General features: G+C 35.7%; 2 protein-coding genes and 1 long non-coding RNA gene across 17 annotated transcripts; 1 reads left to right on the forward strand and 2 right to left on the reverse strand.

Annotated features, from left to right (window-relative positions):
• The first annotated feature begins 3,894 nt into the window (after nt 1-3,894).
• On the forward strand, nt 3,895-30,080 carry LOC136070890 (uncharacterized). Of its 15 annotated transcripts, none has more exons than XR_010632155.1 (7): nt 3,895-4,136; nt 5,229-5,360; nt 5,760-5,842; nt 6,037-6,100; nt 7,865-7,935; nt 16,616-16,719; nt 19,406-20,133. It is a non-coding gene; the product is annotated as an uncharacterized LOC136070890 (long non-coding RNA). The 15 variants fall into 15 exon arrangements; XR_010632159.1 differs by having other exon boundaries at nt 3,896-4,136; nt 6,045-6,100; XR_010632161.1 differs by lacking the exons at nt 6,037-6,100; nt 7,865-7,935 and adding exons at nt 22,024-22,101; nt 29,898-30,080 and having other exon boundaries at nt 3,902-4,136; nt 19,406-19,704.
• LOC111985130 (MADS-box transcription factor 23) lies at nt 20,860-47,232 on the reverse strand. Its single transcript, XM_024016781.2, has 9 exons — nt 47,063-47,232; nt 46,632-46,850; nt 29,938-30,016; nt 24,472-24,533; nt 21,976-22,075; nt 21,833-21,874; nt 21,657-21,740; nt 21,308-21,459; nt 20,860-21,202 (listed from the first exon to the last, which is right to left on the reverse strand). The coding sequence occupies exons 2-9, from the start codon at nt 46,811-46,813 to the stop codon at nt 21,187-21,189; spliced, it is 717 nt and encodes a 238-aa protein (XP_023872549.1). The 5' UTR covers nt 46,814-46,850; nt 47,063-47,232; the 3' UTR covers nt 20,860-21,186.
• Nucleotides 47,233-70,445: 23,213 nt separating this feature from the next.
• On the reverse strand, nt 70,446-71,567 carry LOC136070885 (uncharacterized). The gene has a single exon (XM_065781453.1). It carries the CDS (start codon nt 71,565-71,567, stop codon nt 70,446-70,448), a length of 1,122 nt encoding a protein of 373 aa, XP_065637525.1.
• Nucleotides 71,568-72,089: the final 522 nt, after the last annotated feature.

Here is a 72,089-nt window from a genome sequence, read left to right on the forward strand (position 1 = left end):
GCTAAGTTTTGGAGAGACGTGATCTTTATCTGCAAAAACATTTGAAAAGGAAATTATGGTCAAATCAATGACAACTATTATCTGAGGAGATGAATGGCTTGGAATGAATAGAAGAAAAGCTTAGAAAACTAAGGTCTTTGCCAAGGGACCTGATGCTGGGGTATCCTATGTGGTATTCCCAACCTAATTGGGCAGTGAAGATCGTCATGCCACTCCCCGGAGATGACCAAGTAATCGTCCTTCAAACCTTTGTTGGACTTGGGAAAGTAGGATATCAATCTCACCTCTTTGGATTGAGATTTGAGGTAATATCCCTCGGCAAAAGAATGACACTCGTACATGTGAGCAACATCGTGCCATGTAAGCCTAAGATTCATCTGGTTGTTTAGGGCATCTACACTCCCTAAGACTTTAAACATGTTATGAGCACATTGATAGGGATACAGCCTATGGTTAAGCGGGTAATCACTGGTTATCCTACTTATAGAAAGTGTTATTCGTCCCTCTATAAAGGTAATCATTGGAATGACAACTTCACCCACCTTTCTATTGGTAAGTATTCGGTTTGGGGGGCAATATTGTAAGCCCACTCCCTATGGGATACGGTATTTATCCTTAAAACCCTCCATTCCAGATGGAAAGTCCATTAAGTGCTTAAATCTACCCATCTAAGCAAACGTGGATGACAAGAAGAAGGTTTTCTAATAAGAAAAAAGGTCGAGGAACTCGACCGAGGAGAAAAAGAGAGTTTGAAGAAATAGATACTTACGAAAACAAGTGAATGTGTCAAATCTTAAACCTTTGACAAGATCTTTTAGTAATGTCCTAAGAAAAAGCGTCTAGGAAACTTGGAAATGTATGGAGCTTAGTGAGTTGGAGTGCTTAAGATCTTTGTAGAACTTAAGAATTCATAAAGTAAAAGGAAAAGATCTCCTTCAGTGCTTTATATAGAGGGTGAAAATGAGTGGGAATTATCCTGCTCAAAATTTCAGGAGAAAGATCAACCGCTGGATCTGCTCCTCACCATTAGATTTGGGGAACAAGGCGTTACCTGGAGCATTTAATGACGCCTCGCGGGCTTTAAAGCGTCAGTTGCAATTATGGGGCGCGTAAAACGGCATTCCCGCACGTGTGAACTAGAGAAATAAAGTTTCTTGAAAATCAAAACCCTACTTTTTCTCCTCAGATGAGAGAGAAAAACCGGAGTTTTGAAAGGCTATTGTAGGGATAAGGGCCGAAAATTATATGTTGTCCTTGGACCTTATTCGAGGACGTGGGAACGTTTGAGGAAGGGCAAATAATTGTGAGGGGTTCCAATTTTTAAAGTCTCAGAAGTAAGAAACTAATGGAGGGTGGTCCAAGGAGGAACTCCTTCTCGGACATGATGAATACAACTCAGATCTATATTCCAACGATTAAGGTGACTTTCCAAGAGACTTTAGCGACAAGAGCGTGCATCATACATGTATGAGAGCAATGAAAACTCAGAAATATCTAAGGAAAAGCTACTACCATCGCATTAAATGCACTGCAGCTACCTTTCTGGCCGCATTTATGTGGAGAAAAACCCCTGAACAGTGCAGTCTTAGCTACCATGACTCACAGGAAGCCAAAAAGGTTGACTGATGGGATAGACACTCAAGTAAGGGCTCAGATGATCAATAAGTGTAGGATAAAATTGGTCCAAAATGAGCTATATAATGTGAGAGGCTTTCCATGAGAGGGGGATCGAAAAATAGAAAAAGAATACTATAGCAATCAAAGTTGCATTTGTAATCTAGTCTATTGATTTATACAAGATTTACCTCATCGGACAGTGAATTCAGTCCTATGTCTAGCTGTTGTCAAATTTATTAGGGTCTAGTTCTTTGACCTACTCTCTACAAATTTATTATATTAGGCTCACTAGGCCAAAATCCCATATATCTTAGGCTGCAAATCATGTCCTTACAATTGGCATCGTTTGTAGGAAGAACTTGTACGATAGTGAGTGCGACGATTAACTATGGTAAGATTAGGTTCACACCAAGTAGAATCTATGGGATCCCAGAATGGCGACTCCTTTGTCAACCTTGAGCGGAGAGGTGATCGTGAAGGAAGTGTGCATACCACACATACTAATAGGAGCCAGACTCGAGGTGGAATCAACAATAAAATATAATAATACAAAATTTAAACTTAAAACTAATCAAACTCTAACTAGAGAAATTATATTTCCTATCATAGCTAAAAATGAGGCGTTCTTCAGTAATTTAGAAATTATATTAGAAATAAAGTTGGAAAATTTTATAATCTCATTTTTTGACATTTCATTTAACCTTATATATATATATATATATATATATATAATTTTCATACACCATGAATTAAAAAATCTAATGAATAGTTCTTCCTCTTATTTAATGTCTATGTTATGCAGATTATTAACCAATAAATATATGATAATGGTAAAAAACGTTATAGACAAGATTATGAAAAATATGATAAAACTATTTAAAAAAAAAAAAACTTCTTATAAAGTCTAGAGACTAAAATAATATTTTAGCTAAAAAATTATCACGCGCAACACGCGGGTCTGCGACTAGTCCCATATTAAATGTGAGTTTGACTACACACCAGTCCATCTTCCTTTAGTTTTTAGTTTTTATGTATAGTTTTTTAAAACTTCGCATTTTTCACATTTTTTTTTTCTTCAAAATATAAGAATACTATAACAGCTTTCAGCAAAAAAACTAAATCAACTGATGTCAAATACACGAATAAGCTAAATAAGATACTAGAAATAGGCTATTCTTAAACAAACATCCTTTGAGTGACACAATTTGTCCCAGCAATCCTATATCTCTAACTCCTAGTTCACCCTTATCCTTTGAGTGACACAATTTGCCCCAACTAAACCAATATTTATCCAAATTACGTTGCTGTCCCTATCAATACGAGCACATCACCCCTTGCATTGCTTGACACAATCTTTTTAGTAAATGAAAGCAACTCATAATGTAAGTAGGAATTTCTTGAACCACACACTTAAGGAGAATTTCCTTCCCAGCCATTAGTTGATTGATACATACACAACACAATCTTTTTAGTAAATGAAAGCAACTCATGACATAAGTAGAAATTGTTTGAACCACATACTTGAGGAGAATTTCCTGCCTGGCCATTAGTCAATTGATACATACATGGATCATCGACCAACCCCAACAAGCATACCAAGCCATTTTTCCTGTGCTCCTAGTGCAGGTGGTATCGAATCATGTACCCATGTCCTTGTATTCTTACCAAACAAGACATTCCTCTTTAGCCAATTTACTAATAATCTCTTTCTCATATAGTATTTGTTAAAGCATATGAATGTGTAACGGGGAGCAATCTATAGTGTTTACTGTTTACCCTTCAAGGAAAAAAACCCAACTATGGCGTCACAACAAATTTTATTGAAAACCTATAATACGCAACAGATACTACTATTTAACACAAATTTTAACAAATTTTTTCATAATCCATGTCATGAATCAGTACAAAAGAAGTTTAATTTTTACTATTAATTACAGTTACAATATTTTTTTAATAATAAAATTTTACTAATCTGTTTTTTCATAAAGTGGACCGATTACTATTATTGTACATATCTAATTCACAGTTGAGAGTTGGCATCATTCATGACATCAGCGAATCAAAACCTCTAACATTCTCAGAATAAACAAACCCCCACATGTAGAACCTGTATACCCCCAATCACCATCCACCACGTGGATTATTTATATCAAAATGACCAAAATAACCTTCAAAAAGTCCTATATTGTTGACACCTGCGAAGTTCACGAAATACTATAAAGTTTTCATAGTAGGTGATAACTCTAACCTTTGCAAAGTGCGAAGATATTTTCTTCTCTCTCCTGTCTCTACAACACAACGCCACAGTTTTATTAAAAAAACAATTTTCTCTTCTCCTCTTCTCAGTACAACGGATCCTTCCTAGAACTTTCGTACTTTAGATATGTTTCATATTTTTCTGCTAAGCTTTCAATATCACTGCATTTTTTGTTTTCTCTCGTATACATGAACTCGATCATGTACTTTTTGACGAAGAACCCGCGTCAATTACTTCTCTTTGATCTTCTTTCTCTTCTCAGGTAAATCTTTTTCTTTTCTTTCTGTGTTTTTATTTCTTTCTCTCGCTCTATCTACAAAATTTTGTCTTTTTTGTATGTGCAAAAGTTTGTGGTTTTTTGTTTTTGGGTTTCGTTTTATGAATAGTTATAGCTAGTTTTCATGGAAAATTGAGAACTACTGTTTGTAGATAGATTCAGATTACGTTTTTAAAGATGTTGCATGCAAATGTTTGGTCTGCTTTGTACTGATTTTTTATTTTATGGGAAGCTGCATTACTTATTTGTTTGTTTAAGTATTGCTTTTTATGTTACAAATATTATGCTTTTCCAGAAAGTTCTGCATTCAACACTGATTGGTTTTACCATTTTAAGTATATTTTTATTTTGGGTTAATGAATCACTTAAATTATTTTGAAATAAAACAATAAAATAAATATTGGGTTCCAAAAAAAAAATAGTAATTTTTTGGGTTTAGCTATGGTTATATGTTAGAGTTTTCTTATGAAGCCTCACTTTTTCTGTTGGATATAATCATGAAATGTTGAGGGCTTCGTTGTAATGCAACTTTCTTGTGAAGTTGATATGACTAATTAGTTAAATTTTAATGATTTGTATCCCATTTTGAGACCCGATTTCTTCTTATGTTGTTATAATTCTTTTATGTTATTAGGACATTAAAAAATAAATAAAAAATCTTGTGTCATTAGGGATATTTTTAAACAGGAACTTTGGTTGAATGGCAATGAGTATTAATACGTGTGTATATTATGACTTGGAATAAGTTAAAAAAAAGGAATTTCACAAAAAAATTTTCATGGTAATGAGTATTTCTGAAATGTACCCCAATTTTTAAACTTTGTTATTTTTCAAATTTCTGAAACCCTAGGTTCAAAATTGAAACGAATATTTGGTTTTCTTGATGCTTGAAAACAAATTTGAATTCATATTTATTTGATAACTTTATTAGTTCTTTCCTTCCGTTACTTTCGAGGGTTGAACATAGTTTTTTCTCTAAACCCTCTTTGTGAATGCTTCTAATTCATTTTTATAAGTGACCACTCATAGTTTTGTCTTTAAACCCTCTTTGTGAATGCTTCTAATTCATTTTTATAGGAGACTGCTTGAGTGATAGTTTCTCAAACGCACGAGTAAAAGATGCAAAATTGGAGAGATGGGGATTTGAAAGTAATGGCATGTGTAGGCACTTGAATAGTTGGCTGAGATTGGAGGGTCAAGCATAATTTGGTAAGGACGTAGAGATTAGAGAAAGCATATGATTATGTTAGTTGGGAGACTTTGGTTGATAAGTTTGACCCTAGGGTTTTAGAGCGAATCTCTAATATCAGATTTCCATATCAACTGGCCCAATTGGATTTTTCAGCAACTTCAGATGACTACAGTATCAATCCTTTCTACTGTCTTTTTATTTTTTTATTTTATGTTTTGGTGCTCAAGTTGTGTAGTGTGCTAATCGTGAAAGCACTGAATGGAGATATGTTGATATGACTTTTGGGTCTAAACTATAGGTATAACTGTCTAAGGGTTATGGTATTTCGTATTATATATTTGCAAATTACACTGTAATGTTTAATGGGATAGAAACTGGTGATCGTAAATATTGTGATGCATGTTGCTCTTTTTCAGGTGACTCCAGCTTGAAGGAAAATTTGATAAAAATGAGTTGTTTTCTGTAGGGCGTTCAAGATGTTGAAGAGTTTGCAAGATAGGTTTGTGTGATAAGTTCTTTCATTTCTCCATGTCTTATTTAGTCTTGGAATTTGACAGATTGGACACTGGGATATTTCTTTTGATTTTATTGCTTTCTAAGTTAGGCAAGGGAATTTGTTTTCTTGGGAGCCTTTTGCATTCTGAGTTAGGCATGAAAATTTTCAAGTTTAAGATATTCAAATAAACCAATTAGGATATCAGCGGATGAGTTGAAGAGGAGAGCAACGTGAAATCCATATCTACTCTAGGAAAAAGAGGTACATTCATAAACCTTGATATTATATATATTTTGAAAAAAATCCTGTGTCAAAAGTGGATGACACAGGCTGGATTGTCCTCTATTTTTTCACTTGTCTTATATATGATAAGCCTGCAATGACGTCTTTATATGCGGTACTGAGGAAACAGGTTAGAGTGATTACAATGTCTCTATGGAAATGCTTGTGGATGTTTGTACGGAAGGAACCAAGTTAAAGAAAACATTTTTTTCCCTAGGGAGTTTCCCTATACAATCTGAGAAGGAATCAACACCTTTGAACTAGTTTTATTTAGAATCATGTTGGTGATGTCATTGAGTTGGCTATTGATAATTTCTCAACTCATTCTCACGATTTTATACTGTTGCAATCAATTGATTAACCTTGTGAAAATTCTGATTTGGTTTGAGGCGATTGGATCTTGTTTGTCACGCTTATTTAATTTGGAAATTGAATAATGTTGACTACATAATGCTTACATGCCAGATAAGTAAATTGCTAAAAAATTTCGTCCAATATTTATTGGATTGGTTGTCAATAGCAGGCAGTCATTCAATTTTTTTGGTTCATTCTTTGATAGATGCTTGTAATTTGTGTGTTTGATTGCTCTTGTCCCTAGTGTATACTTACTGTATACTTGGGTGACACTCTTTTTTGATAGTTTAATAATATTTTCATTACTTATCAAAAATAAAATAAAATGAAGGAACAACAAACATGAAGATTTTTTACCAATTATGACCTCTTGGGCTCAAAGAACATTTTGCTTGAGTTTGGATTGGAGTGTAGAAAAGTGAAATTCCCTGAAACAAAATGAAGGAAGTAGAAGTTGTTGAACGAGCATGATAGATAAATCTTGACACAACACTATTTAAAAAACTATTACCTAGATATATGTCAACCAATTAATTCTTGTACCTTTTATTTTCCGATGAAATTCTGTTGATTTGTGATAGTTGGAAAATCTTTTTTAGATATAATGATTCAGTATTGTATTCAGTTACTGCAGTGTAGAATTCAGTTTTAGAAAGGATAGAGAAGAGGTTGGGTGAATGGAAGCAATTTTATTTATCTATAGGTGGAGGCTACTACCTAAAGAGTATTTTGTCTATACTTTCCACCTATTTTCTGTCTCTTTTAACCATTCCTACTAATGGCGGAATCATAACATGGTTAAAGAAAGGATATTCTCTTTGGAAGGCTAAGGCTAAGGCTAAGGCAAAGCCCAAGAATAAGTGTCCATGGTCGCTGATTAAGTTTTTATATTTTATTTGGTTATTCTTGAGTCAAGGATATTTTAGTAATTTTATGATTGTTGGGTATGGGCAATAGTTATTGGCCATAGGTTTTATTAATGAGTCTTATTTAATTATGGGTCTTTATGTATGGGCTTTGGTTTTTAATTTATTAGGGTTAAATAGTAGTCCTTGTACAATTAGGAATCCTAATACTACTAGTACAAGTAAGAGTCTATATATATATATATATAGGGTGCTCAATGTATTGAAGGAGTAGAATGAGTTGATTAATAAAATTGAGTGTTTTGAGCAATAGGCACGTTGGCCTTTGTTGTTTCTCTCTCTCTCTTTTCTTTATTTTCTCCTTTCTTTCTAGGATTACTGTTCACGGGTACTGTTCACACAGCCCCTAAACAGCTCTAAGTTCTCTCTAATTCTTCTTCTTCTTTCCTACCCTAAACCCGCCACAACTAAATGTTGACAAATCCCTAATTTGTCCTACATCACCTACTCATGTGGTTGATAGGTTGAAGAAGCTCTAGTGGGATTGTTGTACAAGGCAGGATGAGTGAAGAACTATCTCCCTTCTTTTAGCCAGTAAGTCTTGGTCAAGTTATACTTTTCACTATAAATTGTACAGCCATTTGATCTTTATTTTTTATTTTTTATTTATGTGTGTGTACACCATTACTACTAATATGGCTCATAGGTTGGAGAAGCTCTAACAGGATCTTTTATGAGGTGGGATGAGTGGATAACTATCTTGCTTCTTTTTAGCTGCTAGGTCTTGGTCAAGTGATATTTTACTATTAAATTTATAATAACATTTCAAAATTACAAAGAGAAGAGGCTATCTACTATCTGCTAGAGCCATGCTTTCCCATTCTGCCATTCTTACTCTTTAACAAAATTTAAAATGTACAACCCAAGGAGCTCTTGCTCAAATGGCATCTCCTCCCCTTGTAAGAATAATGTGGAAGGTGAAGTTGTGGGTTCAAGATTTATGGAGTGCATTTGTAACGTAACAATTACAATAGAAAAGAATATTAAATGTACAAGAGATGCAACTGATGCAAGGATGGATTTTAGAAAAGAATTGAAGCATAAATAGTGCTCAAATTTTTGTCTTATTTTGTGTTTTACAATGAATTATAAAATTGGGTAAATTACAAAAGTCTCCCTTGAGGTTTGTGGGAATGGTAGTTTGGCCTAAACTCAAGGGAAATGAACCTCATATCTCCCTTGTGGTTTGAAGGAAATTACCATATTAGCCTTTCTGTTAATAATTGTAACATAATATTCCAAATTTTGAAAAGATTCCATTGACTAAGCCTTGACTATGATTAGTGAAAGTTTTTTGGGCTATATATTATCATTCCTGGCCACCAAACTTCCAAAAAACACTTCCAACTTGGTTAGAAAATTTGCTGCTGAAAGTGTTTTTTTAGAAACTTGGTGACAATGAATGACAATATTTAACTCAAAAAACTTTCATTTAGTCAAAAGAATCTTCTCAAAATTAGGAATATGCTGTTACCGATATTTAATGGAAGGACTAATGCTTTGATTTTCTTTGAACCTCAAGTGAGGGGAGCATCATTTCCCTTAAATTTTGGGCAAGAGTGTCGTTCCCTCAAATATCAAAGGAGGTTTTTGTAATTTTTACTATAAAATTTTAACAAAAAAGATTATTATAACCCAAGTGTTTATACTAATGCATTTTTATTTTGTTTTAATATTTTTTTAAGGTTAAATTACACATTAAACTTTCCAACTTTGGCATGTTTTCAATTGAGTCACTAAAGCTTACTTTTTTTCCCCCCTCAACTTTCATTTATGTTTAATATAATCCTTTCGTCTAGCTTATCATCAGGTTTAATTTTTTTTTTTTTTTTCACTTTTAAAATATTAAAAGAAAGCCAAAATTATACTTTCAACTAATATAGAATTAGAAGACATTGATCAAAAAACACATTTCTCTTTAAAAATCAAACACGCTGCAGTGCCCCCATTCACTCTCATTCCTGACTTGATTTGGGAAATCTGGGTGTGAGTGATTTGGGCATGGTGTGTAACAGCTACTGATGGTGTGGAATGGGGCCTGGCAACGTGGAATGACTTGATCTTCATCTCCTCTCTCTCGGGCTATTGGGCCTAGGGGTGTGCATGGGTTAGAGGGTTTTTTTCAACCTAACTTGATCTTGTCGGGTTTAGAAATTCCCACCCAAACATTTGTAGAAACCTACTTGACCCAACTCGTATTGGGTTGGGTTGAATTGGATCAGTGGGTTGTGCTTACATGTTTCATACTTTGTAAAAATTTGGACTTTCATAAACTTTTTAAGCACATTTTCCAATTGATTTTCACATAGAATGCCTAAATTATGTTCCAAAATCAAAAAATTTATTAAGACTAATTCTCAAAAGACCAAAATAAACTTATATGAGTAATAAAATAAACTTTATATATATATATATATATATGGTGGTCAGGTTAGATTAGATGGGTTAAAAAACTATCAACCTAAACTTAACCTAGCTTGAGAGTTAAAAGAAAATTCCAACCCAATCCACCAACTAACGAAAACACCTTCGGTTGGGTTGGGTTGGGTTAGATATTTTGGGTTGATAGGTTGAATGAACAGCCTTTGTTGGGCCTGCCAACGTAGGTTGGCACTTTTGGTTGGTGATGGGACTCAATGGCCGACTGGGCTTGGGTGATGGATGGTTGTGGCGTTAGTGGTTGTTTTTTTTATTTTCATTTCTATTTTTGGTTTTGCCGTGGTGTTCTTGGCTTGAGCATTTCTTTAGGGTTATCAATAGTCGCTAAATAGTGGTAGTTGATTGGATGATGACTTGATCTTCATCTCCACTCTCGGGCTATTGGGCCTAGGGGCGTGCATGGGTTAGAGGGTTTTTTTAAACCTAACTTGATCTTGTCGGGTTTAGAATTTTTTTTGATAAGTAAGAATGTTATATATACGAAATGCTACTCTATGCATGAAGAACATAGAGCAAACCTAGAAAATACAAGAAAAAGAAAACAGAGAAAAAAACAAAGAAGAAAACCAAACAACATATTAATTACAAAGAGAAAGAGAGCTAAGAAAAGAAGGGAGAGAATCACTAGTCGTGAGTCCCCATGCCCAAGACCAATCAAAAAGAGTTCCACTAAAAGAAGCAAGCAGCTGATCCCCAGACCTATCCAAATCCTTAGAAGTCCACTGATTCCGTTCCTTCCAAATACACCAAAGGATGCACAACGGAACTAAATTCCAAATCTGAGACGATTGCTTCCCCAACCAATTCTACCAGCCAAAAAGCAACTCTGGAATCGATCTAGGTATAACCCAAGACAAGCCAAAAGTTATAAAGACAAAGCTCCATAACTGATAAGCCATCTCACAATGAAGAAGTGGTCTATTGTCTCTCCACAATGTTGGCACATAATACACCAGTCCACAAAAACCAATCTCCTCAATCTCAAGTTATCACCTATTATGATCTTATTCCAAACTACACACCAAACAAAAAAGGAAACTCGCCTAGGGGCCTTTGCTTTCCATATAGCTTTCCAAGGAAAGACAATTGAGGGAGAGTCCCTTAATTTATTATAATATGATCGGATGTCAAAATCCCCATTAAGCTTCAACTTCCATCTCATCCGGTCTCCCATAGCCATTGGAGGAGTATTAGTTCCCAATATATGAAGAAAATGCAGCCCTTCATCCATCTCCCAATCATTAAATTCTCTAATAAAACGAACATCCCAACTTCTTCTATCTTCCGCCCCCTGCCTTGACAAAGAAGCTTCTACATATACCTCCTTATCAATGGCAATAGCATACAGCCTTGGGAAAGCCACTTGAAAAGGTTGATCCCCATACCACCCATCCTGCCAAAACCTCACTTTATTCCCCAACCCAATAACAAATTGACAATTTTTGCTAAAATCCTCCCATCCCATGCAAATACCTCTCCACAAACTACACCCATGAACTCCCCTACCCAGCTTTGAGGTCCATCCCCCCATTCTTCCTCATATTTTGAAGCTACCACCCTTCTCCATAACAAATCCTTTTCCTTCCCAAACTGCCACAACCATTTCCCCAATAAGGCCTTATTGAAAGTAATAAGTTTCCTTATCCCCAAGCTACCATTGGCTATAGGCCCACAAACTTTATCCCATCCTACCAGATGAGTCTTGCTATCACCCCATAGAAAATCCCTTTGCAACTTTTCAATTTTATTAGCCACATGAGTAGGAATTGTGAATAACGATAGAAAATAGGTAGAAAGACTAGATAACATACTCTTGAGTAACATCAATTGACTCCCCTTAGACAAATACAACTTCTTCCACCCGGCTAGTTTTTGCTCAAATTTTTCCAAAATAGGATTCCAAATTGAAGGAGAGTTATGTGAAGCCCCCAACGGCATACCAAGATAAGACATAGGCAACTCTCCAACTTTGCAACCTAAAATTTCAGCTAGGGCATGCACATTATCAACTTCCCTTATTGGAACCATTTCACTCTTATGTACATTAACCTTCAAACTTGTTACCGCCTGAAAACTAAGTAACAACAACTGAATATGAAGAATTTGCTCCACATCTGCATCACAAAATAGGATAGTATCATCTGCAAATAATAGATGTGTAACATTCTCCACCACCCCTCCTACCCTCAACTTTAAAACCACACATCAAGCCAGCTCCCTCCACTCTTCTCAACATCCTACTAAACACCTCCATTATAATCAAAAACAGTATAGGAGATAGCGGATCCCCTTATCTTAAACCCCTCGAACTACCAAAAAAATCAGCTGGGGACCCATTAATCAAAATAGAGAACTGAATTGTGGAGATACAAGTATGGATCCACTTACACCACTTCACTCCAAAGCCCATTCTATTCAACAAATTCAGCAAAGGCTCCCCGTTCACATGATCGTAGGCTTTCTCAATATCAAGTTTACAAATGACTCCAGGAACTCTACTCTTCCCTCGGCCACACACTCATTCGCAATAAGAACCAAGTCAAGAATTTGTCTCCCACCCACAAAGCTATTCTAAGTCTCAGAAATCAACTGATCTAAAACCACTCTCAATCAATTTGCCAAAACCTTAGACAAGATTTTATACACACTCCCCACCAAGCTAGTAGGTCGGAAATCTCTAATATTAGAGGCATCATTCTTTTTAGGAATTAATGCAATGAAGGTAGCATTAAGGGATTTTTCAAACCTACAATGTTGAAAAAACTCAAGACCGCTAAGACGTCTTTCTCCACTACTCTCCAACAATGATGATAAAACGCCATAGTAAACCCATCCGGACCTGGAGCTTTGTCCCCTTCCAAGTCACTTACAACTTGAAGTATCTCCTCTCTCTCAAACTTCCTTTCAAGCCAAACCCTCTCCATATCCCCAATACGATCAAATTCCAAACCCTCCACAAAAGGCCTCGACCCCTCAGTCTCCTTGTACAAAGTTTTATAAAATTGTACTACCTGATTAGTTACCTCGGATTCCTCCTCAAAAAACCACCCCATCCACCTCCAAAATCCTTAGATGATTAAACCTTCTATGGGAGTTAGCCATTTTGTGAAAAAACTTGGTGTTATTATCCCCTTCCTTGATACATAACATCCTAGATTTTTGTCTCTAGGAAATTTCTTCCAAGGAAAGAAGATGCTCCACTTGGGACCTCAAAGCTGCCCTATGACCTTTCTCCCCATCAGTGAGACCAAAGTCCCCTTCCTTGGCGTCTAATTTGTAACTAAACAATTTGTTGCTGATAATTTATTGAAATGTGTTCTCTGCTTTTTGGCCAGGTAGGGGGTGTGGTTTGAATTTTGTTTGCGATGAACTTTTTTAATTGAAAATTTTTGGTGAAGTAGCAAAGCCTCGGTTTTAATGGAATTGAAACTTCCTTGAAATTGGACGAAAAAGAAGATTTGGTTTAGTAGTCCTTTAACACAACCTTTGATATTTGCTTAATTGAGTGGCAAGAGACAAAAGAGGAATACGAGAACCTAGAAATCTATATGAGAACCGATATGTGTTGTGCAGAAATAGTAAATTGCACTCAACAGCACAGAGAGAGAGAGAGAGAGAGAGAGAGAGATGAGTTTTTTCCAAGGACAAAATGCTAATTTCATCAATAAATCATGTATGACATAGGAATGTTGTGTTTAAACAAGGGGCAGGTTCATCCATAGAAAAATTTAAACAGCTGTTAACCAAGGACAAAATGCTAATTTCATCAATAAATCATGTATGACATAGGAATGTTGTGTTTAAACAAGGGGCAGGTTCATCCATAGAAAAATTTAAACAGCTGTTAACCAAGGACAAAATGCTAATTTCATCAATAAATCATGTATGACATAGGAATTTTGTGTTTTAACAAGGGGCAGGTTGATCCATAGTCATTTCTTCAGTATTTTTTTAGGAAGGGGGGACAAAGTCATTCCCTAAAATCTTGAGGGAGGTTGTTGTAATTTACCCCAAAAAAAAAAAAAAAAAAATCCCGTCCTATTTTACACCCTTGAACTTTCTCAGTTCTCTGTCTCACTTGAGGTGCACTCTGGCCACTCAGATTGATTGTCACCCGGTTAGACTGACGCCACTTGAAATTGGTTTTGCTCTCAAAGCTCATCAATTCCCGTCCCTGCTCATTGGTGATCCCCACTTCTCAACTATCACTTCCTCTCCCACTTTCTTTCTTGTTCGTTATGTTTGATTCTCTTCTTTGTTTAATTTTCTCTCACTTGTGTGCAATTTTCAACTTGTTTTGTTGAATTGTCAATTCAAGGATCTCTTTTCTCAACTCCAATCTTGAATCATGATGTCCCCACTGTATCATGTCATAAGTTTTTTTAGGAATTGCCTAATCCACTCGGTTGACTTGGTAGTTTGTGGATGGCTTCAGTGGCAAAGGTTGTTGAGTGGCAGTTCATGGGTCTTGAAAAACCATGTTTTCGGCTCGAGTCTCAGGCCTTGGGGTTTATGTAGAACCTGACACTCCCATTATGTAAACACTAAGTTTTTATTTTATTTTTTTAACTCCAGATCTATCAAACCTTTTAAGTTTCAGCCTTCAATTCAGTGGCCATTTAGGTCTTGCCACTTGGTTAGTTCAGATTTGTCAAACCCTTTCAAACTCTTCGCGCTTCATTTAAGGTCTACTGTTGCAAGGTCATCATCTCACCTCTTTTGCAAGTTGATCTATCTCTCTTCTCTGTCTTTCTGTCCTCTTTGTTTTCGTTTCATAGATCTTTGGGTTTGTGGTCTCTGTGCAATTTGATTTCACTTCGTCGTTTCAATCTCATGGGTCTTTGGATTGTTGTTGTGTGTCATTTCATTTCTCACTGTCTCTGTGTTCTTCACTTCTTTGAGTTTGTGTGTTGTGTTCTTTGATTTTTTTGTGTTGGGCTTCAAACCAGAAATCACTTAACGATTTCAACTTGCTCAATCAATGACCCAAACAACTTTTTCTGACCTGAGCATTTGGTCGACAAAGGGTCTATTGTCCATTCACCTGATCCAGTCGGGTAACGTGTTGGTTCGACTCCAAACCCGACCCGACCCATTGACACCCCTAGTTGTATCCGTATTGTGCCATGTCCTTTGTTCGTGTTTGTGCTTCCTAGCCTCATGAACACCTCAAACCTTTGCTAAATGCCAATGACTCTCCATCACTCCAAACTTTCCCAAAAAGCATCCCTTTTTGTAGCATAATGTCAAAGACTTTTCCTTAAAAGAGTTTGATTGAAAATACGAAGCTTAAGAATGCTTAAGTGGCCAATTAAATTTGGGAAAAAACTAAGTCCTAATCACAAGATGATATTTCTTGCTTCCTTTGTTCTACCCATAAGAAAAATTTCTCTGAAAGTTCTCTAACCTTTTTACAATGCCAGCTAGTATATGAAAGTTCTACATATAATAGGTTGGCAAACTAGAAAGAGAACTTTTAATCAAAGTGACTCTTCCACCTTCTTTCCATCTATTCCTCAATAACATCCCAAGTAGCTAGCCCTAGCCTTGTACAGGCACCCTAATGGTAAACTAAATTCATTGGAAGAGCTCCTACCTTACAACCCATAAAATGAACCAAATTATGCACACTTTCAATAGCTCTGGACAATATCACTCTTCAGTGGTCACCCCACAAAAAATAAGCTTATCATCCACAAACAAGATATGAGAGATAAACAACTCATCAATTTTTCTCCATACATGAGATCTAGACAGTTTCTCCCCCAAAAATTCTGTTAATCACATGATCCTACTTAAAACAATGGTAAAATGCATGGTGTATCATTAGAAAATAGGTACGTACATTTTATTTTTTATATTTATTTTTGCCAGTTAAATATTATTCATAAAAGATTATTTTGCAGGAATAAGAATATAAAGCACTTATAAAAAAAAGAATAATAATATAATCAATATGCCATATAGTTCAACATGGCTTGTTTTAAATGGAATATTATTTTGACAACAATAATCTTGTAGTTTTGTGTTATTTATTCTTTTAAATGGAGAATAATTATATTCAATTCATATGTCATAACATAAGTTACTTATGGGGGAAAACACCACCATTGGTTTGTAACGTTGCCTCATTTTCCAATTTGGTCCTTTGAGTTTCAAAAGTTTGTAAAATGATTGCCTCACCAACACCCCCCCGCCCTTCCCAACTTTTTTACGTCCTTGTATTTTCCCAACATTTTATCCTCAACCAACACATGAAATAGAGAATTATTCGGCAAATTCAAGTATAGAAAATAGAAAATCTTAACCTATTTTTTTTATTCTACCTCAATATACATGACAATAGTAAGTCATCATTGTGGCCATAATGCCATATGGTACTTTCATTCCACCTGAACGCTTGTATATAATTTTTAAACCATATAGGCCTTACATCCCATTATTATGGAAACATTAATTGCCATTTGAGCTAGAGGTCACTACCTTCTTTTTTCATTTTTCTATTTTAAATTTATTTTATTTTGGATCAAAATTATCATCATATATCTACAACTGGATTTTTGTTTTGTTTTTTTTTTTTTTTTTTTTTTTTTTTTTTTTTTTTTTTTTTTTTTTTTTTTTTTTTTGGGGGTGGGGGGTTAAGTTGATAGTTTTGTGTCACTTATTTTTCTGAGGGAGAAAAAAATAGTGGGAATTTCCAGACTTTATTTTATTATTATGAAATTTGCTTATTATTTGTATGGGTCCTCATAGCAAATTTCTTTTTTCTTTTCAGACTGTACCTATAACTGCCCAGGTAGAGTGGCTTTGTTGATGGAGAGCTTCTAATTCGGCCGTGACCTATTTATTTTTCAATGAGGCCTTATTCACCATTGTCAGGTAAGCAACATATATAAATATATAATTGCACGTTTCTACACATAGATGAGCAGTGAATTTTCAAGTTGAAGAGTTGTTTCTTTGGCAAATGCTCCTAAACAAACTGGGTCAATTTGTTATTTTTGAGTATTTTATTGTTGCTTGGACCGCCTAAATTTTGCTATTGATTATCTGATGGGACCCTAAATGTTGTTGAGTTGTTGGCTACTGCTTTACATGTTTGGTCTTTTTGGCTGGAAGTTCCATGTGCTCTTGGTTTTTCATTTGTTGTTGAAGATGCACTTAATAATTTGACATTACAGTTTGAAAGTGGGAAAATCAGTAGAGTTATCACATTATATTGATTAAAAATTATCTATTGGGATAGCTTTATATTCCAATTTTAAGCTTTACTTTTAGAATGCAAACTTTGACAACTGTCTTCTTGCAAATATAGATGGTGATGTGTGCTGCCTGCTAGTGGCAATCTTATTGAACTGGTTGAGATTGGTTGAATGATAGGATTAATATCAGTTTGTCATGTGTGCTTTATATGCACTGTTGAACCACTTCATGACAGAATATGCTTTTGTGATTGATGATTCTCCAAATATGTATATATTGAGGCAAAGAACAAGCATATTTCTGGTGCCAAAATGGTCCCCTGCCTCCCAAACAATAGTGTGATTCACCTTTAATTTTTCATTGTTGAGTAAAAATATATTTACTATAGCCAAAGGAAACAAGTACACTGTTCAAGCCCACGGCCAATGAAGGACTCCAGGAACCCAACTAGACAACTGAGAAAACAGAAAAGAACCAAACTACGTTGCAAACAAAAATCGAAGGAAAGAAGAAAAAAAAAAGGTTCCAAACAGGAATGCTTCACTGAACTACCATTCCCCAGTTACACCAGACTTCATCCACTCCAACAGCTCCTTAATTAGTGTCACATTCAAAATCTCTATCTGATCTATTATCACCTTGACCAGAAGAAATGGTAGAAAAAGTTATGTATCTTGACTCTTGGAAAACCATGGCCAAAAACACTACCTTACATTTTTAGCCAGTGTGGAGTTTTATTATAAGTAGGAAGAAGTGCAAGCAACTGCATTATTACTTAGGAGCTACTGAGTTGGGGATACCATAAGGGCCCATTCATGTTCCATTTTTGTTAGAGGAAAACCAAGCAACTGGATTCATGCCAAAAGGCCTCTCATATTTGGAGATCCCGCACTTTAGAAGTGATTCATATTTGTAGTGTCTGTTTCGGATTCGCTTATTTTGCTGAAACAAATTTTTTTTTACTGAAAGTACCGTAGATAAAGGTAAAAGTTAGCTAAAATAGTATAGTGGGACCCATGAATAGTACCAAAAAGTGTAGTGGGACCTATGGATTGGAGCAAAAATAAGCTGAATAATAAAATAAGTTGGCAAAAATAATCTTTGTCAAATAGACACGTAGTATGCAGTTTACGCAAAACACAGAATCTACTACTGGTTTAAGCATTAAAGAATAAGTTTTGCAGTTAGTATGCCTTTTTTAATAGCTACCCAGCATATGAATGAGAGTTTCTGAGCATGTCTAGAGCACTAAGTGAAACTACACCACCTTTGCCTTGTTAGAAGATCTCCAGTGGATTCCCTAACTATTTAACATTGAAATCCTAGGTATTAGGATGCCATATTACTTTATCCCTAGCAGTGGTAGGGATATCACCTCTCAAATCCTGAGAATATTTGTAACTGTACTTGAGCAACTTCTATCACCGATTCTGCTATCCTTACACAAAGTAATTTCCCAGAATATCCTTCCTCTAAATTTATAGCAGAAGGCACACATGATGCTAGTTGTCATATTCAGTACTAGCAATATATAGTTTTTCCCTGTCAATTCACTTTAATAGATTAAATGAGTGGGTGATGCAAGATGTACTCCAGATGGTCATTGCAGCAAGCATTTCTTAGTTTCCAAGATTCTGGAAGACAATTTCAATTGGCTAAGCTGTTAGCCTTCCTAAATCCACTTTAGTAACACACTTTGAAAACCTATCAACTTTGTGGGTGCATGAATAATGGCATGAAGGGCAATATTTGATCTTTTGGCTATGATTTTTTGACAACAAACTTACATGACTGGTTGCAACAGTAGATTTCCCTGCAATTTGTTGTTGTGCTGGGGGCACATTACTTTAGATATAAAGTAACTTTTGTTATAGTTTACTTCATTTAAGAGCTTCGCTTCCTCAAACTTTCCCTTAAAAGCTTATTCCAGATTTCTTTAAAGAGTTTATTGTAAAATCATCATCCATCGGCACTTCAGATGTCCTTTGAGACCACAACGAAACAAGCAGTTTGTTTCAATGAGTGCTAAATGCATCATAAACAAAAAAATTCCAACTGATTTGTCATAGGATCAAACCGAGTAGAATGTCTTGGTTATATTGTACTAGCCAATGTTTCCAGATAACATATTTCTAGCCCCAGCATGTGAGAAAGAAACTGCCAAATAACACATAATGTTCAATGCTGTTTCTCATTGACATCCTGCAGTGTGTATGATTTCATTATACAGATGCAATGTGCATTATGGGAGCATGCATTCTTTAAGTTGACTTACGATGATGCAGATTGCTTCTCTGTGCTTGCATACTCACAAACAGTTGAAAATGTAATTTTTTTCCTTGTCATCTGATTTTTTTGGCAGACAAAGTTTAACTGGTGACTTTTTCGATGAACCTTGACATTGAAAGAGGAATTTAAATGAATCGGAAAAAGATGCCAAAGACATGAACCCTGGCCTTTGTTCAACACACACGCCAAGGGATCTCCTGACCAGCCGGTAACAAATATAAACAGTGTGGATACTGTAAAGAATCTTTTCAGAGTCCCAAGGCTAGAAATGCTGGCCTCCATCCACTTCACGTGCAAAAGGACTTCCTAAGCTTCTTTGCACAAAGTACTAAAATGCTGTGGTCTTTGATGGACCAGGCCATGGGCAGTAAGGTATGACAGTCATGGGGAATCTTGCACTTCTTGGGTATTTTATTCATTAATATTTTATAATGTTGGGACACTAATAGTAATAAGTAAGTTTACAGTTAAATTGCTGAGTATGCAGTGGCAGATTGCATGAGATTACTTGGATGGTTCTCAAAGCTATAAAATTAGGTGCAATGCACCTGATAGTGTTTCTTCCAGCCATAGAGGCTGGTTTTTCTCTTCTAATCTATTTTTCCTCCCCACCCTCTCCCCCTTTGAAAAAAATAATCCAGTAGTGTTAGCACAAGTTATGATGACTACATGCTATTGTCTTATCCATCGTTCATGTTTCCACATGTTATGATGAATAAATGCTGTTGTCTAATCCATTTTGACTATGGCTGATGTTTCATGTCAATATAATGCTTTGAGAGGGCACACTTTAATGTGAAATATATGAATAAAGGAAATTTGGTTGAAGTTCAATTTTTGTCACCCCCCCCCCCCAACCCCCCCAAGCTTTAACAAGTTATAATTTCATTCCTAAAAATTTCGAAAGGTTATCGATTTCATTATTTTTTCCATCTGTCGTGAAATTTATTCCAGTTCACGTCAGCTTTTAAATGTGTCATGTTAACACTTCGTCTGTGGCGTCTGCACATTTCCTTTAATGACAAATGGACAGAATGATGAAGCTGATACCTTTTAAAATTTTGAAGGATGAAATTTTAACTTTTAAATTTGGGGGATGAAAATCTATCTTGGACCATATTTCGGGGACAAAAAGCATGTTTCAGCCAAGAATTCTACTAATGGTTGAATGCGCACTGTTCCCTGCTTTTTTGGCATACCACCAATAATTTATATGCTTATAATTTTCCTTCTGCGTTAGGCATATGCCTGTGTCTGAAGGGCTGCCTATCCCTGCATGCTTCTGTATGCTTGGACATCCTTTTAACTGCATTGATTCAGTTAGAGCTTTATAAATGAAGCTTGACAAATTCAGAAAACACAACCTTTCTGACATTTTTCAGTTACTTGTTATCAGTTAAAGAGTGGGCTCCATAAATTTAAATCATGTGCTTGCTTTAATTTTTCCTTTTTACTTTATTTTTTCCCAAAATTTTCAATAAAAGGGTTAAAAACTAATGCTACTAGAAATGTCATGGCCAATATGAGTTTCTAGTTTGAGATGTGGAATAATCTCAACCAAATAGATACAGGTTCCACAATTATCAACAATAGTCTAGTTGAAGATCACACAAACTTTTAGACTGTTAATATGAAACATGCCATTTGTAATGCTTTCCCATTGTTGTGTAAATTTACATATATAGCTGGTTTGGATTATAAGTTGTGGCAAATTCCAAGGAAGTTTCTATTCCAAGTTTTCATTACAAGTCGTGTCTAAAAGTGCTGAATAATAAAATCCCAGAGTTTTGAAGATTTTAGTAACCTTGTTGATGGGATTCAGATGGAACCACCCCCAGCTGTCAAACGGATTTACTAATGCAATTGTAATCTGTTGCAGTTTTGAGAAGACAGTCACACAGTAGAATTTATATAAGAAATAATTTCTTTAAAACTCTTAAATTGTGTATAGCATGTCAATAAATTGAGGAGATACCCGAGTTCCATTGCTTTTTCTGGTTCTTCATCATTTTGAGGTTGAGGCTGGCTTAGCTGGAGACGGATGTTTGCATGCAGATCGTATTCATTGCTGATAGTGTATGGAGCACTAGAGCAGCTTGCTTCATTCACATTCCTTGCTCGATAAACCTAAGATGCAAAACTTCTTTTAAACTGGGCTAGAACAATAATCTTCACGTTCACTAGTTTCAATATGACTGCTATGTGCCTTATGGCTAGCTTAATGGTATTCAATTTGGTTTGTTCTTTCCTCCACCGAAACCAAGCTCTCAAATATCGGGAAAAAAAGTTGGAAAATGTATATTTACGGTTGTCTAGATCAATACCTTCTTTTTCAATTCTGCATTTTCTTTACGAAAATGTTCTATCTTTGTGTAGAGTTCTGTATTTTCTTGATGAATCAGATGTCCCTTCAATGAAATGAAAGAAGGTTAGCCGATTAAAGTGGAATTAGCCCCTAAAAATAAATTAGAAGAAATTGAGCCATTTATTGCTTGAAAACCTTCTGGTTTAGTTCCTTAATTTCATCAGTTAATAGCTGTTCCTGCAAAAAAAGAATAGCTGTGTAAAAATTCATGGATGCAGTATTTATTTGGGAACATAGGATTGCTGGATAAAATTTAGGTAAAGCTAAGTTTCTTATACCTTCGATGCTCGGACACCCTTCAAACTCATTTCCAGTTGGTTTTCCAGATTTTGTAGATCCTTGACACTCAAACCAGAAAGTTCTTCACCCATCAATTGCCTGCATGTATCGTAGATTAAGTGCAGGTACCATGAAGCTCATTGTATGTTTTCTTAAATTAGATATATTATACTATGTTGCGCTGAAGAGACCATATTTTAATTTTCTGTCGGTGCATCATCTTGTTCTGTCAAAGGTATTGTTAGACGTGTTTTAGAAGCCATGGACTTCAACATATAGCTAATGTCTGTAAAATATAGTTTAAGTGGTTTATTTATGAATGATGAGAACTTTATATTCTTTGTCAGTCAGATTGGGGGATGGAACTTCAAAGCTGGGGCGGGGAGTTCATGGGTGTGGTTTGTGGAGAGGTATTCACATGGGATGGGAGGATTTCAGCAAAAATTGTCAGTTTGTTGTTGGGTTGGGGAATAGAGTGAGGTTTTGGCAAGATAGGTGGTATGGGGATCAACCCTTTTAATTGGCTTTTCCAAGGCTGTATGGTATTGCCATTGATACGGAGGTTTCTGTTGAAGCTTCTTTGCTAAGGCAGGGGGCGAATGAGAGAAGAATTTGGGATGTTTGTTTTCTTAGAGATTTTAATGATTGGGAGATGGATGAAGGACTGCATTTTCTTCGTATATTGGGAGCCAATACTCCTCCTATGAATGTTGGAGACTGGATGAGATGGAAATTGAAACCTAATGGGGTTTTTGACATCCGGTCGTTTTATAACAAATTAAAGGATTCTCCCTCAACTGTCTTTCCTTGGAAAGCTATTTGGAGAGTAAAGGCCCCTAGGCGAGTTTCTTTTTTTGTTTGGTGTGTAGCTTGGAATAAGATTCTTACAGGAGATAACTTTAGATTAAGGAGATTGGTCTTTATGGATTGGTGCATTATGTGTTGTCATTGTGGAGAGATGGTTAACCACTTACTTCTTCATTGTGAGATGACTTATCGGTTATGGAGCTTTGTCTTTACAACTTTTGGCTTGTCTTGGGTTATACCTAGTTTGATTCTAGACTTTCTCTTTGGCTGGTGGAATTGGCTGGGGAGGCATTCGTCTCAGATTTGGAACTTAGTCCTGTTGTGCATCCTATGGTGTATTTGGAAGGAACGGAATTAGAGGACTTTTGAGGATTTGGATAACTCCAGTGATCAAATGCTTGCTATTTTTAGTGGAACTCTTTTTGATTGGTCTCGGGTGTGGGGACTCACGTCTAGTGATTCCCTCCCTTCTTTTCTTTACTCCCTTTCTCTTTTGTAATTTTTCTGTTGTTTGGTTTTCTTTTATGTTTTTCTCTGTTTTCCTATTCTTGTATTTCCTAGGTTTGCTCTTTGTTCTTCATGCATAGAGTAGCCTTTCGTATATATATCATTCTTACTTATAAAAAAAAAAAAAAAAAAAAAAAATTCTATGCTTTTTCTGACACGGGGTTGAAAATCTTGTTGGTTTCTGCTTAATTAAATATGCCTTTCAAGTGCTATAATAAAAAGTATTTTGGCAGTAATGTAATGGGCGGCAAGGTGTTGTGAGGAGCATAAAATGACATTGAAGTATATACATTTGTATTAGCTGAACAAGATACAGCAGCCTGTTCCATAACTCATTCCTAGTCTTGCTAGCCACAGAAGTCATTCTTTAGGTCCTGGTTTATTTGGGTGGTGGTTCTAGTACGTGTTGTGTTTTGTTATGATTCCTCAACCTGACACAGTCGTTTTGCAAATGGCTATGGTCTCTGCAGCCTGAGCTCATATTAATGTCATTATACCAATGCATGTTTATCGCAATACATTCATTCCAGTTAAAAATATGTTCAATGAAATGTAGAAATGATCTTGTAGTTTGAACTATGAGTGCCTTTAAAGAGTATTCTAGTCATCCTTGCAACACCTGTGTTAACATTTTGGGATATAAATTTGTTGACTAACTCAGCCCAACCTGAGCCAAACCCATGGTTTCTGGCCCAACTCCGGTCAACCCCTCCTTAACACAACCTTAGAGAGAGTAGAGGAGAGTAGTGACTGGTCCTAGAAGATTTCCTTTTAAGAAAAATCTAAGCCTAAAAGATTGACTTGCACAGGATGCCAAGCATTCTGAGTCACTAGGAGAAGCAAATGAAGGGAGGAATTACTGGTTGACTACAAAAAGCAAAGCTAGTTTAAGCGTGAGCTGAGTTTGGATGAATTGTTGAGGTTAGGCTAGGATTGAGAATGTAATTCCTTGGTTTGAGCATGATTTTACATCTGCTTGCCCAACCCAATCCTTCATAATCTGGTATAGCGGTAGCAGTAGTGCCATTATAATTTCATATTTTGCCTTTGGTTTATCTTTTTATTTTTTTGGTTAACTAACACTCTTTAATCAAATTTAATTTAAACCTTAATTCTGTGCATTCCATGTTCCAAATGCTAGTTGCTATGTATGGTTTAGTATAAGCATTGAGTGATTGTACCTGTGGCATTCTTGCAAGTACTTCAGTTGTTGACTCAAGTTTGCTGCCTCCCTTTGCCAAAACTAGTAAGTAGAAAACCAATATTAGTCTATGGAATATAATCCAAGTTATGTGGGACTGCATGATTAAAAAAAAACTTAGAATATATTACTGTAATATACAGTCTAATAATCTAAATTCCAAAAGTATATTGATCATGTATATGCTGATCTGTTACTTGTAAATTAGTAGTGATAATGGCTGGAAATAGGGTTAAGAAGCATATTACAGGGTAAGAACCCGCACTGGTGCTGTATTGCAAATTAATTAGTCTGCCCTTTTAGGCCTACACTTTTGCATTATATTATAACTCTTAGCCTTTCTATAATGGTGAAATGATCCTCATCATGGAGAAATTCTAGACATGATTTTTGAGAAAGAAATGCTGTTGACGCTGACAGAATAATACCGGATTTGGAATTAATAACTAATGAAGAGGGACTCGGTTATCATGCTGTTAGGGTTACGTTGAAAATTATACTAGGAAAGAGAAACTGTCTATGAAATCAATATATCCTGGTAAACTATAAACAGTTATTTTTTTTCCATTGTAATGTGGATATAAACGAAGTAACAGTAAATAAACTAATATGTTGTACTTTTTTTCATTGTAAGACATCATTGATCTTGAGAACATAATGTTTTTTTGGAGATTCTCAAGCAGAATATGAATATACATTTAATAATTAGTCATTGTTAGAAACAAAAAGAATGCTATCCTTCTAGAAATATACTATTAGTGAGATGTCTCTATTCAAGATTCTTCTAGAATATACCATGGTGAGGTGTCCTATTAACGGTCACTATCAGAGTATTTTGTTATATTTGTTGAGCGCTTCTCCAATATATATGAAATGGATTGGGTGAGGGCTAAATAATATGAAACAGCTCCTCCCTTTCTTATTTTCTTATTATTTGTGTCACCTTAGTTTCATTAACTTAGTATCATAGCAGGGGAGTTGAATTGGTCACTTAAATCTGATTCTTTTCATTTCATACTTCTGTATTCTTCTTTTCAATTTTATAATTGCCTATATTTTTGGATTGCTTTGTCTAGTTAATTTTTGGATGAATGCTTGTTTTGAATGATGTTGATAGTGTATGAAGACATCAGAATGCATTGTTGTCTTCATCACCATTATTATCATTGCTGTTGAGGTTTGGTAGTGAACCAGCAAAACCATGTCCTTGATTGCTGTGTTTGTTGTTTCTTGATGTTTAGGATGGCGATCATAGTTGATCGGTGTTGTTTGTGTGGATTGCTAGTAAATTTGTGGAGGTTTATGGTGGTTTTTGGCACTGTTCTGGTAATTCTTTATGAGACTGGGTGCACATCTGTGTGTTTTGGTCGTAAATGACCCATTTCTATGTTGGCGCGGTGGTTGTCAGAAGTTTTTGAGTCACGCTGGTGTCTGTGGTGTCATTGCTTGCTAGAGTTAGCAGGAGAGACCCTTGTTTGGTTTTTGGTATTGGTTTTTCCCTATCATAAATAAGGATAGCACAACCTTTTGTTTGGGTGTCTGGAGTGTTTTGCAGTTGTTTGGGCTTGAGCTAAACTATTTGGGCTTGGGCTCAAAGTTATATCTTTTTTGGTTTATGGGCTCAGCATTTCAAGAACCAAAACCCCACTTCCAACCCAAGACTAGGACTAGTTCCAACTTGAGACACCCTAGATCCATGCCCCAAAACCTAATTTTGACGGGCATTGACTCGGGTCAACCTAGGTCCAGGTTAACCCAAAGCCAAAACCTAGTTCCCTTTTAGGTTGACCTGATTTGATTGGTTTTCAACTAATACAAACCAAAGGGGATAAAATTTAGATACCATTTATGAGATAGAGATATTTTACTTTAGGGTTCGTTTGGTTGGGAGGATAGAAAAGTAGGAGAATAGAAAATGGAGAGAAGATGAAAAAGTAGGAGGATAGAAAAAATTTTAGTTGTTTAAAAAAAAAAAAGGATTTTATTTTCCCTTATTTGTGTTTGGTTGAGAGGGTGGAAAAGTAGAGACAAGAAAAACTTTTTTATTCGGTTGAAAATAAAGTTTGTATAAATTTACTATTATGTCTTTATTAAATAAAACAAAAAGTAACATATTATACTTTCTAAAAAAAAAATTGTGTATAGATGGACACTTTATTAAAGTAAAAAAGAAAAAAAAGAAATAGCATAAGAAATTAGCCCAAAACGGTTTTCTTAAATAAAAAAAAAAAAAAAAAAAAAAACAAAAACTAACCAAAATTAATGAGAAAATAAACATATGAGCACCCAAAAAAAAACAAAACAAAACAAAAAAACAAAAACAAAAAGAAGAAGAAAGCTACACGTCTAGAAAAAAATCAAAGAAAAAAAAGAAAAGAAGCCAACATGTTAATAACAGAGAAAGAAAAAATCAAAGGAAAAAAAGGAAGCCAGCACATTAGTAACAGAGAAACAAAGGAAAAAAAAAAAGATAAAAATGAATAGGGAAAGAAAAAAGGAATAGGGGGAAAAAAAAAAAAAGGGGTAACACTTTGGAGATTTGGAAGGTGAATTCCAACATGAGGGGTATTTTTGGAAGCTCATTGCTTCCTCTCCCAATTTTCTCCCTATTCAGGGGAGAAAACTTTTTGGTGAATCTGAGGAGAAAACACTTAACCCCCACCATTATTTTTCTTTCTCCACCCAACCAAACACATTTCAAAAAAAAATTTCTTTCCTATTTTCTCTCCAAAGATTTTCATCTACCCTGTTTCACTTCCAAACAAACAAACCCTTAAGTTCTTCATTTAAATTTAACCACATCACTGTATTGACTAGACTAATGCAGTACAAATATTGACTGCTTGTTATCTCATCCATAGGATGTTTTGTACCATTCTTGATGGAGTGTCTCCTCACTTCATTTTATTTCCTTCTTCTACAGTCTTCCATGTTTTCCTAAAGTTTTTGAATGTGTTTGTTATGTTTTTCCACGGTTGTATTTCTCTAGAGTTAGTTTAAACATCAATTTGAGTCTCCTTCACCTTCTATCTCTTTTATGACTCCAAGTTCCTTATCTTCCACGCCTATTCATGTACCTTTCCCTAAGTTGCATCAGATGGCCCCAACTCAATTGCAAGTATATAAATGTCCATGGGCAACCGCTCCAGTGTCCCTCCATCAAGCAAGTTTCATGAAGTTATCATGGATTTTGGTGTTCACCATTTTTATTCAGATCATTTAGTTTTCCATTTACACTGATGTTGAGTATATACCAGTTGTTTATGTGGATCACAAGGTAATTACTACGAATGATTTGAAGGCATCACTAGATTGAAACAATTCTTACAACAATACATTCACACAAAAGATCTTGACAAACACTAAGTCTTCCATGTTTTCCTAAAGTTTTTGAATGTGTTTGTTATGTTTTTCCACGGTTGTATTTCTCTAGAGTTAGTTTAAACATCAATTTGAGTCTCCTTCACCTTCTATCTCTTTTATGACTCCAAGTTCCTTATCTTCCACGCCTATTCATGCACCTTTCCCTAAGTTGCATCAGATGGCCCCAACTCAATTGCAAGTATATAAATGTCCATGGGCAACCGCTCCAGTGTCCCTCCATCAAGCAAGTTTCATGAAGTTATCATGGATTTTGGTCTTCACCATTGTTATTCAGATCATTTAGTTTTCCATTTACACTGATGTTGAGTATATACCAGTTGTTTATGTGGATCACAAGGTAATTACTACGAATGATTTGAAGGCATCACTAGATTGAAACAATTCTTACAACAATACATTCACACAAAAGATCTTGACAAACACTACTGGGATGTAGTCCTGGATTTGGTGAAGAAACCAGTATTGACGATATACTAATGTGATTAAATTTGTAACTCAAGTAGATTAGATGAGGGTTGCAATAACACGGTGTTTGTGATGTACTGAAATTTTTAAATTTCATTTTGAATTAATAAAATTGTTTTTATATTAGTGAAAATCAAAAGAGGTCCATCTAAGAGTCACAGTGCATCACTATAATTATAATAATTCTCATCAATGTGATGCAGTGGAAATTTCATCCCATTGGGATTAGGAAATAAGGAGCACATTTGTTAACACATCTCACAACATATCCCTTTCCTTTTGTCCCTCTCATCTTCCATACATTATTGGCTGGATAAGATAGTGTGAACCTAGGTGGAAAGTAACCTTCCCCTCCCTCTTCCCTTCCCATCTTCTCTTGTACCAAATAGTGGAATACTTCGATTAACTTTTCCTAGTCTCTCCAAATCTTTCCTACTAAATGGACAATGACAAAAGGAACAGTCATTAAACATAATGTTTCACAACCTCTTGATATGGTGATTAAATATTTTCATTGTCATAAATGAATTCAGAAGATTAGATTGGCTAGTATCTCCTTAGGTTGAGTCAAGTGATGGTTTAGTGGGAATGGTAGCCTTTGCGGTATTCTGTCTATGGTTCGAACCCACCTCCTCCTCCCCTGCTTACCTAAAATGAAGTCTCCCTAGCTTCATATTTTTAAAACTAGCTTTATTCTACAGGAAATGGACCACCAGATTGAGCTTTATTGGCAGTTGCATGGTGAAGCATTATTTGCTTTACCTTTGAAACAAATTATTATCATCAACACTTATTTCTAAACACAGGATGACATTAACCACCATATATGTTAGGTGCCACTCCATCCAACCAAGGTACTGAACTTTTCCATTTGAAATGGTGAGATGACTGGCCTACACTCTAGAACTCTAAATGATGCCAATAACATCTCAATTCTCATCTCAAGTTTAACTCAAAGTGATAAGACTGGAGAGTTCATCCAAGTTGAATTACGTGGATGCCTAAGCAAAAAAACTTTTGAGAAGGAAAGATACTACTTGTGTGCACAATGTTTATATTCAACAATATCAACATGAAAAAGCCCTGCAAACAAGTAAGGCTATGACAGAAATTGGTCATAGCTAGCTATGTTGATGAAGACAAAAGCTGGAGCCCATGGAATATATTGTTGAGAGTGGCTGTTCTTGCCCATGTTGAAAAATGTTTGTATTGGTCTAGGGGATTTGTATTTTAATCTGAATGTTTCACATGTTTGCCAACATAACGAGGAATTTTATTGGCTGTTTAATCTGCATCTATTGTATTAAATTTAATAGTTTTGTTTGCATCTGTTTATGAATTCCTATTTATCCTTTATTCTTCACATATCAACAAATTTTATATTATCCCTTGGATGTTTGAAACCAACAAATACATGCCATATTGTGGATATAGAAGAGAAATAAGAACATCGAAATATAGTTTTCTTATTGTTGGTTTTGTTGCTCTTGTGAACTCTTGGAACAGACCATGAAAAAAATCCAGTATATATAATATATGATCCCTCAATTAATGCAGGAAAACTTGTGGAGGAAAAGAGTGGTTCATAGACAGTTACCTTGACGTCCGTAGCAGGATTGGATGGCTGGTGTTGATCCTCTTTTGCTTTGCTGTAACGCCCAATAACAGATTTTAAGCTGACAAAAATAGGCACCATTATGTTCTATATTTTTAATAAAAAAATCATTAATATTTTACGCATATAGCTCTCAATTCTCTCTTTGATAATTGGTTTACTAACATTTTTTTTTTTGGGTGAGATACATAAAACATGGGTAATGTTTTTATTTTATTTTATTTTTGATAATACAGCATTGGTAATGTTAAAATGGAGAGAGGGTCAATATTGTACTAGTATTGACAGTGTATGTTATACCAGCCATTAAATTGGTATTGGTAATCCTAAAAATGTACTAGATAAAATATGGGTTCTATAGGCATGCACTCTTCATAATCATTAATAATGAAAAAAGAAGACTTGTATGGTATATATCCTACACATCGGGGGGATGGGAATGGTTTGACACTGTAATTAATGCAAATAGTTTAGTAAGTATTGTTATTAACATCAATTTGGGTACTCTTTTAGTTACTCAACTATGGTGAACCGAAAAAGCGAAAATAACATCAAAACCAAAAAAAAAAAAAAAAATGTAAATGAGAACAAAGAAGATTCTAGGTGTAATTTATTTTGATTTAGCCACGAGTTTGGGTTAAATTTTAACCTATTTCTAGACTCTGCAAACAATGAGTGATTGTCATAGGTGTAGATAGAGTTGATAATATTGAATGTTTGATTATTATGTTTCTTATTGGTAAATCACACGTGCATCTAATAGGTTTTTATCTTACAAAGTAAGGAGTTATCATTTTAGCTAGAGTTTATTTGCTCATTTCAATTTTGAAAGCAATATTTTTCCTTTTGAGTACAAGCAAGATGTATTTGACTAAATAATGAAAAGTAAGCTTGATAAGTGCATGATGATAAAATCATTCTTTATAATAGATTAGGAGGACTAAATATCAGAATTGATAAGATCAAATGGAATAGATGAAAAAGATTCATTATTATTATAAGGTTAAGTTTCGAAGTTGATATTTAATACAATGAAAAGATTTGAAGTTGACTGACTCTAAACGACCATGAGAAATTAAAGGCTAAAGACAAAATAATAAGGTGTGACCTAATCTAGAGTTTCATAGATATAAGGACTCAAAAAACAATAGGTGTAGTATTAGAAGCAAAGAGTAGATGAGAAGAAAAAGTTCAAACAAACATTCTGCTTTCAGGCTTACCCCAGCGGTTTTCCTTGTGTGAGAATTCTACAACTATATTGATAAAAAAAAGAGATTAAGTCAAAAGTTCACATAATTAACCTACATATAATAAGTTATGAATAAGATTAAGAACAAGAAAAGTGTCAGGAAGTGGCATTTGAGGCGTAGTGATAGATCTAGAATGAGTGATAGACATAGTAATTGTTGGTAGTGTGATTTTAATGAATATGAGAGGCAACGTACTTTTGTGAGAAAAAGAAAAAAGATTTCAAGTCATATGGTTACAACACGCAAAATTAATGGGCTAAAGGGAATTAACTAATCTGGTTGAAAGAATGGACAAATAATGAATATTATGGAAAGATACAGCTTGGAAGAGTCTCTCTAGATCAGTAGTAATGAATGTAACAAATGTCTCTATAAGGCCTAAAGGGACAATAGCCAGAGGATGTGGTAGGAGAAGGTGTAGTAGTGGCTTTAGAGCATCAGGAATTAACAGAGGTCTGCTTCCAACAATTTTGAATAATATGTCCCTTCATTTATAGTAATGATGGTAGATAGCAGAATTGCTAAGATCAAAGGATCTGTCACAGGTAGGAATTCAATCAGCTAAGAATGTGCCAAAAAACCCTTTGCTGTAGAAAACAATGAGGATGGAACAATTAAAACAAAGTCATATTCCAAACAAATGTCTTTTTTTTTTGGGATAATTTTACAGCCGTGGGTAGGGGGATTTAAACCCTAGACATCGCTATTGGAAACATCAAGATTTGCTAGTTTAAATACAAGAATCTTGGCAGTAAAATGGTCCCAAACATCAGACATTTGTGAATGAATCTAAACAATAAATTAATCTTTTTGTTTTCACAATTGATAATGAGTGGTCATGTATTGATGTTGATGAGCAAGACAAGTTGTCTGATAGAGTTGTACCAAGAAGTTCCATGTTTCATGTGTAGTCTTGAATTATTGAAGCAACCCTTTGATTGATGGAGTGCATGTGTTAAGAAATCAGGTGATAATCTTATGAGTGTCACTATGCCAATATCATAATATTTGTTTAACCCAATTTGTGTTTTACCATCTAATATGACTGTTTTAGTAACTTTCACAGTGACATATATCCATACGGGATACCTTTTGATGAAACTTCTCGTAGCATAAATCCATTAACTATAATGGTATATGTCGTGAATCGATAAAATTGGGTGTCTTATGTTGTTTTGATGCATGTTAAGTGTTTTGATGTAACGGACTGCAAATTTAGATTTAACTTGAAAAATCGAGTGGGAATGTATTTGATTTGATGAGAAATGGGCGCCAAAAAATGGGGGTAAACACTCTAGAGACTGAGGATTTGTTGTCTGATTGATTTTGTTGAAAAATGGTTGGAGAAGATATATGATGGTAGCAGTTGATTAAGTTTTGTAGTGGTCTAGTGACACTGATGCCAAGGGATTTTGTATGTGGAAGTAGCAGGGTCAACATTATAGATAAGAGAGACAATGCTAGTGAAGTGAATCTTAAAAACACAAGATGCTATCAATGACATAATCTTATAGAGACACTATCAATAGTGAGGGAAGTGCTTGGAGAAGTGGCTCTCATACCATGTAAGAATATAGAAGTACTTAATTGGATTCTATTTGTAATAATGGACAACATAAGGTATTTATGAAAAAACAACCCTACATTAACTCTATTCTAAGTGTAATAGGATTAGGTTACTTGTCTTGCAAGTAAATTTAGACTACATATCCTACAAGTTTAGTCTTGTAATAAGGTTTGACCTTAATAGGTCCATATAAGCAATAAAAGTCTATTTATTAACTTCCTAGTTGCTATATAGACTTCTACACTTTGTGTCATTGTAAAATGTTTTCCATAAAATATTTTCAGCATTTTCAAGTATTTTTTTCATTGTAAAATCTTGGGCAAACATGAAAATGATTTCTATTAATAGGAAGACTCTTTGCAAAAACTAGTAAAATGTTTTACCAGTTTTTTTTTTTAGTAAAACATTTTACAAAAATAGAAAAGCAACCTTATATTTCTCTTAAACCAGTTTCTCTCCTTTCTTTCTTCACACACCTTAGCTATCATGGCTTAAATGCTCAAGTACCACCATTGCTACTTGCCTTGCCTCCAATGGTGGCTCCTCATCAGCCACACTAACCTCTTCTTGGACCAATTCACATAAGCCCTCTCTCTCTCTCTCTCCTATTGAGTCAAAACCATCCATGGCTGATTTAGCCTAGGCTCCACCGTGAACCACCATTCATAGCTCACGCCACCTCCTATCTCTACTCGATTTGATTGAGTCTCAAACCTCTCTCTCTCTCTCGCGTAAAATCCTTAAAGGGTGAGAGATTTCAAGCACTGCCTCAAATTAGTCATTGTCGTCATCTTCGGCTGTCAATTTTTGTTTGCGATTGACGCTGGCAAGCACAGTGGCATTTTGTTCAACATGGGCTTAGACTGTTATGAGATCCAATGGGTTTGTGAGTGGAAGTTGATTGTTATCAAACTGATGGGTTTGTGGATGGATCTGGTCTAAAATGTGCCAATAATAGTGTTTTGTGGGTAGATTCGGTCAGTATTCCATTGATTTGGTGGGTTATGCATGGTGCTAGATTGAGTTGTGAAATAAGAAAATGTTTTCATTTTAACGCTAACACTTGAAAATTTTCTTTTCAAAGCATTTTGGAGAATTCGGTGGGTTGTGGACACTACCTCTTTTTTACAACACCTCTCTCTCTCTCTCCAAGAAAAAAGGGAAAAAGCATTACAAAGTTTAAATTAATTCTTAATATTTATCTTCTGTTTTTTCTCTATTAACTAAGATTGTCAAATACACTAAGTAAAAGAACACTTTAGGGTATGTTTATTTTAGTTTAAAATGTTAATTAGTTTCTTTCACCCTCGGCTTATCTACATTTTCTTAAACTCTCTTTTTAAAAAGTATAATTATATTTTAACATAAATTATATTTATATCAAGAATTGGAAACATCAAGATTTGCTAGTTTAAATACAAGAATCTTGGCAGTAAAATGGTCCCAAACATCAGACATTTGTGAATGAATCTAAACAATAAATTAATCTTTTTGTTTTCACAATTGATAATGAGTGGTCATGTATTGATGTTGATGAGCAAGACAAGTTGTCTGATAGAGTTGTACCAAGAAGTTCCATGTTTCATGTGTAGTCTTGAATTATTGAAGCAACCCTTTGATTGATGGAGTGCATGTGTTAAGAAATCAGGTGATAATCTTATGAGTGTCACTATGCCAATATCATAACATTTGTTTAACCCAATTTGTGTTTTACCATCTAATATGATTGTTTTAGTAACTTTCACAGTGACATATATTCATACGGGATACCTTTTGATGAAACTTCTCGTAGGATAAATCCATTAACTATAATGGTATATGTCGTGAATCGATGAAATTGGGTGTCTTACGTTGTTTTGATGCATGTTAAGTGTTTTGATGTAACGGACTGCAAATTCAGATTCAACTTGAAAAATCGAGTGGGAATGTATTTGATTTGATGAGAAATGGGCACCAAAAAATGGGGGTAAACACTCTAGAGACTGAGGATTTGTTGTCTGATTGATTTTGTTGAAAAATGGTTGGAGAAGATATATGATGGTAGTAGTTGATTAAGTTTTGTAGTGGTCTAGTGACATTGATGCCAAGGGATTTTGTATGTGGAAGTAGTAGGGTCAACATTATAGATAAGAGAGACAATGCTAGTGAAGTGAATCTTAAAAACACAAGATGCTATCAATGACATAATCTTATAGAGACACTATCAATAGTGAGGGAAGTGCTTGGAGAGGTGGCTCTCATACCATGCAAGAATATAGAAGTACTTAATTGGATTCTATTTGTAATAATGGACAACATAAAGTATTTATGAAAAAACAACCCTACATTAACTCTATTCTAAGCGTAGTAGGATTAGGTTACTTGTGTTGCAAGTAAATTCGGACTACATATCCTACAAGTTTAGTCTTGTAATAAGGTTTGACCTTAATAGGTCCATATAAGCAGTAAAAGTCTATTTATTAACTTCCTAGTTGCTATATAGACTTCTACACTTTGTGTCATTGTAAAATGTTTTCCATAAAATATTTTCAGCATTTTCAAGTATTTTTTTTATTGTAAAATCTTGGGCAAACATGAAAATGATTTCTATTAATAGGAAGACTCTTTGCAAAAACTAGTAAAATGTTTTACCAGTTTTTTTTTTTTGTAAAACGTTTTACAAAAATAGAAAAGCAACCTTATATTTCTCTTAAACCAGTTTCTCTCCTTTCTTTCTTCACACACCTTAGCTATCATGGCTTAAATGCTCAAGTACCACCATTGCTACTTGCCTTGCCTCCAATGGTGGCTCCTCATCAGCCACACTAACCTCTTCTTGGACCAATTCACATAAGCCCTCTCTCTCTCTCTCTCTCTCTCTCTCTCTCTCTCTCTCCTATTGAGTCAAAACCATCCATGGCTGATTTAGCCTAGGCTCCACCGTGAACCACCATTCATAGCTCACGCCACCTCCTATCTCTACTCGATTTGATTGAGTCTCAAACCTCTCTCTCTCTCTCTCTCTCTCTCTTTCTCTCGCGTAAAATCCTTAAAGGGTGAGAGATTTCAAGCACTGCCTCAAATTAGTCATTGTCGTCATCTTCGGCTGTCAATTTTTGTTTGCGATTGACACTGGCAAGCACAATGGCATTTTGTTCAACATGGGCTTAGACTGTTATGAGATCCAATGGGTTTGTGAGTGGAAGTTGATTGTTATCAAACTGATGGGTTTGTGGATGGATCTGGTCTAAAATGTGCCAATAATAGTGTTTTGTGGGTGGATTCGATCAGTATTTCATTGATTTGGTGGGTTATGCATGGTGCTAGATTGAGTTGTGAAATAAGAAAATGTTTTCATTTTAATGCTAACACTTGAAAATTGTCTTTTCAAAGCATTTTGGAGAATTCGGTGGGTTGTGGACACTACCTCTTTTTTACAACACATCTCTCTCTCTCTCCAAGAAAAAAGGGAAAAAGCATTACAAAGTTTAAATTAATTCTTAATATTTATCTTCTGTTTTTTCTCTATTAACTAAGATTGTCAAATACACTAAGTAAAAGAACACTTTAGGGTATGTTTATTTTAGTTTAAAATATTAATTAGTTTCTTTCACCCTCGGCTTATCTACATTTTCTTAAACTCTCTTTTTAAAAAGTATAATTATATTTTAACATAAATTATATTTATATCAAGAGACTATTGATTTAAAGCATTCTTGAATTTCCATCTCACGAAACTCCCTCAACTATAAAATGAATTGAGATCCATCTCCAAGGTATATTATGAAGTAATTAACTCAAGATTTGTTAAGGACATATTTTATGTAATTGGCTAATCTTTTGACAAAATACGTTTTACTTGTAATTAGGTGGATCTAAGATGAGTTTAGTATTTCAAGAAACATGTTGTTCAAGTCAAGTATTAAAGCCATGAAGATTGGACTAAGAAACAAGTTAAAAAAAAAACTGTTCATTAAAACTTGACAAATATCTCGACAGATACCTCGATAGAAACAGTGTTTATAGAGATTTAAGAATGAAACTCGATAGAAGCTGAATTCGTCGAGATCTACAAAATCAAAATTTCTAGATTTGATTTTTGGGTCTAACTGACATGTATGTGTAGGGTTTCTTTTCTCATAACTCTAGATATATGTAAGGTTTATTTTAAAGGCCATCATACACGTAGAACACACGGAGAACACATGTAGAAAGTGACTTAGTACCTTATTCTCTTTGCACGAAGTTACTGTGTCTTTGGACTTTAGGGTTTTGTAACCAAGTACTTCTTGATCTTCATTGTTGATGAAGTGGAGAACTTTGCAGCCAATAATATTTTCAAGTTGCTGGAGTTAGTCATGTATTGGGATCCGTGCAAAAGAGTGGCGTTTATATATTGAAGAGTTTAGATGTTTTGAAGCGATAGAAGGTTTCTATTATAATTCATCTACGAGGATTGTAGACTCTAGGGAAAATGGTTTTGTATCAGATTTGAAACTTCTCTTTACTATAATGAATTACTTTTCGAGAAGGTTTTCCCCTAGATTTTTTACTATGAAACTAGTTTGTTTTATTAGTTTTCTTGGGTTATCATATCTTGTCTTATTTACTATTCCACTGTGTGTGATATTGACATGATATTGATGTTTGTTTGTTTTAACAAAGTTTATTTATAATAAATATAATTAACAAATTGAGTTTAAAACTTGTTAATCCTATCAACTAGGGTCTAAATTTTCCAACAAGTGGTATCAAAACTGGTACACTCTGATTGGATTAATTTCTTGAGTGTGATCCTTGACCCCCTGTTGTCATGGATCATGGACAATCTCTTTTGATTCCTCATTTATTTGATGGTACGAATTATGTGTATTGGAAAGTTCGTATAAAAGTTTTTTGCAAGTTCTAGGTGAAAAAGTATGGCAACCAGTTGAAATTGGTTGGATTAAGCCAAAGGAAGTGTCGGTGGATTGGGATGAAACAACAATCAAAGCTGCAAATTTTAATAGTGGGGCCTTGAATGCTTTGTTTTGTGGGGTGAGTAGTGAGGAATTCAAGAAATTATCATTCATAAAAGTTGCAAAGGAAGCATGGACCATTCTTGAGACTACTTATGAAGGTACTAAGGCAGTAAAGACTGTCAAACTTCAAAGTCTCACTAATAGTTTTAAAGAAATAAGGATGGAGGAGGATGAGACCTTTGATGAGTTCTATGTTAAACTCAAGAATATTGTGAATTCTACCTTCAACCTTGGAGAATCTATAGCAGAATCCAAAATTGTTAGGAAAATCCTTAGGTCCTTACCTGAAAGATTCCATACCAAGATCACTGCCATCGAAGAAGTGAAGTACATTGATTAAATTTTTTTGATTGACCTTGTAGGGAACTTTCAAACCTATGAGATGAGATTAGGCTTAATGGGAAAAGGTGGAAAAAGTAGAAACTTGGCTCTTAAGGATATAGAGGAAGAGATTGATGACTTTGAAGATGAAGATGAAAGCGAAGATGATGATGAGGATGAGGATCTAACCTTCATAGCTAATGAGATTATCAAAATTCTTCAATATAGGAAAAAGGATAAGGACAAACCTCCTAGGAAATCTAAATCTTCTGGGAAGGGTAAGAGTGAGAAACCCCTCATCCAGTGCCATGAGGGGTTTCGTCATATGATGATAGAGTGCCCAAACTATCTTATAAAGGAAAAGACCAAGAATTCAAAAGGTAAAAGGTTGGTTGCTACTTTGAGTAATAATGAGAATAACTCTTCTGACGAGTATGTGGATGAATGTGATCATTTTATGGCTTTTGTTGCCACAACCGATAAGGTGATTGTGGAGAGTGCTAGTGACAGTGATGATTCTTTTGATGATGAAGTACCTAAGAAATTGACCTTTCAGGAAGTCTACGATAAGCTATACACTGAATTTATAAAATTTGAAAAGACTTCTCATCTTTGTAGAAAAGAGTTTAAGGAGGTAAAAACTGAAAAAACTGAATTGTTAGTCAAACTAGATGAGATTACAAGGTTGGTTGAGCCTCTTGTTGTGAATAACATCTCATTAGAAGAGAAGGTCAAGAATCTCGAGGTTGAACTTAGTCAAGCTAGAACTCAAATAGAAAGGATGTCTAGTGCAAAGTTTGATGAGGTATTGAGTGCTTAAAAGTCTAGTTCTAATAAGATTGACTTGGATATGCTATTTCCTCCGGAACCTCCTCTTTCATGGCTTCTGGATCAAAGACTATTTTTGTGTCCCAATCTGAGAAAAGCGATAAGGTATGAAATCCATAACTGATTTGTCTAATTCTAAATCCTTTGTTAGACCTCACTCTAAGAAGTCTAGTAGTCCTAAAACTGCTCATGTTTGTCACCATTGTGGTGTTTCTAGACACATTCGTCCTAATTGCTTCAAGTTGTATCCTCAAAGCAAATGTTCAAACGGTCACAGGTTTCCTCTCAAGAAACTACACATTTGTTTGGAGAATTACTAAAAGTTTCAAGTTTTTTAACTTAATTTCAGGAGAATTCTGATTCTTCTATGTCTTTTAGTAGACATCCTAGGACACATACCTTTTCATATTCACAGCCAAAGACTTGCACTGTGTGGTTGAGAAAAGAGCCTAAGACTTAATTGTCTTTTCTGTTGTCCTTTACTTTAATTCTTTCTATCTAAAGTAGGGCTTTCTTGCTTGATTTCTTATCTGCTTTTGGAATCTCACGATTTTATGCATTTGCATCTTTCTTTCATGCCTTCATGTTGTTTGTCTATTTTTGTTTGGTTGTTTAGTTTTTATTTTGTTTGTTTTTCAAAATAAAAAGAGAAAAATCAGAAAAAATTACAAAAAAAGTGTGTGTTTGTGTATGTTGGTAATTGCGTACCTTTGATGGCCATTGAAACAAAGTTTCTAAACTTTGTATCTCTTGTAACTTAGATGAGCATTTCAATGTACAACTAAGCAAGTGAGTTTTGTGGCTCGTGGTTGTGATAAGTACGATTAAGGTTGTCTCTTATATCTCATACTTATATCACTATTTTTGACAGAAAGGACTAAAAAATCTTAAGAGAAAGGCATAAATAACCATTTCATAACTAAAGCCCGCTAATCATATATAACATCTGTATGCTTCGGCATAGCGAAATTGGGATGTTTAAGCTTACATAATTGGGTATTTTCTTCTCTCTCTCTTATATGCTCATGCATGCTATGCTAAAATAGAAAAATATGCAAAAAAATAAAAGCAAAAAGATCAAAATGCTTTTAATATGGTTGCAAGTGTGTTTTTAGAGATGTGGGAGTTATAGGATGTACCTTGAAGGTGATAGTCCTTATCAAACAGTTATGATTGTGTATAAGTGTATTTGATCATCTCTAGTCTTAAATCTTCATAATATGAGACACCTATGCACTATTGCTATGTTTTCACACACAACATACAAATTCTTTACTACTCTTAATACATGTGCAGGTATAATGTGATTTGGTCATCACAAGGGATACATGTGTTAATATATATTTGCTAAACTGTTTTAACTTGTCTTTGAAATATAAAATTAGTTAGGCTTGTTTAGTGTGTTTTGGATCTATGAATGCTTTACATATATGTTGAGAGATATTTTAAGAGCTTAATATGTTGATTAGATCTACGGTTGAGAAGCCATCTTGTTGCTTTCTCATCTTATGTGTTTTTCTCCATTGAAAAACCTCTTTTTTGCATCCTTGATAGCTTTTCGACAGAATCTTGACAGATATCTCTTCTATCAAGATTTTTGGGTTTGACCTCAACAGTTTCTTGACAGATAGGTCGATTCATTGAGCCGAAATCTTGTGATCTCTGTCTGCTTGACACATCCTCAATAGATTCTCGATCCATCAAGGTTGGCTTCTGCTCGATAGCAGCTTGACAGCTTCTCGATCTGTCGAGACCCTCTTGCATGCATTAATTTTCACATATTTTTGCATCTTTCTATTATCTTGTTATCCATAGCATCTTCTTTCATTACATTCATGCATTTTTATGAATTCCTTTTGCCCCCTTGATCATTTTTGATCATCCATATGTTTCTCGGGTGAAGTTTTATAGCTTCTTGTAACCTTTGTTAATCATGACAAAAAGGGAGAGAAAATGTGGTTTCTTTTTAAGATTTGGCATGTTAGGGGGAGAAATACATGCCTTTGTAAGGGGGAGTGGTGTTTCATCTTATTAGGGGAATGTTTACCTCTTTTTTTGTTTTTGTTTTAGGAGATTCTTTTAACTTCTTGTATACTGGTCTTGTGACCATTTTTACATACATTGTGCTTATCTTTGATATATATATATATATATATGATGTATGCTTTCTTCATCTATTTTTACATGTGTTGTTTCTTTTTTATCTTTATACACATGTTTCTTTATGTATGCAATCTTTATTTCTGTTTCACATATGGTGCCTTGATGAGTTTTGTTTAAATGTTTTAGAAAGACAGGTTGTGAAAGTCTATTTTGCCATGAACTCTCTTCTTGCAAAGTTTTTCAAGAGTTTGTAGTAGGGATAGATTTATTTTATAATACAACAAGTGGTTATGAGTTGAGTGATTTAAGACTTCTCTCATAATTATTTGTTTTGTTGTGGTTTTGTCATGGATTGCAAAAGGGAGAGATTGTTGAGGACATATTTTATATAATTGGTTAATCTTTTGACAAAATGCACTTTACTTGTAATTGGGTAGATTTAAGATAGGTTTAGTACTTCAAGAAACATGTTATTCAAGCCAAGTACTAAAACCATGAAAATTGGACTAAGAAACAAGTGAAGAAAATCTGTTCATTAAAGCTTAATAGATACCTCGACAGAAACAATATTATCGAGATTTAAGAATGAAGCTTGATAGAAGCTGAATCTGTCGAGATCTATGAAATCAGAATTTCCAGATCTAATTTTTGGCCCTAGTTGACATGTATATGTAGGGTTTCTTTTCTCACAATCCTAGAAATATATAAGGCTTATTTTAAAAGCCGTTATACACGCAGAACACATGCAAAAAGTGACCTAGTGCCTTATTCTCTATGCAAGAAGTTACTGTGTCTTTTGCACCTTAGGGTTTTGTAACTAAGTACTTCTTAATCTTTATTGTTGATGAAGTGTATAACTTTGCAGCCAACAACATCTTCAAGTTGCTAGAGTTAGTCACGTACTAGGATCCGTGTAAAAGAGTGGCGTTCATATATTGAAGAGTTCAGAGGTTCTAAAGCGGTAAAAGATTTCTGCTGTAAATTCATCTACGGGGATTGTAGAGTCTAAGGACAAAGTTTTGTACTAGATTTGAAACTTCTCTTTACTATAGTGAATTGCTTTTCGGGAAAGTTTTCCCCTAAGTTTTTTACTATAAAACTAGTTTGTTTTATTGGTTTTCCTAGGTCATTATATCTTGTCTTATTTACTATTCCGCTGTGTATGATATTAACATGATATTGATATTTGTCTGTTTTAACAAGGTTTATTCATAATAAATCTAATTAACAATTTGAGTTTAAAACTTGTTAATTCTATCAATTGAGGTCTAAATTTCCCAACAAGGTCTAATACCAAATTGATGCAACCATAGAAATGGCACTAATCAAATTAAGCAATGGAATAAAAAGTTAGAAAAAAAAAATTCGTTAAAAGTCAAGTTTGATCAATATGTGGTTTACTTACATTACACCCTTTAATTGTTAAAGGGTGTGTTCATGCCTCCTTCTTTTTTTTTTTTTTCTTTTTTTTTTTTTCTCTTTTTTTTTTTTATTTTTTAAATTATTTTTTTTTTTTTTTTTTTTTTTTTTTTTTTAATTTTTAATTTTTTTATATGAGTTTCAAGACCCATACCATAAAAGACCTTAAAAGATCCAAGGGAAGCCGATTGCATTTGACTAAATGATGGCAACAAATGGCCTAGAGCATAAAACTTACCTCTCCAAGGACTGATTGAGAGCTTGCTATCCCAAGCAAGTAAAATCAAATCTAGAAAAGTATATACCATGGCAATGAATGAGCACCTACAACTGCTATAAAAAAAAGGCATAACTCAATCGGAAGGACAACTCCTAAAAGCTTCAAGCTCCAATCTAAGATCATCAACAATGACCCATAATAATCAACATCTCATCCTCCATCAAAGCTCAAAACCACTTTGACTAAGCACCTATCAAGCTTATAAAACCATCTGAGCTTGGTAGTCAAATGGCATGCATAATTCAAACTAGGCTTGTCCACCACTCGCCTGAACTTGAAGCTCTTTGATCCAATAATTGCCTGATCTAAGTGGTGGTTTGGTCGGCCATGGATTGCTGGCGCCAAGACTCGATACTATCGATTTGAGTTGTAGTTTGGCTGTCTAAGAAACCAACAAACCTGACTTGTCTGATGACTTGTTCTCTCTCTGTCACCAATCGTGAGTTTCAGCCAAAAATCCGATAATCTAAAACTCAAACTCCTTTGATATAAGGAGATCTCAGCCAGATCTCGGTAGATCCAGCCAGATCTTGGCCAGATTGGAAGAATATCGGCCAGATCTTGGTAGACCCAGCCAAATCTGATGAGATTTGACAAGATTTTGATTGGCAAGATTTCGACCAATACTCACTCAAAACCAATAATGCCTAATCTGGCCGATCCGAAGCTCCATTCAGGTCAGTTACGAGTCATGATTTTCCCTACTCGAAGTGGTCGGGTTGGGTCCATGTTAGGCACAAACTTATTCCATGGACAACCCTAATTCGAACCTAGTCTCTACCATAAAACCCACTCACCTATGAGATTTCTTTCAAGTCTAAGAAGAGCCTTACTCACTATTGAGTTTTGTCTAATGGCTGTCTTTTGGTCAATTTCAAGCCTTGCAAATTTTGATTTCTTTTGATAAACCTTTAGTCTTGGGGGTTAGAGCCAAGTTCTTAGCATCCATAATCGTGAAACTATCTATCTCTTCTCTCACTAAACTCTTATGCTTTTTCTTTATGTATAAGTAGGTATTTACGGACCCTAAATTGCCATTTTGTGTGTGTGTATATATATATCCCTTAAATGGCAATAAGGTATCTATTGTCATCTATAAAACTATCACCCTTCACATATGTGATGCGGCATTATTTTATTGTACTTAATAGCAGTTTTATATATGAAAATTGACGGAAAGATTAACTTAATATAAATGTCAAAATTAAGGACTATAATACAACAACCCAAAAAAAAAAAAAAAATTTAGAGAAGAAAATGATCAATTTCTCAAACTTAAAGAGTATAATTTAAATTTTGGCCTGAAATTAACTATCAACCATGCATACGGAATTTTCATGATTATGCAGTCTTTAAAAAATAACAATATTTTTGAACAAATGCAACTAAATTAATTTAGCAACTCCGAGGAGATCATTACATTTTAGGAATATTGGCTTCATACAGAAAGAATGTGGGATCATTGCATTTCTCGCATCCTATATATATATATATATATGTATGTGTGGTGTTTTACTTCAATTCTCTTACATTCTCTTATTTTTCACCACAAAAATAACATGTCCATTTTTTCCATTTTCCACCCTCATTTTTGCGAAAGTAATAACTTTTCTCTTTAAAAGCTTATGTAGCCATATTACAAAAAGCCTAATAGCATATGAAGGCACCACATAATTCATATACTTTTTATATCTAAATGTTCGATAAATAAGTAATGAAATAAAAACAAATGAAAGTTTCTTTTTCTAATGTATTAATTATAAATTTTGATTTTTGTCAATTGATATGACACACTTATGGTATAATCTATCATTTCATTAACAAGATATAAACAATTTTTTCTGTCTAAAACCGTACCATATTGTGTGACTATATAAAACCTTTCTTAACCAAAAACAGTTTACATATGCATTAATGAAACATGTAAAATCTTCTTAAGTACACAGGCGAGTATGATGATAAAATTGGAATCTACCTAAAAAATTCAAAAGAATAGGTATTAAATTAAAGGAATGACTATTATTGTTTAATGATTCATTCATTCATCATCATGGATTCCAATTGAACTAGAGTACTACGGAGCTACATGTGGTGAACTGTGACAGGTAACAGCGGCGATGATGATATAGATATATAATTGTATTTCAGAGATTGGAATGAGGTGATGGATTGATATGGGAAGTTATGAAAACAATGGTTGGACAATTGTGGTAGGTGTAGTGACAACAACTATGCGTTAGAGCAAGATTTTAAAGCAGCTCCAGCTATTTCTTTATAAAATAAAATCAAAAGTAATACGGGGAGCTTTTCTAATATCTAAAAATTATTGTGGATGTCCATTGATTTAACTCATTATGATTTTTTGGAACAAGATAGAAGAACCTAAGATTAATTCCTGTTTATACTAGGATAACGAAGCTTAAGAGAAGTTTGATAATAGTGAGATGATGATTCAGAGGTGGAAGTAGTGCTGATTATATTGATGACAAGCTTTGGTAGGCATATGTTGGCAAAGACAATCGATCATCAGATGATAGAGTAGATGAGAGCTGATACTGAAGGAGGGAAGTGTGTCGGCAATTCTTATTGTGTTGGTGCTTTAAAATTAATAGTGATGGTGATGGTTTTGGACAATGGCAACAATTGTGAGCTAAAAGACCAATATAAATTGATGTGATATTGATGGCAATGAGTAATGGTGTGACCAAAACTTTCATTGAGATAGTAATGGAAAGGATTCAAAGAGAAATTGTAGCATGTAAGTCCTCTTCTATCACTTGGCCAAGAATGTAGAAAGCTAATTATTATGTACATATATATGGATATAGAACAAATTTGTTAGTTCTATGATAATTGCATGAACCCTTGATTTTCAAACATACTACTTGAAGCCTTCTAGACAAGAGGAATCTCTATTTGCTTTTTGTAAATTGCATATGGATTGTCTTCCATGCACATTGTGGAAAGATAATTTAAACTGTTTATCAGTTTTTTAGTTAAAGAATTCTATGGTGAGCACTGAAAATTCATCCTTTACCAATTTAATAGCAATGTGTTAATTAATACAAAAGAGAGAGAATATCGCATGGAATTAATTTTTATCTGCATTTGAATCAATAAGACACTTCACTACATTGAAAGAAAATTTTCTTCTTTTCGCAAATTTTCTTTTAAATCTTGTTAGAAAATTAAACTTCACAGAACCAAATACATCCACCATCTTCACCACAATCTGCATTTAGTTCTTCATATTTAACAATTTGTGACTTTAAATCAATGAGTAATCAAGCATAATCTAACACCAAAACCGAAAGGGTGGACACTTTAAATTAATTTACTCCTTAGAAAAGTTAAGGCTCAACCAGCTAAACTTAGTTGAACATTTACTTTCTAATTAAATTCCAATACACACTAAGTTACAGTACATCTTAAATCTAACTCTAAGATGACTCATCAATGAACTTGAACAAATTATCATAAAAATTCAAACATTTACTTTCTTTTTTGAAACAAGACCAAAGATTTTATGGAATAACTAACATAGAAGAAATGCATGATCAATATTCAAGGACCTTCAAGAGGCAAAGGATAATTTTATGTTACCGTAATCATTTGTCATTATCCTATATATAATCATCAACTGTAAATAGATGTATTCCAATGTAAATCTAAATAAAACTATTTTGATTAGAAATATTATTATTTGCTTAAAAGCAAAGAGAAAAAGAAAAGAAAGAGATGGAATACAAGAAACATATACATAATTAAACTTCAATCACATGCGTACTCCACATGAACCATTCATAAAGACAAGTGGAACTTTATTTATTTAGAGCAAGTGAGATAGAAATAAAGGGATTCTCAGCCAAAAAAGAAATAGAAATAAAGGGAAAGAAAGGGATTCCAACCTTGTATTGGCGTATTCGTAGAGCTTGCTGGTGCTGGAGAAAATAATGACTCCAACTTCTGCATCACAAAGGATCGAGAGCTCCCTAGCCTTCTTAAGCAACCCATTTCTTCGTTTCGAAAAAGTCACTTGCCTGCTGGTGGAATTGTCAATTCTTCGGATCACTATTTTTCCTCTCCCCATATTCTTCAATCAAAGCCTTTCTCACTCACCTAGATCGCTAGATATATGTATAGGGTTTACAAATAGGTCAAAATATGATCAAAATGATACCCCAATCGGCTACAATTTTTGAAACCACCCAACAAAAATCAAGGTCAAACCCAAAATTTCCATACAAGAAAGGAATAACAACAACAAAACACAGCGACAAGAATATGAAAGATCAAACCCAGAAAAGAAAGTAGAACTAGAAGTAAAAAAAAAGCTTACTTAATTTGGTCTTAAATGGAGGAAAGAGAGAGAGAGAGAGTGAGAGAGAGAGATTGAGAAGGAAGCTCAAATTCGCCTGAGATGTGCAATCGATGTGATATGTGATGCAAATATCATTCTTTATATGGAAAGTTGAAAGTGGTAACTTTAAGAAATCAGAAGCAAAACCTTTTATTTAAGGAAACAATTACTCCTTGTCTTGTAAGTGGTTTCACTGTTCAACCCAAAACCGTTGAGGTTTTTTCTCTGTACAGATCGGACACTAATTGTTACACACACTAATGCGAGTACCTTAAACAACAGTACTCGCCATTCATTGGGATTGGAGAGACAGACAGATTGCAGTGGACAAATGTCAAACTAGGAGAGCGAGTGCTAAACTCATTACATTCGAGAGAGTTTTGGGTGTAGTGGGATTCCTCGTACTTTTAAGGGCCCTGGATTCTTGGGCGTATGTAATAAGAAATAAAGCATAGTGTGAACGCGCCTCTTATCCTGTGAATCAGTAACACGTGTTTACGAAAACCAAGGGCGCCTTTCTTCCATTTTGGGGGTGGCATTTGCCATTGGCGTTTGGCGTTTAGCTTTATTATTGGATAGAGAAACTTAGAAAGCAATATTTGCCCTTATCTTTCTATATTTAACACACACATATACTCTCTAAGGAAGGTTGCATTTGAGGAATTCTCTCTCCCACTGCTTTATTTATTGATTAAGGAAGTTTTCAACTTACATTTGAACCACTTTTGTTCCTCTCTACAGTCTCTTCAATTAAACAAAAAAAAAAATAATTCCCAAAAAAGAAAACAGTAATGGCAACTTGCTTTATTAAAAAAAAAAAAAAAAGTCAAAACAGTTTATGCACTTCTAAGTTCAACCAAATTGAAAAATGATCATGATTAATTTTGGCTTAAGTGTGAATTCATGAACATATTAAAATTTGACTTAGTTTGGCGCGACTTGACTTGCTTTTAAGAGAGAAGCTTGAACTCATATTTCAAACTCAAAGGTTGAGTAAAGCTTGAATTAGCTTGAGTCAGCTTACTTAGATGGTTATTATTAATACATATTAAATAAGCAAGATGAATCAAGTTTAGAGATATGTTGTTTTAGCACCTGATGTAATGATCCTTGATGCAATTACAAGAACCATTATAATATTTTTTGGGGGGAGGGAGGGTTCTGATTTAGTGGCAGTGGGTGAAAAAGTTTCTTTGTTATCTGGGTTATGTGACTTGTTTTAATAATATATGAATAGTTGTATAAATCACCATGTAGTTACGAGTTAGAAAAAATAGCTTCAAACTGATTTGGAGCTAAACTTTATCCTAAATTTTGACCTAATTAATAATCCTTGCCAAGATAGTTGTTTATATTGTAATCTTGTGATGAGACTCATGTAGATGCACCTCAACTATAAAGCTCAAAGCATTAACTTATTATGGTTTGAAATTTTGTAACCTCTCTTAAATTAAGGCTCCCCTTTCTCCAAAGTAGGTGCATGTCTAATGTTTTTTTTTTCAAAGTAAAAATGTGCTAGAGGGAAGGGTAGCAACCCCTACGCACCCAGGGGACACGCCTAGTGTACGGTTATGTCAAAAAAAGGACAATGTCATCTAAGGCTTGTATTTATGATTTATAGGAAATTAAATTTAGAACTTCATTAGGGGTCTCAAACTTAAAAGGATACAAGATTTTGAGATTACAAAATATAATTTTGGGGTAATGTTAAAAAAAAAAAAATTTTGGGGTAATGTTTTGCCCATGTAATTGGAATTATGACTTTATTGATGTGTTCGTACCTGAATATATATATTTGTATTTTTTTAGGAAATAAATATTTTTCCTTACCAAACAAAATAACAACTGGTTTTGTTATGGTTGTGTATTTAAAATTCATAAACCTTCTTCCCCTCCCCCCCATGCTGGTGCTGGAGAAAATAATGACTCCAACTTCTGCATCACAAAGGATCGAGAGCTCCCTAGCCTTCTTAAGCAACCCATTTCTTCGTTTCGAAAAAGTCACTTGCCTGCTGGTGGAATTGTCAATTCTTCGGATCACTATTTTTCCTCTCCCCATATTCTTCAATCAAAGCCTTTCTCACTCACCTAGATCGCTAGATATATGAATAGGGTTTACAAATAGGTCAAAATATGATCAAAATGATACCCCAATCGGCTACAATTTTTGAAACCACCCAACAAAAATCAAGGTCAAACCCAAAATTTCCATACAAGAAAGGAATAACAACAACAAAACACAGCGACAAGAATATGAAAGATCAAACCCAGAAAAGAAAGTAGAACTAGAAGTAAAAAAAAAGCTTACTTAATTTGATCTTAAATGGAGGAAAGAGAGAGAGAGAGTGAGAGAGAGAGATTGAGAAGGAAGCTCAAATTCGCCTGAGATGTGCAATCGATGTGATATGTGATGCAAATATCATTCTTTATATGGAAAGTTGAAAGTGGTAACTTTAAGAAATCAGAAGCAAAACCTTTTATTTAAGGAAACAATTACTCCTTGTCTTGTAAGTGGTTTCCCTGTTCAACCCAAAACCGTTAAGGTTTTTTCTCTGTACAGATCGGACACTAATTGTTACACACACTAATGCGAGTACCTTAAACAATAGTACTCGCCATTCATTGGGATTGGATAGACAGAGACAGATTGCAGTGGACAAATGTCAAGCTAGGAGAGCGAGTGTTAAACTCATTACATTCGAGAGAGTTTTGGGTGTAGTGGGATTCCTCGTACTTTTAAGGGCCCTCGATTCTTGGGCGTATGTAATAAGAAATAAAGCATAGTGTGAACGCGCCTCTTATCCTATGAATCAGTAACACGTGTTTACGAAAACCAAGGGCGCCTTTCTTCCATTTTGGGGGTGGCATTTGCCATTGGCGTTTAGCTTTATTATTGGATAGAGAAACTTGGAAAGCAATATTTGCCCTTATCTTTCTATATTTAACACGCACATATACTCTCGAAGGTTGCATTTGAGGAATTATCTCTCCCACAGCTTTATTTATTGATTAAGGAAGGTTACAACTTACATTTGAGCCACTTTTGTTCCTCTCTACAATTAAACAAAAAAAAGAATTCCCAAAAAAGAAAAACAGTAATGGCAACTTGCTCTATTAAAAAAAAAGTCAAAACAGTTTATGCACTTTCACTTCAACCGAATTAAAAAATGATCATGATTAATTTTGGCATAAGTGTGAATTCATGAACATGTTAAAATTTGACTTAGTTTGGCTCGACTTGACTTGCTTTTAAGAGAGAAGCTTGAACTCATATTTCAAACTCAAAGGTTGAGTAAAGCTTGAATTAGCTTGAGTCAGCTTACTTAGATGGTTATTATTAATACATATTAAATAAGCAAGATGAATCAAGTTTAGAGATATGTTGTTTTAGCACCTGATGTAACGATCCTTGATGCAATTACAAGAACCATTACAATATTTTTTTGGTGGAGGGAGGGTATTGTTTTAGTGGCAGTGGGTGAAAAAGTTTCTTTGTTATCTGGGTTATGTGACTTGTTTTAATAATATATATGAATAGTTTTATAAATCACTATGTAGTTATGAGTTGGAGAAAATAGCTTCAAACTGATTTGGAGCTAAACTTTATCTTAAATTTTGACCTAATTAATAATCCTTGCCAAGATAGTTGTTTATAAGTTATCCATTGTAATCTTGTGATGAGACTCATGTAGATGCACCTCAACTATAAAGCTCAAAGCATTAACTTATTATGGTTTGAAATTTTGTAACCTCTCTTAAATTAAGGCTCCCCTTTCTCCAAAGAAGGTGCATGTCTAGTGTTTTTTTTTTCAAAGTAAAAACGTGCTAGAGGGAAGGGTAGCAGCCCCTACGCACCTAGGGGACACGCCTAGTGTATGGTTATGTCAAAAAAAGGACAATGTCATCTAAGGCTTGTATTTATGATTTATAGGAAATTAAATTTAGAACTTCATTAGGGGTCTCAAACTTAAAAGGATACAAGATTTTGAAATTACAAAATATAATTTTGGGGTAATGTTCATAAAAAAAAAAAAAAATTTAATTTAAAATTCATAAACCTTCTTTTCCCAAAAAAAAAAAAAAAAAAAAAAATCTTATAACCTTCTGTGGTTACTAAGATGTAAGATACCATATTTTGCATAGTAATCACTTTAGCTAATTCTTGCTTTTTATCCACTTGGAACGAGAAGAAAAGAAAAGTAGGCTAGCAAAATGCGTTTCCAATTTGCATAGAAGAGTTTCAACCATGTTGCCGCAATCCATATAATAACAACAACAACAACAACAACAACAATAATAATCATGTAAAATTTCATTAAGTTCATATATTTCCTTGTAAAAAGGAGCATAATAGATGCATATCTAACTTCATAGAATCTATACATTACTTTATATTTTGCAATCTTAAGCACAATTTTTAGATGATAATCTTATGTTTCTCACTTATTATTCCATAATTAAACCTTACATCTACATGTTTTTCTAGCCTTATCTACCAAAAACCACACTCCAAATAACCTTGCCTTTCATTCACCTACTGCGAGACAATTAAAAGTCTTGCAAGTCAAAGATAGCCACTCTTTGCCCTCAAGATTCAATCTTTCCAAACCCAAATCACTTTTTCAGACCAATACATCCAATTATTCATATCTTTTCTTGCTTATGACCACTAAAACCTTTCCCATATATTTTCTTTTAGCGCAAGTTTAAAAAAATAGTGCAATACTACCTGATATAGTATATTTTATAAATTAAATATAAAACCATGCTTAACAAAAGCATTAGAGATGAAAACCTTACATGTCTGTAACAGAAGCAATTTAGAAGTATGAAATAACAAATAACAAATCAACTATTTATACCTAGGTTTTCTATTTACCCAATACCCAAAATAAAGGTTTCTCTTGTGATTTAGTTGGTTCAGGGTATTAGAAGTCCATGATGTACGATGAAACTCTTGTTTTGTAAAAAGTAGCCATTGTATGCGTTTTAGTTATGTAAGATTTCTTCTCAAAAAAAAAAAAGAAAAAAAAAGTTACGTAAGACTTTAGATCCTGATTTCTACAATATTATGTTGGTATAGAGCCATGTCATGGGAAAACAATAAATAAATAAAAATAGAGCCAAAAAAGAAAAATGAAACAAAAACGTAAAAAACAACTTTCTGCCATATCTGCTTTCACCACAATTGTCCAAGTATAACTTGGATACCTTAAATTGGCAATGATTTTGAGTCCTAATAGGATTTGGTGGACATTATGACCAAATTAATAGCCACACACAACAGTAGAAATAAGTCATTTTTTTTTTTTTTAATCATAGAGAAAAGAAAAAGAAAAATATTGGTGATGTGGAAATTTGTGAGACCTTGAAAGTGAGGTATCAAATATTAGAAAGCCAACTAATAGTTAAGCATCTTAGATGGAAATTAAAATACAAATTAAGTTGGAAAATAGACTACCAAACAAACTAAAGGAAAACCTAAAGGTATTTGAAGAAGAAAATAACAGTTGATTTAAAAGAATCAATCATTATAAGCAAACAGTGAACAACAATATGATTTAAGGCATAAAGAGTATTTGAAGAAAGAAAATTAATCATGCTATTGTAACTTTTGTACTTGTTTATATATATGTTGTTGCAGTTGAGTGAATCTTCGAAGTAGATGGAGGCTTGAGGCAGCAAAAATGCTAGAGAGGGACTTTGGTGTTGTGGTTATATATATGGAGTAGTACATACATTAGTTCATCAATTAAAAAAAAGTAAATTCCAAGTATAACTTGAATACTTGAAGTTAATATTTAAGAATATATCTATAAAAAAAAAAAAAAAAACTTGGAGTTAATATTTAAGAATATATTTAGTATCGCCTTTTGCTTTATTTATTAGAAATAACAGTTCTAACTTCTAATTGGTTTCAAATAACTCTAACAATTAAAATGTGACTAGCAAAGGAAGTCATAAATATGAGAAAAGTAAAACATTTCTAATTGGAATTCCAAGTATTCCATGAATAGTCACAATAGGAATTATTTTTTATAATTTAAAAAATAAAAATATTGATGATGTGGAAATTTGTAAGATCTTTCCCATTAAATATTATATAAATAAGATGTGACTAGTCCCCAAATATATATATATATATATATTTTAAAAGTTTTTAAAAATGAACATAAGACCTACGTATGGGTGTAAGTTGTTACCATACTAACTGAGTGTTTAGTTACACAATTTGTTTTTTTTTATTCCACGACAAATTTTATTTAGAAAGAAAATTTCATGATTTGTCACCTTCTTCTTCCTTTGTCAATTAAGACCAGCTCAACCGCCATGCGAATTAAGCAATCGCCTAGGGCCTAGGGCCCTCAAGTAGAAAAAAGACTTCAAATTTTAACTAAGATAATCATAAATATTAGTTAATAGAAAAAAATAAAATTTTTATCAAAGAAAAAATAGAAAAAATAAAAAAATGCTAAAATTATTACTAATTATACTGCATAAACTATAAAAATTAATGTTACTTATTTGGATGTATTTAAACTAACTAATACATGTTCTCCACACACACTGGCTTGCGTTTATACATTGTAACCCAAACTTTTGTAGTAATGTGTTCTTTCTTTCTATTTTTTTTTAGTTTTTATTTTTTTTAAAAAATTTTAGATTGTACCTAGCTATTATTAGCTACGTATGTCGATGTGTAGCTATTATATAAGATTGTAAGTAAGGTGATTGCTAATCACCTTAAGCCTTTGCTTAATTCTATCATCTCATAAACTCTAAGTGTTTTTATCATTGATAGATTGATTACTAATAACATCTTGATAGCTTTTGAATCTTTGCATCATATGAAGACCAATTGCAGAGGGACAAAGAGTTTTATGGCTCTAAAGTTGGATATGAGTAAAGCCTATGACCGTGTGGAGTGAGTTTTTTCTTGAAAAATTACTCTTAAAAATGGGCTTCCATGCTTCTTGAGTGGCATTGATTATGGAATGTATATACATAGCTTCTTATTCTATCCTTGTAAATGGGGAGCCGAAGGGTTTGATTTCACCCTCAAGTGGGTTGAGGCAGGGTGACCCCCTCTTCCCTTATCTTTTTTCGTTTTGTACTGAAGGGTTGAACACCATCTTTAGGAAGGCTACCATGGAGGGAGACATTAAGGGGTTTTCCCTTTGTAGAAACGAGCCTAAACTTACTCACCTATTTTTTGTAGATGATTGTCTCATTTTTTACAGATCTACTTTGGAGGAATGCCATAAAATTTAGACGTTGTTGAATTATTATGAGGTGGCAACGGGTCAGATGATAAACAAGAAGAAAACTACTTTATCTTTTAGCAAGAATAATGATGCATAGACTCAGGATGCTATCAAAGAGGCTCTTAATGTTCTGGCTATACAGCACTATGAAAAATATTTGGGGCTTCCTTCTTTTAATGGTAGAGAAGAAAGCTTGCTTTACCAATGTGAATGAGTGGATTTGGGTGAGAATGCAAGGTTGGAAGGCAAAGCTTTTGTCACAAGCTAGGAAGAAGGTCATGATCAAGGCAGTCATCCAATCCATTCCTGCTTACTCTATGAGTGTCTTTAAAATGCCGGTTAGCTTGTGTAAGGAAATTGAAGCAGTGATCCAAAAATTTTGGTAGGGTCAAGGTGATTCGAAAAAAATCCATCGGGTAAAATGGAGCTCTTTGTACTCCTCAAAATTGGTGGGTGGAATGGGCTTTAGAGACATACAAAAATTCAACAATACTTTATTGGCCAAACAAGTGTGGAGATTAATTCATCAAAAAGTTATATTACTCTACAAGGTTTTTAGTGCGAAGTATTTTCCTCAAGGAAGCATTTTGGTAGCCCCTATTCCTAAAAAATATTCTTATGCATGGCGAAGTATTTTGCAAGCTTGGGAGGTTATAGAGAAGTGTGCTATTTGGCAAGTGGGACGTGGACATGCAATTGAAGTATGGAAGCACAGATGGCTTCCAGATCCTACCTATAACAAGATAATTTCTCCATGAGGTGAGTCCTCCATAACTTGGGTTAGTGAGCTGTTTTACCCAAACACAAGAGTATGAGATCCTAGCAAACTAGAAGAATTGTTTTATCCTTGGGAAACTAAGTTGGTGAGTCAGATTTAGGTGGGTGAGGGTTGTAATAAGGACTTTCTAATCTAGCCTTTCATAGCGGATGGTGCTTATAGTGTTCGGAGTGCTTACCTCTTTCTAGCATCGGCAGAAGCTAACAATTCTCCAAGTGTGTGGAAGAAAATTTGGAAAATGTGAGCTCCAAATAAGGTTAGACATGTTTTAAAAGACTTGCTTTCGACGAAGCAAAATTTGCGAACTCGACACATTCCTATTGACGAAACCTGTGACCAATGTGATAAGCATCAGGAGACATTGCTGCACTGTCTTTGGTTGTGTGATCAAGCTTAGTTTGTGTGGAAATCTAACCTGGCCTTTGCACCTCTCTACCAGAAACAGTATAGGACTTTTGTTGATTTGTTTGAGGAGGTGTTGCATCAGTGCTCTTAGTTTTGGGTGGCTTTGTTCTTTATCATAGCGTGTGACAGAAATGAGCATGTATACAGCGGAAAATTAACGGATCTACTTCATTCTCAATCTATAACATGCACTATGTAAATTTCAGAATTCAAGTATAAGAGAGCGTACCTTGAAGCGGTAAATTTCAAAAACAAAGATCGAAGCACTTCGGAATACTTTTAATCTTCACTCCAATTCCACTAACACCCAAGAAGTGTGGACTCTCAATCTGTTACAAAAGGAGAATTAAAAAGTGACTCACACTCACATACACATCATTTTACAATGATGTTTTTCACTACTTAAAAATTCTATATGTTTTTCCTTTTGTATTTAACCAATTATCTAATTGGGCTGGCCTTCTGGGTCTTTCCAATTGGGCTTAAGTGTGTGGCTTGGAGTGAGACCCAGAATTCAAGTATAAGAGAGCGTACCTTGAAGCGGTAAATTTCAAAAACAAAGATCGAAGCACTTGGGAATACTTTTAATCTTCACTCCAATTCCACTAACACCCAAGAAGTGTAGACTCTCAATCTGTTACAAAAGGAGAATTAAAAAGTGACTCACACTCACATACACATCATTTTACAATGATGTTTTTTACTACTTAAAAATTCTGTACATTTTTCCTTTTGTATTTAACCAATTATCTAATTAGGCTGGCCTTCTGGGTCTTTCCAATTGGGCTTAAGTGTGTGGCTTGAAGTGAGACCAAAAGGGACGAATAAGACAATAGCTCTAATGGGTCTTTTCTGTCAACTCTTGATAAGTCCAAAGTTACCATTAACTATATTTAATACCACTGTATAAATATAGTTACACTCTAGGCCTTATCTATAAATTATATCCTAAGATTTTATTGTATATGCAAACCCCTTCATAAAATATTCGTAGTAATACAAAATCATAAATTTGGACTGCCACTTTGTAGATTACTACATCTTAATTCTTAAGTACCCGATTTAATCATTTTTAAGTTATTCATCATATATTTATAAAATCCAATTAGGCCTAACTCTCTGAATAACAAACTCATTAAACTTATTTCAAGGGAATATTTTATATCTCCGTTAAGAGACTATGAATTCCATCTTAAGAATAAATGTTCCATCAACACTAAATGTAACTACCCAACATACTGAGGTTTTGGCCGTTACTTTAGATCTCACTTCTGATATATCAAAGCAACCTACACTTCATGATCAAGTCCATTATTCTTTCAGGATTAAGAGTTCATGTAAATATAAGTCGTGAGATTCACTATTCATTTGACAGTCTTTAAGAGAATAATAAATCTCACAGCGGTCCAGTTTAATATGTCTTAACTCTTAAAACATATCAACACATCAACTAGAAGTCTACACTTCCATGATCAAGACAAATCATTAAGTTGATATGTTATAGTCTTCGCAGATGAAATGCCTAATTTTATCACTGACTACGAACTATAGTTCTGAGTTTACAAAGAACTTGTGATTTATATCTTCTGTGACTAAATCACATACTATGCATCTCATGGACTATGTGATAATGTCCGAATATTCATGTTACAATTATTTCAGATAATAATAATAAAACTTTATTTAACACAATATTAAGTCATACATAATGTCATACACAATGTCACACTTAATATCATACATAGCATCATACAATAGGATTTAAGAGCACTAATCCTAACAATCTCCCACTTGCCCTGTAAACTATTGTGCACTAATCTAACTTCCATTCCCTCCAAATGTGATTCAAAAGTCCTTTGAGGAAAGGCTTTAGTAAATGGATCTGCTAAATTATTTACACTTTCAATCTTTGCTACCACTATATCTCCACGAGCAACAATATCTCGAATGATATGGTACTTCCTTTCAATGTGCTTTCCTTTCTTATGATTTCTTGGATCTTTAGATTGTGCAACTGCTCCATTGTTGTCACAAAACAATGTGATTGGAACTTGCTCCATTCTCATTACTCCAAGGCCAGAAAGGAATTTCTTGAGCCACACAGCTTCCTTTGCTGCCTCATAAGCAACAATATATTCTGCCTCCATGGTGGAGTCTGCAATACAAGACTGCTTAATACTCCACCAACTTATGGCTTCACTTCCCAAGGTGAAAACACATCCTGATGTGGATTTTCTGAAATCTAGATTTGATTGAAAGTCTGAATCTGTATAGCCAATAGGTATCAAATCCTCACTTCGGTAAATAAGCATATAATCTCTTGTTCTCCGTAGATACTTGAGAATATGTTTTACATCTTGCCAATATTTTGGTCCTGGATTTGATTAATATCGGCTAACCATGCCTACTGAATAGCAGATATCTGGTATAGTACAAAGCATGGCATACATAAGACTTCCCACTACTGAAGCATAAGAAACTTATCTCATCAAATCTTCTTCCTCTTGAGTCTTAGGCCTTTGGTCATCAGATAGAGGAACTCCATGTCTGAAAGGAAGTAATCCTTTCTTGGAGTTTTACATGCTGAATCATTCTAGAACTTTATCTATATATCCAACTTGTGATAAGCCTAACATCTTATTCTTGCAATCTCGCCAAAGCTTGATCCCTAGAATAAAGTTAGCCTCACCCAAGTCCTTCATATCAAATTGGCTTGACAACCAAACATTTACTGATAACATTACCCTTACATCATTTCCAATGAGTAGAATATTATCAACATAAAGCACTAGGGACATTACTACTTTATCTCGATGTCTTTTGTACACACATGGTTTATCAAGATTTTACTCAAAACCAAATGACTTGATTGCTTGATCAAATCTGATGTTCCATGACCTAAATGCTGGCTTAAGTCCATAAATGGACCTTTTCAACTTGCATACCATATGCTCTTAGTTCTTAGCTATGAAATCTTTCGGTTGCATCATATAGATTTCCTCTTCAAGATTGCCATTAAGAAATGCAGTCTTAACATCCACTTGCCAAATCTCATAATCAAAATGAGCAGCAATGGATAAGAGAATTCTGATAGATTTAAGCATTGCTACTAGAAAAAATGTTTCATCATAATCAGTACCTTCTTTTTGTGTATACCCTTTCGCCATTAGCCTTATTTTAAAGGTTTCAACCTTTCCATCTATCCCTCTCTTCCTCTTGTAAACCCATTTGCAACCAACAAGTTTAATGTTGTTAGGCGCCTTTACAAGATCTCATACTTGATTGGAATACATGGTATCTAATTTAGATTTCATAGCTTGGACCCAATGATGTGTATCTATATCATTCATTGCCTCTTCATAAGTGTGGGGATTCGATTCAACCTCTTCTGAGATAGCTTCATAAGTTTTTCCTAAACCTATGAATCTTATAGGAGGCCAAACAATTCTCCCACTATGACGAGGCACCTATGTACTAGACATGTCATGAGTAGTATCTTGTGGTGTATCTAATACAACCACATCATCCCTAGTTTCATCCATTGGTTGTTCATTTACAGGTTCATTCATTTCAGCCAACACAACTTTACTTTTAGATGTAAAATTATTCATATAGTCATTTTTCAAGAATTTAGCATTTGTACTAACAAAAAATTTGTTATCTTTACGACTATAGAATAAATAACCCCTAGTTTCTTTTGGATAACTTACAAGTAAACACACTTCTGACTTTGGTTCCAATTTATCAGGCTTCCCTTTTAACACATGTGCAGCAAAACCCCAAATGTGAAGATATTTCATACTAGGCTTATGCTCACTCCACAATTCCATGGGTGTTTTGGGAATAGATTTTGATGGAACTAAATTCAAAAGATGTATTGCTGTATTTAGGACATAACCCTAAAAAGAAATCGGTAAATTTGAGTAACTCATCATGGACCTAACCATTTCTAAAAGAGTCTTATTCCTTCTTTCTACTACACCATTCTGTTGGGGAGTTCCAGATACAGCCAATTGGGATACAATCCCATTTTGAGTTAAGTAATCCTTGAAATTTCCAAGAAGGTATTCACCACCACGATTAGATCGAATGGCTTTTATGCGTTTACCTAATTGATTCTCAACTTCAGCCCTAAACTCTTTGAACTTTTCATAGGCTTTGGACTTCCGTTTCATTAGGTACACATAACCATATCTTGAGTAATCATCAGTAAAAGTGATGAAATACTCATAACCTCCTTTTGCTTGGGTTGACATAGGACCACATACATCAGAATACACTAGTTCTAGCAAATCTTGGGCTCTTTTACCTTTTGCCTTAAAAAATCGTTTGGTCATTTTACCTTCTAAACAAGATTCACAAACTGGAAATTCATCAAAGTCCATGGGCTCTAAGAGTCCATCTTTGATCAGTCTTTGAATCCTATTTGAATTAATATGACTCAAACGCAAGTACCAAAGATATGCATTACTAGTAGAAGGAAATTTTCTCTTTAATTATTTCGCATGAGAGTTATTATCTATTTCAGAATTATATAATTCATGCTTATCAGGAAAGATCATCCACAACATTGTCTTTTAGGATAACACAATATCCATGTTTACCTAAGTAGTAGAAACTAAATTCCTACGAACATTAAATACATACAAACAGTCTTCTAATATTAGAACTCTAGATTTAAAACATAAATTATAAACACCAATAGCTACAACCGAAATTCTGCTCCCATCAGCCAAAGTAAGAAATAACTCCCCTTCTTTAATCTTTCTGGTCTCCTAGAACCCCTGCAAGGAATTGCAGATATGATTAGTACAATCTGAATCCACACACTAGAAATCCGTGAGATTCTGTACCAAACATATTTCAAGAAGGAATGTATTATTCATACCTTTGTTCTTAGCAGCCTTAAATATTGGACAATTCCTCTTCCAATGTCCTTTTTCACCATAATGGAAACACTTTCCTTTGATCTTCTTTCCTTTATCAGCAACCCCTAAGGCAATTTGTTTACCCTCTTGCTTGGTGAAGTCTTTCTTCTTCTTCTTCTTACCCTTGTCTTTCGACTTAGGTTGAGAAGTAAAAGCTTCACCCACATTGGCTTCAACATTAGAAGTTCCAAGAATGCCTTCTACCGCTACCAATTCATTCATTAATTCAGACAGTGTATAAATCTTTTTATTCTTATTATAGTTAAGTTTGAATTCCTTGAATGATTCTGGTAGTGACTGGAGTATCATATCCACTTGAGATTCTCCATCAATATTGGCACCTAAAACTTCCAATGTATTCAGATTAGAAATCATTGTAAGATAATGCTCTCTTATTGAACTGCCTTCAGCCATTTTGGTATTATAAATTTGCCTCATGGTCTCTTGCTTTGCAGAACGGCCTTGCTCACCAAACATTTCCTTCAGACTTAGCATAATGTCTGAAGCTAGTTCTACATCCTGCATTTCATGCTGTAGAACATTTGAGATAGATGCTAGGATATAGCACTTGGCCATCTCATTAGATTTCTGCCAACGATCATATTGCTGTTTTTCCTCAAGAAGAGCATTTAATGAAGGAAAGCTAGGACATGGTTTAGTAAGAACATACTTATACTCTTTAACAGTAAGAATAATGTCCAAATTTCTTTTCCAGTCAACATAATTGGATCCAGTCAGTTTGTTTTGATTAAGAATAGTTACAAGTGGGCTAAATGATGCCATGTTCAAATCTGAAAACAATAAACATAAATATAATAAGTAAACTGGACATTATCAATTTAGCATATATTCATATAGTATGGAACCTTAATAAAACCATAGTATAATATATGCAACGACAACCTAATCCCGCAATTAATATTCCTCGGAAGTGAGGTCATACCAATCACTATGATCAGGCAAGAATTATTCTCATTATTAATGCCATCATGGTAACTCTTACCAAACAAAAATAATTTGTCGCTTTCCCTTCAACCTCTAAGTAATAATGACATAGCTCTGAAGGGAGGTTAACATTACACTTAGTCTAGTGTACACCATTACCTAGAATTAATGTGAATCACCAAGTAACTCCACGGAAGCGTGGTCGTTCTCAATGTAAAACACATGTCATCTATCATTAAGAAGTTTAACCTGTAGTACCATGAATCAAACACCCTCCGAAGAGAGCAAGGCATATACGCCAAGGCGAGGTGCTTGATCACACTACTATAAATCAACAATGGAAGCCATGAGATGCAACCCTTGTATCTTTCTCCCACTAGATGTTTTAAATAAAGGTTTTTAATTTTACACATAGCCTTGCTCTTTCTACATGTGAAAACACTTAGAAAAAATTCTGATATTCTTTCTTTTGATCGATTGAATGTGCCTCTTGATTGATCGAAAATCAATCAATTTAAAAAGTTTGATCGCTGTTTCACTCAATCAATCGAAAGTGATTTTCGATCGATTAAAAATTGGGAAACTCGAATTTTCAGAAATTCTCTAAGGCAATTTTCTTCGTTTTTCATGAACAAACGTTCAACATATGAACATTATAGACAGAGATTGATGTCAAAACTGAATTCTATTGATACCATAGTCTTAAGACTCAATTTAACATACTTAAATTTAAATTTAAACAACATCATAACATCAATTTTAATTTTCATCAAATCATAGTTTCAACAACATGCAGAAAATTAAAACATAATCTTTTAACGATATGAAACTATCATCTCTAATTCTAAAACTCACAAAACATGTTAAATAGATTGGAAATTAATGATGTATGGAATCAGTTAGTTGAACACTTCGGCTTCGGTGGACTACAGCGGTAGCGGAGGCCTACAAAGAGAGAAAGCAGTCAAAGGGTGACTAGGGTGAGTCGGCCAAACATCCTCCGATGATGAAGTTATTTTTTCTCTTCTAATGGAGTTTCAACTTTGCTCAATGTAAAATCTCAGGAAATTCATACCTTTGCATGGTGAAGACCAGGCCTTATATAGGGTACTCTAGGGCGGTTACTAGTTCAAAAACTTCCCCTAGGATCTTGGAATTCGGACATAACCTCCTTAACGGCTACAAAAAATCATAACCGCCGTTGGAAGTTACATGCAGTGGAGGGATTGGCAGCGATGAACGCGGGTTGATGAACTGCTACGAAGTTCGCCAAGTGTTGGCGTAGTCGTCCATGTGCTCTGCGCATGGACGACTCTTCGTCGTGTCGTTGTGTGGTCATCCATGCACCTTGTGCATGGACGATTCTCTCGATTGGATTCCCTGGAGTGATCAATTGCCCAACATCCCAAGGACGAGATGTCTGGACGAATTGAAGATGGCCTGATGTTTGGCTAACCCCAACTCTCTGGACGACCCGTCTGGACGAACCATAGATGTGATTTTTGGTTATACATCAGTTGCCCCCTTGTCCAGAGCGTCGTCCAGGGACATTATGGGGATTTTATCCCATTCATGTGGCCACGTGTCACGGTTTAATTCGTTGAGCAATTAAATCGATTGCGTTTCCCCACATGATTACCACGTGTCATTCTCTTAGTGGGTGGTGTTGCTTCGCTGACCCCACTTCTGGGCCCTATAAATTGGCACATTCTCTTTCTTGCCCTTCACCTTTCTCATAAACTTCCTTCCGCTATCTCGTCCAAGAATCTCGTCTAGCGTTTCGTCCCAGTTCTCAGGTACTTCCTCTTCTTTTTAGGTTTTCGTCTTCACCTTTACTTTAGTCATGTCTTCGTCCAGTAGTACAGAGAGAGAAATAAATGAGTATCAGGACGTTTCGTCTGGAAGCTATGAGAGTGGTGAGAGTGGTACTAGCTTAAGTAGCAGTTCCTCAGACGAGCAGTATTCGTCTGGGGTGCCTGGCATTTCCTTAGAAGAATTTCAAGAAATGCAACGTAGGATGGCTTCTGGGACTGGGGCTAGCTCGTCCAGAGTGCCACCCAGCCCTCTTCAGGACGAGGAGGAGGAAAACATTATATATAGCTGTGCACCTGAGGTAGCATCCACTTTGGACGCTCCTAAGTTAAAAACATTAGTAGATAGATACTAAATTCCTACTGAGTTTAAACCTCGTCTGCCTAGGGAAGGAGAATGGTGCTGTTCACCTTCTTCTGGTTTGGGAGTTTACTCGACTTATCTCTTAGCTGGTCTAAGGTTTCCCCTCAATTCCTTTTGTAAAGGTCTCTTCCATAGGTTAGGTATTGGTCCCAATCAACTTAATCCCAATGGTTGGAGAACGATAGTCACCATGCAAGTGTTATGGCATGAGACACTGGAAGGGGATCGTCCTATAACCGTGGACGAGTTCCTCTATTGTTATAAGCCTTCAAAAATTAAACAGTCAGCTAGTTTTTACCAGTTCTCGTCCAGAGGCTCTCCTTATAGCTTAATAAAGGGCCGTAGCTCGTCTGATAGGCTCTGGAAACAAGAATTTTTTATCATTTCTGGTAACTGGGCTGGGGACCCAACAGATGTTAGTAATGCCCCCTTCCCTCCTTTTACCAGCCCCATAGGTCGCCTTCGTCCTGAGGGTATGTTTTCTTTTCATGTGATTCACTTTGTTATATTCTCTATCTTTCATTCGTCTAACCATTTTTCTTTTGTTGGTGCAGCTGTTACTCGTCCACGTTTAAACAAAACTTTCTTAGAACGAATTGATCGTGTACGTACCTTCCCTAGAAGGACCTTCCACGATTAGTGACTCTTAGCAGTTTAGCCACGTGGGGTCTTGGTCCAGAACCAACTGCTGAGAATTTAAGCCACGAAGAAACTACGCGTAAGAGTAAGTATTGTCTAGCTTCTTCCATTTCCATATTCATTATTAACATTGCTTATTTTTTATTAACTGACTTCCTTCATTGTAGGAATATTTACAATGAGAGAGAACAGAGAAAAAACAGTAACTAGTGGCAACGAGGATGCTCCACCACCTCCAGTCGTCCAGAAGGCTACCGTCCAGCCTGGGAAGAGGAAGTCCAAGAAGATTTCAAGTACCGTGGACCTGGACGACCTTCCTAGTCGTCGAGGTCCTAAAAAATCAAAAACCACTCAGACTCCTCTTCCCAAGGTCCCCAAATTCACTCCTCCCCCCACGGTGAATTCGGACGAGTTTCCTACCGACGTGGAACCTGTCCAAACAGTTCATCCTGTTCAGACTGACCCTGCACCTTCAACCAAGACTTTTAGGAAGCCTCATCCGTCAGAGCAATCAGATCGTCCTTCTAACTTGGTGCTGGACAAGGGGTATGAGTAGAGGACGTTCAAAGGGATCGTCACTGACAATGAGGTTAACGAATGTTACAACATGTCAGTAAAAGAATTTGAACGTTCTGGCATCCACGACCTCTTTAAGGTAGACTTTAACTCGTCCTTGTGCCTTTTTATATATATATATATATATGGCTAACTCTTATTCGTCCATGCACAGGCTATGTCAAAGTTTTATGCAGCGACGTGCCAGGCCAAGGAACTAGCTGAGGAGGCCAAGACGGCAAATGAGAAGGCTAAAGAGTTAGGCAATGAAGTCTTGCTGAAAAAAGGGGAGGTGATCAGGCTGACGGATGAAATCAACCGTTTGCTAGGAACTGAGACGAGATTGAAAGATGAGGTTGAGGAACTTAAGGCAGATGCTGTTGAAAAAGATACTCGCATCGCCTACTTGGAGGGGCAAGTTTCAGAGTTTAATTCATCCTTGGAGAAGGCACGTGAAGAAGCCATATCAGCCTTCAAGAAGTCTGGCGAATACAAGAATCGTCTAGACAGCCATTACGCTGTTGGGTATGAGGACTTCCGTGCTGATGCCAAGGACGCATTTCCTGACTTGAACTTTGATGCCTTCAAGATTCCTCAAGCCACAGAAAGTTCCTTGCTTATGACGGGTTCTGAGGACGTGAATGTGGAGGACGATGCCACTAACGAGGTGAACCAAGACGATCCAAAGACGAACCCAGCGAATTGAATTCATCCAGAGTTTTTATGTCCTTTGTTTTAAGTGCCCTAGTGTTTTGGGCTTTTACTTCTACCTTTTTTTAAAATCTATTCGAGTACAATTTCTTCTTCCAAGTTTATGGACGAGTTTTATGAACAGGCACTCATTACTAAGGGTTTTTGGACGGTGGTCGTCCACCCTATGAATCTTATATGAATGTATGAATGCTTTTCCTTTTCATTGTTCTTTGTGCTTGAATATTCCTTAAGTTTGTGAACAAAATTTCATTTATATCGTCCATACCATTTTTGGCTGTTGTGGGATTTTCCTTTTGTGGATGTTTTATCTCGTCTTGAACATGTGGACGAATTCCTTCCTGTATAACATTATGAAATGTTCATTAAGTAATATTCGTCCATGAACGATGTCATTTTGCCAGACTTAATCGTTACTCAAATTTAGGACGATTATTTATTTGTACTTAATAAAAATTTTCCCAACAAATTCTCGTCCATGGGCTGGATTGTTAAGTTGGCTAGATTCGTCTATGGGCCCACGGTGTTTTCACACGCACATTGTTCGTCCATAGTGTAGACGATTGCTCTTTAGGTTTGTCTCGTCTTGAGCTTAGACGGACATACCTTCGTTTATTTTTCTTGCTTTATCCTTCTCTAAAGGAAAGCTTTTAGACGATATTTCCTTGCGTCCAAGGATTTTACTCGTCTTTGGCCTTTTGCCTTCCGTGGACCATTTTGAATCATAGAAAATGGGGGATTCCTATACAATCATACACATACTTAAAACACATCATTTTCAGAAATCCATACTATATAATCATTCGTTCACAACCATGGCACATGCTTGAGAGTTTGTGCTTTTAGGGAATTAAAAATACATAATACAACATAACTTCGTCCATGAGCAGCATAAAATACTTATCCACTTAAAACACTAGTAATAAGCACACTGGAAAATAATATTTAAACACATTACTTAATTCGTCCAAAGATCTCGTCCATCTCATGGCTTGTCTATGATCACCTTTCATTGATAGTACCTCCTTAGGTGTTCAACGTTCCACGGGTGCTCTAACTTTCGTCCATCCAGGGCTTCCAGATAGTAGGATCCTTGTCTCTTGGAGTTGATAACTCTGTAAGGTCCTTCCCAGTTTGGTCCCAGTTTTCCATGGGCCGGATTTTTGGTGGCCAAAGAAACCTTCTTCAGGACGAGATCCCCAATGTTGAAGCGCCTAGGTTTCACCATGGCGTCATGCTGTCTCGCTATGAGATTTTTGTACCTTGCTACTCTTTGCTCCGCGTCCATCCTTACCTCATCTATGAGGTCGAGATTAAGACGAATCTGTTCATTATTCTCTTCATCTTGATACTTTATCACCCTATGGCTGGCCATATGCACTTCTGCGGGCATGACTGCTTCGCTCCCATACGCTAACTTGAAAGGACTCTCTCCTGTGGGAGTCCTCACTGTTGTTCTATAAGCCCACAAAACACATGGTAATTCGTCCGGCCATACCCCCTTTGCCCCTTCAAGCCGAGTCTTGATAATTTTTAACAAGGATCGGTTTGCTACTTCTGCTTGCCCGTTGGCCTGTGGGTAGGAGGGTAAGGAGTAGTGATTTTTGATCCCGAGTTGTTCACAAAATTCTCTGAAGGGTGTATTATCAAACTGTCGTTCGTTGTCAGACACTAACACCCTTGGTACTCCAAATCTGCATACAATGCTCTTCCAAACAAAGTTTTTGACATTTTACTGCGTGATTTTCACTAAGGGTTCAGGTTCCACCCATTTAGTGAAATAATCTATCCCCACCACCAAAAACTTCATCTGTCTGGTTCCAATTGGGAAGGGACCCAAAATATCCAAACCCCATTGTGCAAAAGGCCAAGGGGCCATCATTGGGGTAAGGTATTCAGATGGTTGCCTAGGAATATTGCTGAATCGTTGGCATTGATCACACACCTTAACATACGCCTTAGCGTCAGCTTGGATGGTTGGCCAATAATACCCTGCACGGATGACCTTGTGGACAAGTGATCTGGCCCCCGAGTGGTTACCACACGCTCCTTCATGAACTTCTCTTAATAAATAATTCGCCTCGTCTGGGGCCAAACACCTTAGGTATGGTTGTGAAAAACCTCTTTTGTAGAGAACCTCGTCCATGAGGATGTACCTGGCCGATCTAACCCTGAGCTTTCGGGCCTCGTCCTTCCCTTCTGGAAGCCTTTCGTCCCTCAGGTATGATACTATTGGAGTCATCCAATTCTCCTCACCTTCTATTTGCAGCATTTCTGGGAGATCTATGCTGGGCATGTATCGTATTTCATCAAACTTATCCATTGTTTCATTGGCAGAGGCTTCCTTCGCTAGAGTGTCCGCTTCCATGTTCTCTTCCCTTGGGATTTGTACAAAGTTAGCTTCCCTGAATTTCTTTGCAAGGCGTAATACTTTCTTCAAATATTTTTTCATTCTATCTTCCTTGGCTTCACACATCTCATTTACTTGGCTTATGACTAGCTGTGAGTCTCCCAAGACGAGTATTGAGTCTGTTTCTACAGATTTGGCCAACTCCAACCCTTTAAGAAGAGCTTCATATTCTACTTCATTGTTAGTAGTTTGGTACCTTGCACTTCAGCTTGTCTCCTTCTGGCGACTGCAGAACAACTCCTATGCCTCCTGTATGCAGCGTAGATGATCCATCTACGTGGACGACCCATCTTTCACTATCTTCTTTTGCATCCAAGTCCTCATAACTTGGAGTGAATTCTGCAATGAAATCTGCCAAGGCTTGAGCTTGCATTCCTTGGTCGGTACCGAACATCAAACTCACTAAGCTCAACTGCCCACTGAATTAATCGTCCTGCAGCTTCAAGTTTGTTCATTGCCTTCTTGAGTGGATGATCAGTCATGACATTGATGCATGACCTTGAAAGTAGTGCCTCAACTTCCTTGAGGCTGTTATTAGCGCGAAGGCTAATTTTTCTATCAATGGGTACCTTCCTTCTGCTCCTCTTAGTGCCCGGCTAGTATAATACACATGCTTCTGTACCTTTTCTTCCTCTCTGATCAACGCTGAACTTACGGCATGTGGGGACACTGCTAAATACAAATATAGTTTTTCTCCTAGCACGGATGGACTTAGCAACGGGGCTGTGGTAAGATATTGCTTTAGGTCCTGGAAGGCCCTTTGGCAATCGTCCGTCCATTCAAATGCCTTCCTGAGGATTTTGAAAAAGGGTAAACACTTGTCGGTGGCTTTTGACACAAACCTGTTCAGAGCTGCAACTCGTCCAGTTAAGGATTGGACTTCCTTAATGTTCTTCGGTTGCTCCATATCCAATATGGCTTGGATCTTGTCTGGATTTGCCTCAATTCCTCTCTCTGAAACCATAAATCCTAGAAACTTTCCCGACGATACTCCGAATGCACATTTACTTGGGTTTAACTTCATCTTGTATCGCCTGAGCGTTTCAAAGGTTTCCTGAAAGTCGTCCAAGTGGCTACCTTCGTCTAAACTCTTCACAAGCATATCATCCACGTACACTTCCACATTCCGTCCTATCTGTGGACGAAACATGTGATTCACCAACCTTTGGTAAGTTGCCCCTGTGTTCTTCAGACCGAAGGGCATCACCTTGTAACAAAACAAACCCTGACTGGTAATGAAAGATGTCTTTTCCTGATCTGCCTCATCCATTTTTATCTGGTTGTATCCTGAGAAGGCGTCCATGAAGCTCAACAGTTGATGGCCAGCTGTAGAATCAACCAATTGATCAATACGGGGTAAAGGATAACTATCCTTAGGGCAAGCCTTGTTTAAGTCAGTAAAGTCGACACACATCCTCCACTTGCCGTTCGTCTTCTTTACCATTACTACATTTGCCAACCAATCTGGGTAGTAGACTTCCCGGATAAACTGTGCTGTAGTTAGATTCTGAACCTCTTCCTTGATAGCCTTCTCTCGTTCAGGGGCAAACACCCTCTTCTTTTGACGGATAGGCTTCGATGAGGGGGATACGTTCAGCTGATGAGTAATTACACTTGGATCAATACCAGGCATATCGTCATGACTCCATGCAAAAACATCGGCATTTTTCTTTAGGAACTGGACGAGGTCTTCTTTCGCCCTCTTCTTCATACTTGTCCCAATTCTAGTAAACTTCTCACTATCATTTTCTTGCAATAAAACATCTTCCAATACCTCAGTCGGTTCTGCAACAATTTTTCTTTCTTCTATAATCATAGCTTGCATTTGCTCGTCCATAGCCAACATGGCTAGGTAACATTCTCTGGCTGCCAACTGATCTCCTTGTGCTTGCCCTACCCCACACTCCGTAGGAAATTTAACTGACAGATGATAGGTAGACGTTACCGCCTTCCAGCTATTCAAAGTTGGTCTTCCAATGATGGCATTATAAGAGGAGGAACAATCCACCACAAGGAAATTTACTTCTTTGGTTATTTGCTGCGGGTATGACCCTACTACTATAGGTAAGGTAATGGTGCCTACGGGCTGCACTTTCATTCCTCCAAATCCTATCAGTGGTGAACATGCAGGACGAAGCTGATCTCATCCAATCCTCATTTGTTGGAAGGCGGGATAATACAATATATCTGCGGAGCTTCCATTATCCACCAACACCCTCCTAGTTTTGTAATCTGCTATGAGCAGGGTAATGACGATTGCATCGTCGTGCGGATGATGGATCCTTTCAGCTTCTTCGTCCGTAAAAGTGATGGTTGGTTCGTCTGTTTCCCTCGTCCTTGGGGGTCGTCCTGAGAGTTGGACGTTCTGCACCGCTTTGAGGTATGTCTTCTTCGCCTTGGAGGATTGCCCCGTCGACATCCCACCAATGATAACTCTTATTTCTCCGAGTGGGGGCCGTGATGATTCTTCCATCTTCGCTTTCAATTTTTCATCTTTATGATCTCTTCCAACGAAATGCCTCAATTTTCCTTATCTGATGAGATTCTCAATCTACTGTTTCAAGTCATAACACTCATCTGTGTCATGCCTATGATCCCTATGGAAGCGACAATATTTATTCTTATTGCGCTTGTTAGGATCTCCTTTCATCTTTTCTGGCCACTTCAAGGAAGGATCATCCTTGATCTGCATGAGCACTTGATCGAGTGGGGCATTCAAGGGTGTGTAATTTTGATTCCGTGCTGATGGGCCTGCCTTCCTGCTATCCCTATCTCGATCCTTCTTGTCTTCCGTTCGTCCCTTCTTTGGACGAGGCCCTTGGTCTAGATAACGCGGGGGGTTGGCTTCCATTCTCTCAACTCTCTTCCTCTTCTTAGCTATGATAGCGTCTTCTGCATTCATAAAGTTTTGGGCTGAATGGACGAGTTCAGCCATGGATTGGGGCTCTTTTTCATACAACTTGTGAATAAATAAATCAGAGTTAACCCCATTATGGAAGGCTGCCAATAGGAGCTTGTCGTCCACCTCGTTTACTATCAAGGCTTCCCTATTGAAGCGCGTGATGAAGGAACGCAGGCTCTCATTTTCTCCTTGCTCTATGGTCAGCAAACTGGACGAGGAACGTTTATGTCTTTGTCCCCCGATGAAATTATTGACGAATAACTTGCTCAACTCCTCGAAAGAACTTACAGAATTCGGGGGTATTTTGCTGAACCATACACGTGCTGGTCCCTTAAGGGTGGTAGGGAAGTCTCTGCACATGATCTCGTCCGGAACTCCTTGGAGATGCATTGTTGTCTTGAAAGTAGCGATATGATCGAAGGGATCACGTGCTCCATCATATGAGTCCAGGGAAGGCATTTTAAACTTAGGCGGCAAGGGATGCCCATTGATGGAAGCAGTAAAAGGGGAGTCTGTTCGGTGGACCAAATCCTCTACAGGATTTGCCCTTCTCATGTTCTCCTTCATCTCATCCATAACCTTCCTCATCTGATCCATTTCCTTCTCCAAATGTGGCACCCTTCGCGAAGTGGTACCTCTTGATTGAATCTCAGGCTCAGCATTTCCTCCTTCATCTCCTCGACTCTGGGATTGTCTCTCAGCTTGCCCTTCTCGTCGCTGCCTTTCTATCTCTCTAGTCAACTCTTGGTTTTGGCGAGTTAATTTTGCCATCGCGGCCGCGATGGATTGTATGTGTTGGACGGAAGGCGACTGCGTGACAGGCGCTGATTGGTGATTTCGATGGGGATGGCTAGAAGCATCCCTACTCCCTTGATGGCTTGGGCTAGTAGCCCTCGATCTGGTCCGAACCATTCGACTTTTGTCCCAGGAAAAGCAAATCGCAAATCATTTTCACGAAATTGGTTTCCCACAGACGGTGCCAACTGATGATGTATGGAATCAGTTATGAAAGCTCGAAAACGTGTTGAAAACACAAGAGCTGTTTAGACCCTCAATTAAAATTACGGCTCGATAGATTTTACACAACTTTAATACAAAGTGCGGAATAGTGTAAAAGCGAGCGGATGAACAAATGAACTACTCTAATCCATGCACTAAACAACACAGCAGTATAATGGAATATAAAAGAGTAGGGAAGAGAGATGCAAACACAGAAAACACCAAGACATGTTTTCGAAGAGGAAACCGAAGAACTCGGTGAAAAACCTCTCCGCCGCCCTCCAAGCGGAAATC

Source organism: Quercus suber, unplaced genomic scaffold (genome assembly GCF_002906115.3).
Source record: "Quercus suber isolate HL8 unplaced genomic scaffold, Cork oak 2.0 scaffold_267, whole genome shotgun sequence".
Classification (NCBI taxonomy): Eukaryota; Viridiplantae; Streptophyta; class Magnoliopsida; order Fagales; family Fagaceae; genus Quercus; species Quercus suber.

Bases quoted from the DNA above. Each gene is read 5' to 3' on its own strand.
- LOC111985130 (XM_024016781.2), bottom strand. From the start codon at position 46,813: ATGGGGAGAGGAAAAATAGTGATCCGAAGAATTGACAATTCCACCAGC. The intron at 30,017-46,631 runs GTTGGAATCCCT...TATTTTTGTCAG, and splicing joins TACGAATACGCCAATACAAG to CTTAAAATCTGTTATTGGGC. The intron at 24,534-29,937 runs GTAACTGTCTAT...TCTACTTACTAG, and splicing joins ATCCTGCTACGGACGTCAAG to TTTTGGCAAAGGGAGGCAGC.
- LOC136070885 (XM_065781453.1), bottom strand. From the start codon at position 71,567: ATGGCAAAATTAACTCGCCAAAACCAAGAGTTGACTAGAGAGATAGAA.